At 40.6% G+C, this 72,089-nt stretch overlaps 1 protein-coding gene and 1 long non-coding RNA gene across 2 annotated transcripts in view; both read left to right on the top strand.

Annotated features, from left to right (window-relative positions):
* The first annotated feature begins 17,585 nt into the window (after positions 1–17,585).
* On the top strand, positions 17,586–23,527 carry LOC113899514. The gene is made up of 3 exons (XR_003512920.1): positions 17,586–17,761; positions 18,471–18,541; positions 22,900–23,527. It is a non-coding gene; the product is annotated as an uncharacterized LOC113899514 (long non-coding RNA).
* Positions 23,528–70,737: 47,210 nt separating this feature from the next.
* Positions 70,738–72,089, top strand: part of FOXB1 (forkhead box B1) — a 2,870-nt gene continuing 1,518 nt past the window's right edge. Inside the window, exons 1-2 of the mRNA XM_027553862.1 lie at positions 70,738–70,830; positions 71,109–72,089. The exon at positions 71,109–72,089 is cut by the window's right edge and continues 1,518 nt beyond it. Coding sequence (XP_027409663.1) covers positions 71,159–72,089 — 931 coding nt within the window. The 5' untranslated portion in view covers positions 70,738–70,830; positions 71,109–71,158. The remainder of the gene's footprint in view (positions 70,831–71,108) is intronic.

Below are 72,089 nucleotides of genomic sequence, written 5' to 3'. Positions count from 1 at the left end.
AGGGTCATCTATTATATAAAAAACTTTAATTCTGTTTTTTTTTAAATCAGCTGAGGGGTATATCCTTTCCCTTGAATCAATAAGAGTCCTTGAGACTGTCACAAAACAATGTCCCTTGAAAAAGGGAAGGAAACTTTGGCAATGATCAACAAACGCTCTGAAAAGGTTTATAACCTTTGACCCAGTTATTCTCCTTCTGGGAACACAGCGTAAAGAAATGTAATACGTAAAAATGTCTATGCACAGAGGTGTTAGTTACAGCATTTGTAATAACAGGGAAAACTGGAAATGGATTTCTTTACTTTGACTCTTTCTGGTTAAGTAAATATTGTCTATCCAATGAATTATTCATTCATTAAATATATTTGTAAATATATTAAACACATTTATACACTTCTATTTGTAAATATATGTATAAGTATAGATTTATATAAGTAGTGCTATATATAGTATCAATCATTAGTGTGCTAATTATTATATTGTATAAATATAACATAGTTATATTAAATATATTCACACATTTATATTAATAAGAGGAAATACATATACTACAATGTTAAATTAAAATTGCATAAGATATGCAATGTCTACTTTATTAGAGGAAAAACACTGAAATCAATGTACCAAAATGTTAACAGTATTTCTCTCTAGGTGTCAAATTTGTCTAGGTAAAAATTTCCCCACTTCTTTCTATTTTTCTATATTTTCCAAATAATCTATACCCAAAGAGTGGTGATTACAATAGAGAAATAAAGTTTTGTTTTGCAATTAAATGGGCAGCACATTTTCCAGTAATGCCGAAGGTGGTCAGCAGACAGATGGGAGAAGTTCTGTTTATTATTTGTTATATTAGTCATATCTGTTTCAGGGATAGGATTGGCTCTGGGTGTGCTGGCAGCTCAGGAAAATCATGCTTCCATTTCTACCTCTGAATTAATTTTCTCCAAGGAAGGAATCCAACTTGAGTCAAAATTCTCAGGGAGGTACCCACAGGTACGCATCTGAGCTGGGAATATAAGACCCTTATTTGCCTGTCATTACAGAGCTCCAATTGCCTGTGGATGAGAAGAGTCCTTCAGAGGAATATTTGGGACCAATTGAGCTGAAACGTTGAAGTGAAGTCTTTGGAGTTCAGCAAAGAAGAGGCCAGAATCCCCAGGAGGTCCTGCAATGACAAGACAAGATGATGCCTATCTTGTCCTGGCGCCAGCGAGGTCCCAAGGGAGGGACCTGGGGTGGGGGCTTGGCTAAGATGCAGCTTTTGTCAAACCTAAAACCTGTACCTGAGAAGTCAGATGCATTTACGTTTCCTGCATTTCTTTAGTCCATTTGCTTTGGGTTTTCCCTTGGCATCTGCTAACTGTTTTCAAGGCCAGTCTGTCTTGAGATGGTGCCTGTGCTGTAACCAGAGGGTATGTCCCTGCAGCAGCCAAGTGAGCTTAGTCCCAGCCATCCTTTTGGAGGATGCCAACTGGAAGCTTTTTACATCACATGGCTAAGGCCCCAAAGAATCTTTTTTCAAAAGGCTTTGCTGCTGCTACTGCTAAGTCGCTTCAGTCGTGTCCGACTCTGAGCGACCCTATGGATAGCAGCCCACCAGGCTCCCCTGTCCACGGGATTCTAAAGGCTTTAGGTTATTAATTTACACTTAAAATTCATATGCCCATATGTTGCTAGAAGAAAGAAAGTGTATTCTTCACTCAAAGTTCAAATTTCAACTCAAGTTTGGGTCAAACTTGTAGAAGCACCTCTATAGCTCCTTGTTGGAAGCATCCTGAAGATAACGTGTGCAAGGGGACCAATCCTTGGCCCATCATTCGGTATGTCATTTGCGTTAACAGCTCCTCTTTGTTTAACCATGGCCTCTTCATTCCAGCCACTGCCTTACAGCCTCTTGTGGCCACCACCTTTATATCTCTCTGCCCCCAGGCTAGTTCACAATTAGCTCTCTCCATCTTACTGCTTGTCACCTTATTGTCAGAGTTAGAGGTTGGACACAAGCTCAAAATACAAGAGATCATGCAACCCACTCTGATCAACAGTCAAACCTGTCCTTCTCAACACTCTACTCAAATAAAGAGACTGACTGAATAAGAAAATACATTAAGACAATATTAAAAATGGTGTTGGCAGGGGGTGAGATGGGTGATTTAAATTTTTCAGAAACTTTTTTGGAATAAGACTGGCAATAATAATGAAAAATTTTCATTTTGTATGATAAACTGTTCACAATAAAAGCAAAATCTATGCTGTCTCTGTTGAACAAGTTTTACTTCTAGATTTTAAAAGTAACCCAGAATTCAAATGGAAAGAAAAAAGAATTTTAAAAATATATAGTGACCACAGTTCACCAACTGCTGCATTTCCTACTATAAATCATGGCTCATGTTAAGTCCTTAACTTAGTGTTAAATAAGAAGTGAGAGTTAATTTAGGAAGCAATTGTGATGGGAGCATCTTAGAGCAACAATGATCATGGGACAATTAGTCTTCAGTTTGTAATGAGAGTAACTCCCATAGGACTAACTCACTGATGAATTTCAAATAAATGGACTTCAAAATTAAAAAGAAAAATGGCTAATTATAAGCTAAGGGAGAGAGGAAGGTGGAGAAAGAAAAGAAGTTCAAACTACAGGATTCAACTAGTGATGCCTTGAAATCTGGGATCACCAGGAGGATGTGTAATCGCATACAGCTGGAAGAGCTACCAACAGAATCAGAATGAGGAAAAAAGGCCAGTGCAAGACTGACAGAATACACATCACTGCTTACCGACCACAGAATAGGCTCTGGTCTGAAAATGAATATGGACCAGGTGTTATGGGTGCCACCAATCCAAAAATGTACATGGCAAGGATCAAAGAGAGATGTCAGCTTGGCCCATCTGGAGTTGAGAATGCACATGTATTGCTATGAGATGGGCCATGGGGAAATCAGCCTCCTGCAGCAGCCAACCCACTGCTAGGCTGTCAAAGCTCTGAAGTTCCCCAACCAGCAGCATCCAGAATGAAGATGCATAGACTACGTGCAGACAGCCTTGGCACAAGCTTCTGGCAGCTGCTCTTCTAGCAGCTGATACAAGGCATGAACTCCCAGTTCTTCCCTCTATGTCTCAATATTTTATAGGGTTGGGAAAGCTACTCTTGCCCCTGACTTGATAGAAGATAGGAGAGGGCATTCCTGTTCTCCAAAACAAGCCCAAGAATGAAGGTCTTACTGCTCCCTCTTCTGCCCTCCTCAGCTGGAGAGTTTCTCCAGTGGTTCCAGCCATTGACGACCTTATTAAGAAAAACTTGGACATCCCATTCACCCTTGAAGTGCCCACCAGTCAGATGGGGTGCAGGACCCAGCTAAGCTGGGCATCCATAGAAACAACAACCAGAGCTCCAGAAACTATGTCATTGAGGCAGTCTCCTTCTTGATTTTGGTAAATCCAAATGAACATCTGCTCTCCAGCCAAGAATCTCACTTTGCTCAGGGATATCCACTACCCTACTCCTAGAAGAGAATATTCATCCTAGCCTGGGTATCTCTAAAGAACTATGCTCAGCTTTAGTGTCCCAGCCTGCTGTGGCTATTTTGCTCCTAGTAATAGAGCTGCTGTTTCTCTGGGGGGAGGTTTACCATCTGTTCCCAGCCAGTGATGGGCATGTGACCCAGTCCTGCCAGGATTCCCCACCCCTTCAGCCACCATGACTGTTTCAGGGCTATGTACATAATCCAAGCAATAACTGATATTCTCCAAGAGACTTCTTAATATGGACCTTGGGAAAGAGAATGGGTCTTCTTTGTTGGGTTATGAGATAAAAGCACTGGGTAAGCCAAGACCTAGGGCTTCCCAGGTGGCTCAGTGGTAAAGAATCTGCCAGTGCAGGAGATGTAAGAGATGTGGGTTCGATCTGGGGCTGGGAAGATCTCTTGGAGGAGGGCGTGACAACCTGCTGCAGTATTCTTGTCTTAAAGATCCCATGGACAGAGGAGCCTGGCAGGTTATCCTCCATGAGGTCACAAGGAGTTGGACACAACTTAGCAACTGTGCACACACACACAGAAGCTAAGACCTGCAGGGAGTCATTTTTTTCTCTCATTCCAAGGGACCTGATAGTAAAGCCAACCCAGAAGAATCAAAAGAGAGCATCAGATTCAAGATACACCCAGGCCTGAAGCCAGTACACCTCTTTACTTCCCAGCTACTCCAGCCAATACATTGCCTTTTGCCTCAAGCTACTTTGGGTTGAGTTTCTGTCACTTGTATCATTGAGAATCTAGGCTACAGCAAAGGGAGAATGGGGGCCATGCCAAATTTTGTATCAGGTACAATTTGTACAGTTATACATATAATTTGTACAGTTGTACATGTAATGGAGTCATATGTACCTGCCTCCTAAGAAACCTGTATGCAGGTCAAGAAGCAACAGTTAGAACCGGACATGGAACAATGAACTGGTTCAAAATTGGGAAAGGAGTACGTCAAGGGCTATATATTTTCACCCTGCTTATTTAACTTACATGCAGAGTACATCATGGAAAATGCCATACTGGATGAAGCTCAAGCTGGAATCAAGATTGCCAGGAGAAATATCAATAATCTCAGATTTGCAAATGATACCACCCTTATGGCAGAAAGCAAAGAGGAACTAAAGAGCCTCTTGATGAAGGTGAAAGATAAGCAAAAAAGCTAGCTTAAAACTAAACATTCAAAAAACTAAGATCATGGCATCCAGTCCCATCACTTCATGGCAAATAGATGGGAAAACAATGGAAACAGTGACAGACTTTATCTTCTTGGGCTCCAAAATAACTGTGGACAGTGACTGTCGTCATGAAATTAAAAGATGCTTACTCCTTGGAAGAAAAGCTCTGACAAACCTAGATAGCATATTAAAAAGCAGAGACATCACTTTGCCTATAAAGGCCTATATAGTCAAAACTATGGTTTTTCCAGTAGTCATATATGGATGTGAGAGTTGGACCATAAAGAAGGCTGAGCGCTGAAGAATTGATGCTTTTGAACTTGGTGTTGGAGAAGTCTCCTGAGAGTCCCGTGAACTGCAAGATCAAATCCTAAAGGAAATCAACCTTGAATATTCATTTGAAGGACTATGCTGAACCTGAAGCTCCAAAACTTTGGCCACCTGATTCGAAAAGCAGAATCATTGGAAAAGACCCTGATGCTGGGAAAGACTGAGGGCAGGAGGAGACAGGGGATGACAGAAGATGAGATAGTTGGATGGTATCACTGACTGAATGGATATGAATTTGAGCAAGCTCTGGGAGATAGTGAAGGACAAGGAAGCCTGGCATGCTGCAGTTCATGGGGTCACAAAGAGCTGGACATGACTGAGTGACTGAACAACATATAAGGTCATATATTCCTCTAGAGGTGCATGTAGGTTGGAGAAGGGGAATAATGAAGGTCCTTAACAAAATTTTTTGTTCTGTAAAATGATTCTTCTGATAGATGGTATGCTCCTTGAGAGCAGGCACTACATTTACCTTATTTCTTAATTTTTACTTAATATTGGAACATAGTTGACTAACAAATGTTTTGTTAATTTCCAGTGTACAGCAGAGTGATTCAGTTATACATGTATCTATTCTTTTTCAAGTTCTTTTCCCTGTTAGTATTATTACAGAATATTGAGCAGAGTTCCCTGTAGCTTGTTGGTTATTTATTCTATATAGAACAGTGTGTACATGTCAACCCCAAGATCCCAATCTATCCCTCCTCCCCACCCTTCCCTCCTGGTAACCGTAAGTTCATTGTCTAACTCTGTGAGTCTATTTTCTAAATGAGTTCATCTGTATCATTTTTTTGTAGATTCTGCATATAAGTGATATCATATATGTTGGTCTGACTCACTTCACTTAGTATCATAATTATCACATTTATCTTATATATCTTAGTTTCCCCAGAACCGAGAAGATGTGTAAAAAAATCTGGCTGAGTTGATTTTTTCACTTCTAACAGAAGAAATATTACCTCACTTCTAACAGAAGAAATAATAATGAAGCAATTAACTATCATAAATTTAGTTATTTTTGCTGAGTTTTCTCTATGTGAGGGCAATCCAAAGTTTTGGGATGTGTCCTCTAAAGGAAACCCTGGGAAAAGGACTTGAGTGCAGGGAGTCTGAGAGGAGAGACAGGGAAGAGAGAAGAGAGTGGGTGTGTCCATATGCTGAACTGCTGAGGCAACTGGGCTCCATGCCCCTGGAGAGGCTCAGAGGTACATGTAAGAACACCTCAGAGATGCACCATCTGAACTGGGAGGCTGAGACATTTACCCCCTGACAGGTGACCCACACTAACAGAGAGGTACCTTCCAGAGTGCTAACCTCTGATCCTCCAACACACATGTGCACGCGGGTGCACACACACACACACACACACACACACACACACACACACTTTGGATTGCACTTGGGTGTGACTGAGTGGCCTTCTGCGCATTTGAGAACACTGAGCAGAAACTCTAGAGTGCCTTCAGTGGTGTATGAAACAGTCTGTCACAGTTGTGCTGAAACCAGACAGACCAAGGGACATGGGATGGTGAACAAGCAACAGCTGCTGGCAGTTAATATTCCTAACAGCATTTGGAGCATGGAAGCCTGGAAAGCTACATGGCATAACTGCTGATATTCTTGCAAGAGCATGTTAGAATATTTCATGGCCTTATAAAGGTCATATGTAATGTCTTCCTGGTCTGGTACAGGTTCCACAGTAAGTCTTGGGCGGTGTCAACGGGCCATGGCAAAACGAAAATTGCCTTTTTGTCCATTGTTCAAGTAATGCTGGACCATGAACATCATGAAGGCAGGAACTCTGTCAGTTTTGGCTCACTGGTGTATCTCTGTAGAGCATTCCTAGTATATACCACATGTTGAATAAATACTGCTGAGTATATTAAACAATAATAAAATCTTTTAAAGGAGTATTGCTTAGGGATTATGTATTATCTCTAAGAGACTTTGGGTTAGCTGGTCCTTTATTCTACATCATTGTCTTGGGGTGAGCTTTATAAACACTATTCACCATTTGAGTTAGGTCATAAGTGCCACAGAGTTCAAAAAAAAGAATATAATAAATTACTAGGCAGCAGGAAAGTAGGATTGGGTGGGCCTTGAAAAAAAGCACTGGTGCAGACAAGTAGATGGGAACATGGAAGTTTTCAAAGGACATTTGTCAATCAGAGATAACACACAGTGGCAAGTCTCTCTTAAAGTAAGTGGAGCCCACTTATCTTAAAGTGGAGAAGAAAATTTGGGAGAAAAATTGCTGGAAACATCTTTCCTCTACTTTCCATATTTGTGAAAATCCTTTTTAATCCCAGAAAGAAGCAACAAAGGAATAAAATATTCATTCATTTATCTGATCAGTGAATACTTGAGTTCTACTATATACCAGACAGTGTGCTTCTGGGGATGAAGCAATGAGTAAGATAGACACAATCCCTGTCCTCAGGGGACTTACAGCCTGGTACAAAGGTTGTGTAAAAAGTATATAATAATAAATTATCATGGCAGCTGTAAAGGCTATTATAGGAGTCTATAAAAAAGGTATAAGGGGAATTTTCATTTTAAATGGAGGTTCAGGGAAGGTCTCTGAACAAGAGACATAGACAGTGACATCCGAAACATCATCAGGAATGAGCTGGGCCACAGGGCAGGAGATTCTAGTATTAAGAAGCAGCATCTGCAAAGACCGTGAAGAGAGGAGGACTTGCCAAGTTCAATGAACCAAAGAAAGGCAAGTAAGTCTGGAACCGAGTGAATGAAAAAGTGAGGAAAATAAAATCAAAGAAGGGGTAGAGGCCAGGAGAGTGAGTGAGTGGCCTTGGAGCCCATACTGAAGACTTCAGATTGTTTTTCTGTCATGGACATGGACTGTGTTTTTTTTATTGAAGTAAAGTTTATTTACAACGGAAAGGAAAATATAAAGCTGTCATTGTTTAAGATTGGTTTCTATGTACACATGATAAATAGATAATCCTAAATATCTCACCAGAAAATTACTAGAGCTCATCACTGAATTTGGTAAAGCTGCAGCATACAAATATACAGAAACCTATTGCATTCCTATATACAAACAACAAAGTATAAGAAACAGAAATTAAGGAAACAATACCATTTACCATTGCATCAAAAAGAATAAAATACCTAGGAATAGATCTACCTAAGGAGGCAAATTTGTATGCAGGTCAGGAGGCAACAGTTAGAACTGGACGTGTAACAACAGACTGGTTCCAAATAGGAAAAGGAGTACGTCCAGGCTGTATATTGTCACCCTGCTTATTTAACTTATATGCAGAGTACATCATAAGAAAGACTGGACTGGAAGAAACACAAGCTGAAATCAAGATTGCCGGAAGAAATATCAATAACCTCAGATATGCAGATGACACCACCCTTATGGCAGAAAGTGAACAGGAATTAAAAAGCCTCCTGATGAAAGTGAAAGTGGAGAGTGAAAAAGTTGGCTTAAAGCTCACCATTCAGAAAACGAAGATCATGGCATCTGGTCCCATCACTTCATGGGAAATAGATGGGGAAACAGTGGAAACAGTGTCAGACTTTATTTTTGGGAGCTCCAAAATCATGGCAGATGGTGACTGCAGCCATGAAATTAAAAGACGCTTACTCCTTGGAAGGAAAGTTATGACCAACCTAGATAGCATATTCAAAAGCAGAGACATTACTTTGCCAACATAGGTTCGTCTAGTCAAGGCTATGGTTTTTCCTGTGGTCGTGTATGGATGTAAGAGTTGGACTGTGAAGAAGGCTGAGTGCCGAAGAATTGATGCTTTTGAAGTGTGGTGTTGGAGAAGACTCTTGAGAGTCCCTTGGACTGCAAGGAGATCCAACCAGTCCATTCTGAAGGAGATCAGCCCTGGGATTTCTTTGGAGGGAATGATGCTGAAGCTGAAACTCCAATACTTTCATCACCTCATGCGAAGAGTTGACTCATGGAAAGACTCTGATGCTGGGAGGGATTGGGGGCAAGAGGAGAAGGGGACGACAGAGGGTGAGATGGCTGGATGGCCTCACTGACTCAATGGACGTGAGTCTGAGTGAACTCTGGGAGTTTGTGATGGACAGGGAGGCCTGGTGTGCTGCGATTAATGGGGTCGCAAAGAGTCGGACATGACTGAGCGACTGAACTGAACTGAAGGAGGCAAAAGACGTGTACTTGGGAAACTCTTAGGCACTGATGGAAGAAATAAACAATGACACAAACAGATAGAAAGATATACCATGTTCTTGGATTGGAAGAATTGATATTGTTAAAATGATTATATACCCAAGGCATTCTACAGATTCAGTGCCATCTCTATCAAATTACCAATGGCATTTTCACAGAACTAAAACAAATAATTTTAAATTTTTTATGGAAACTCAAAAGACCCCCAAAGAGTCAAAACAATATTGAGAAAGAAGAATGGAACCAGAGGAATCACACTCTCTGACTTGAGACTATCCTACAAAGCTACAATAATCAGACAAGTATGGTACTGACACAAAAGCAGACACATAGATCACTGCAACAGGATAGAAAGCCCAGAAATGAACCCATACATTTGGTTAATTAACCTACAGTGAAGGAGGCAAGAATACACAGTGGAGAACAGATAGCTTCTTCAGTAAGTGGTGCTGAGGGAACTAGAGATGTAGAAAAAATTAGAACATTCTCTAATAACATCATATACAAAAATAAACTCAAAATACATTAAAGACCTAAATGTAAGACAGAATAGTATAAAGTTCCCAAAGGAAAACATAGGCAGAACACTCTGACATAAATCACAGCAATATGTTTTTGGATACATCTAGAGTAATGGGAAAAAAAAATATACAAATGGGACCTAATTAAACTTAAAAGCTTTTGCACAGCAAAGGAAACCATAAAATGAAAAAACAGCCTACAGAATGGGAGAAACTATTTGCAAACAATGCAACCAACAAGGGATTAATTTCCAAAATATATAGACAGCTCACACAGCTCAGTATCATAAAAGCAAACAACCCATCACAACATGAGCAGAAGGCATAAATAAACATTTCTCCAAAGAAGACATATAGATGACCAATAGGCACATGAAAAGATGCTCAACACTGCTAATTACTAGAGAAATGAAAGTCAAAACTACAATGAGGTATCACCTTACCCCAGTCAGAATACGTACTAAGTTGCTTCAGTTAGGTCTGACTCTTTGTGACCCTATGGACTGTAGCCCACCAGGCTCCTCTGTCCATGAGATTCTCCAGGCAAGAATACTGGAGAGAGCTGTCACGCTGTCCTCCAGGGGATCTTCCCAACACAGGGATCAAACCTGCATTTCTTACATCTCCTGTATCAGCAGACAGGTTCTTTACTACTGGTGCCACTTGGGAAGTCCCCTGTCAGAATGGCCATCATCAAAAATTCTGTAAATAAATGGAGAGCATGAAGAGAAGAGGGAACAAACCCTCTTACACTGTTGCCGGTAAAGAAAATAGGTAGAGCCACTATGGAAAACATTATGGAAGTTATTTCAAAAGCTAAACATAGAGTTACCATATGATCCAACAATCTCACTTCAGGGCATGTATCCAGAAAAGATGAGAATTCAAAAAGATACATGCACCCTAATGTTCATAGCAGCACTATTTACAAAAGCCAAGATATAGGAAACAACCTTAGTATACATCAACAGATGAGTGGATAAAGAAGATGTAGTATACACACACACACAAACACACAGGAATGTTACTCAGTCATAAAACAGAATGAAATAATGCCATTTGCAGCAACATGGATGGACCTAGAGATTATCATACTAAGAGAACCAAGTTAGAAAGAGAAAGAGAAATACCATATGACATCACTTATATGTGGAATCTAAACTAGGACACAAATTAACATATCTATGAAACAGAAACAGACTCACAGACATAGAGAACAGACTTCTTGTTGCCAAGGGGGAAGAGGGGAGGGGAGGGAAGGGAAGGATTGGGAATTTGGATCAGGAGATACAAACTAGTATTTATGGATGGATAAACAATAAAGTCCTACTGTATATCATGGGGAACTATATTCAACATCCTGTGATAAACCATAATGGAAAAGAATATGAAAAAGTACACGTATAACTGAGTCATTGTACTATACAGCAGAAATTAACACAATATTGTAAACCAACTATATTTCAATAAAAAAATTTTTAAAGACACTAAAAATAGAGTTACCACAGGATTCAGCAATCCCACTCTGGGGCTTATATCCAGAAAAGATGAGAACTAATTCAAAAATATACATGCACCTCAATGCACTTCATAGCATCAGTATGTACAATAGCCAAGACATGGAAGCAACCTAAGTGTCCATCAACAGATGAATGGATAAAGCACATGTGGTATATACATATATAATAGAATATTACTCAGCCATAAAAAGTGATGAAATAATGCCATTTGCAGCAACATGGATGAACCTAGAGATTATCATACAAAGTGAATCAGATAGAGAAAAGACAAATATCATATGATATCACTTACAGGTAGGATCTTAAAAAATGATATAAATGAACTTATTTATAAAACAGAAACAGACTCACAGACATAGAAAACAAACACATGGTTACCAAAGGGGAAATGCGGGGGAAGGATAAATTAGGAGTTTGGGATCAACATATATACACAGATATATGTTGATATATATGTTGATATATATGTTGTATATAAACAGATACACAACAAGGACCTACTGCATGGCACAGGGAACTATATTCAATGTCTTGGAATAGCTATTATATTAGGAAAAGAATCTGAGAAAGAATGTATATGGCTTGAAGGTTGAGCTAAGGATGAAGCAGGGAGGTCAGTGAGTGAGCGTCTCTGTGGCTCAAAACATGACCCTGGCTAGGACTAGAGCTGTGGCCAAGGAGATGGTGGCTAGTGGACATATTTGAGAGGGAACTGGGTGTAGAAATGACAAAATGATTGGATGTAGAAATGAAGAAGAGGAAGGATGAAAGGACGACTCCTAGATTTCTGGTCTAAGACGTGGGAGGGTGAAGGTGTCAGTAAGTGATATGGGAGACTAGGGGGACTGCTTGGGGTTAGGAGTAGGGGCAGTTAGCAAGGGTTCAGTGTGGACATATTGTTAGGTGAAATGACAAGTTGGGATATCTTGGAGCTCAGAAGAGAGGTCATGCTTGATTATTTACTGGTTTCATGGGGATTCTGAGATGTTCTAGGTTTCCGAGAACCAAAAATTCTCACAGAAAAATGACTGTGTGTAGATTTTATTAATGCATTTGGTTTCCTACTATTTCATGTACAACAGCAAGGCTCAGTCAACGCTTTCCAGGACCATCCCTTATTTTCCCCAGACTTGGCGTTTGATATACAATTCATTCTCTTTGAATCCTCACCAAGTTTCTAGTGTTGAGATGATCACAATACATTGGAAAAAAAACTGGAAAAAATAAACCAACATAAACAGCAGTTATCAGTGAAAGGTCAGATTATGAATGATTTTTAGATTCATTTTCCAAATTTCCAAGTGTTTGATTAAAAGCACATGCTTTAGATTCCATACACATGCATTAGAGAACAGATTTTTGGACACAGTAGGAGAGGGAGAAGGTGGGATGAGTAGCACTGAAACATATACACTACCATATATAAAATAGATTTCCTGTATGACACAGGGAACCCAAAGCTGGTCCTCTGTGACAACCTAGAGGGGTGGGATGGAGAGGGAGGTGGGAGGGAGGGGACATATGTGTACAGATGGCTGATTCATGTTGATGTGTGGAGGAAACCATTGCAATATTGTGCAGTAATTATCCTCCAATTAAAAATGAAATAAAATTTTTAAAATATATGCTTTAAATATATGATATAGCCTTGAATTCCAGTTGAGCTATTTCAAATCCTGAAGGACGATGCTGTGAAAGTGCTGCACTCAATATGCCAGCAAATTTGGAAAACTCAGCAGTGGCCACAGGACTGGAAAAGGTCAGTTTTCATTCTAGTCCCAAAGAAAGGCAATGCCAAAGAATGCTCAAACTACCGCACAATTGCACTCATCTCACATGCTAGGAAAGTAATGCTCAAAATTCTCCAAGCCAGGCTTTAGCAGTACGTGAACCGTGAACTTCCAGATGTTCAAGCTGGTTTTAGAAAAGGCAGAAGAACCAGAGATCAAATTGCCAACATCTGCTGGATCATGGAAAAAGCAAGAGAGTTCCAGAAAACATCTATTTCTGCTTTATTGACTAGGCCAAAGCCTTTGACTGTGTGGATCACAATAAACTGGAAAATTCTGAAAGAGATGGGAACACCAGACCACCTGACCTGTCTCTTGAGAAACCTGTATGCAGGTCAGGTAGCAACAGTTAGAACTGGACATGGAACAACAGACTGGTTCCAAATAGGAAAAGGAGTATGTAAAGGCTGTATACTGTCACCCTGCTTATTTAACTCATGTGCAGAGTACATCATGAGAAACACTGGACTGGAAGAAGCCCAAGCTGGAATCAAGACTGCCGGGAAAAATATGAATAACCTCAGATATGCAGATGGCACCACCCTTATGGCAGAAAGTGAAGAAGAACTAAAGAGCCTCTTGATGAAAGTGAAAGAAGAGTGAAAAAGTTGGCTTAAAGCTCAAGATTCAGAAAACTAAGATCATAGGATCCGGTCTCATCACTTCATGGCAAATAGATGGGGAAACAGTGGAAACAGTGTCAGACTTTATTTTTTTGGACTCCAAAATCACTGCAGATGGTGATTGCATCAATGAAATTAAAAGACGCTTGCTTACTCCTTGGAAGGAAAGTTATGACCAACCTAGACAGCATATTAAAAACCAGAGACATTACTTTGCCAACAAAGGTCCGTCTAGTCAAGGCTATAGTTTTTCCAGTGGTCAGGTATGGATGTGAGAGTTGGACTATAAAGAAAGCTGAGCACCGAAGAATTGATGCTTTTGAACCATGGTGTTGGAGAAGACTCTTGAGAGTTCCTTGGACTGCAAGGAGATCCAACCAGTCCATCCTAAGGGAGATCAGTCCTGGGTGTTCATTGGAAGGACTGATGTTGAAGCTGAAACTCCAATACTTTGGCCACCTGATGTGAAGTGCTGACTCATTTGAGAAGATCCTGATGTTGGAAAAGATAGAGGGCAGGTGGAGAAGGGGACGACAGAGGTGAAATGGTTGGATGGCATCATTGACTCAATGGACATGGGTTTGGGTGGATTCCGGGAGTTGGTGAGGGACAGGGAGGCCTTGCGTGCTGCAGTTCATGGGGTTGCAAAGAATTGGACACGACTGAGCGACTGAACTGAACTGAACTAATGAAATATCATTTTAGAATTTAAAAACCCAAAAGTATAAGCAATAGTTTGGCAATCATTCTAATGGAATATGAAAATGTTACTAATTACTTATGCAAATGAACAGTTAGAAAATAAAAAGTGAACATCTATTTTTGCCAGGACACTCAGCAAAACACTCCATACAGGTATCATGGAATAGACAGCACTGCCACTGTTCTATGGATGAGAATTCTGATACCCTGAAAGGTTAGGAAACTTGTCCAAAGACACAATCAATACATGACAAAGCTGGATCTGAACCTAGGTCATGGACTTTTTTGTTTTGTTTCTTAATTTTTACAATGCTGTGTTGGTTTCTGCTGTACAGAAACACAAATCAGCCATTGTCGTATCTGTTGTCCAGTCGCTTAGTCGAGTCCGACTCTTTGAGACACTATGAACTGCAGCATGCCAGGCTTCTGTCCTTCACTATCTCCCTGAGTTTGCTCAAACTCATGTCATTGAGTTAGTGATGCCATCCAACCATCCCATCCTCTGTCACCTCCTTCTCCCCTTGCCCTCAATCTTTCCTAGCATGAGGTTCTTTTCCCAATGAGTCAGCTCTTCACATCAGGTGGCCAAAAAATGGAACTTCAGCTTCAGCATTAGACCTTCCAATGAATATTCAGGGTAAATTTCCTTTAGGATTGACTGGTTTGATCTCCTTGCTGTCCAAGGGACTCTTAAGAGTCTTGTCCAGCACCACAGTTTGAAAGCATCAATTCTTTGATGCTCAGCCTTCTTAATGGTCCAGCTCTCACATCCATACATGACTACTGGAAAAAACCATAACTTTGACCAAATCAGGCATAATTATACATAAATCCCCTCCCTCTTGAGCCTCCCTCTGCTCTTCTATATGAGGAAGTCATCTACCATATAACCCAGCAACCCCACTACTGGGCATATACCCTGAGAAAACCACAATTCTAAAAGACACATGTACCCCAATGTTCATTGCAGCACATGTTCATTGGTTATTTACAATAGCCAGGACTTGGAAGCAAGGAAATGTCCATCAACAGATGAATGGATAAAGAAGATGTGGTACATATATATATAAGGGAATGTTACTCAGCCATAAAATATAGGTCATGGACTTTTAATTCAGCATTCTTCCCATTTCATCACAACTGCTTCTGAATGAGACCAGGATTAGTATTACACATGTGGGGGAGCAGTCTGGTCCATGCAGCATAAGGATATTCACACACTGGGAACAGTGTGACATGATAAAAAAGAGGAATGGGCCTGAATTAGGGGAACCAAGCCCCACCTCCACCTGCCATAAACGCCATTAATGTGTGACTTTAAAGATGTCACTTGAGCACCAGAAGTCCCGGTTTTCTTCTGCTGGATCAAACCACTCCAAAGCTTCCTCCATTTTTAAAAGTATATGGTTCTGTTTGTTTTTACTAATTTAACATTTGACTCCTGCACTTTATTGTGTAGATATATAGGTTCTGGACAGAGTCAATAATTCATAAAGATGCAAATTAACATGGTCAGACTATTGCACAAAGCTTCAGAATATTATTGAGGTTTTAAATTACATTAAAAGTCAACACAAAACAGCAAGGGTGTGGGGAAACTAGCATTCTCATATTATTGGAGGGTGGGTAGATTTGTACAGTTTTTTAGGGCAATTTCACAACTTCTACAAAAATCAGACTTAGAAAATCCACCTCCAGGAATTGATCCTATTGCTGTAAGAATATCCAGCCATATTCATTTCTGTTTGCAGAGGTGTGCACAGAAGGAAATTCTCTGCAGCACTGTATGTAAATGTTAAGGATTAAAAGCAACTGATGAGCCCATCACAGAGGACTGTCTAAATAAATTAAGATACATCTATAAGACTTCTCTGGTGGTCCAGTGGTTAAGAATCCGCCTGCCAATGCAGGGGACATGGGTTCAGTCCATGGTCTAGGAAGATCCCACATGCTGAGGAGCAACTAGAGAAAGCTGGGGCACAGCAACAAAGACCCAAAGCAGCCATGAATAAATAAATAATATATATATATATATATTAAAAGCTTAAAAAGATACACCCATAGTACAAAATACCATCCAATATTATGGAAAATGGGGGCAGATGAGATGCACTAATATGGAAAGCTCACAAGATATATTGCTAACTTTCTGGATGTTGCAGCTTCTGGAGTATGCTCTATGTGCCTGTATGGGCAATACCTTTGGAAGGACAAAGAGGAAGTTAGTAACTGTAGTCATTTCTGCAGATAAGAGAAGAGGATCTGAGAAACAGAGGTAAGAAGAGACTTCCTGTTTGGTAGTCTTTCAAGTTTTGTTTGTTTTTTTAGCCTTACGTATGTATTGCTGATTGGATGGGTGGGGGATGGATATTTGGATGTCTAGATGGACAGCTGAATGGATGGAGGGAGAGAATAAACAAAGTCAAGAGAAAATTATGATTGTTACATGAAATCAAGGCAAGAGACACCTTGCTCAGACATATACCTCTAATGCAGCCCATGTTTCCACAACACAATCATATACCTTATGAATCAGCAATAAAAACAGCAGTAACTATCCTGTGAGTATTTTATGTACATCTCTTCTTTTAATCTACACTCTACACCTGAAGCAACATACCTGCACAGAAGCCTATATCCTGGGATGGATAAATTGAGGTTCAGGGAGGGGATGCAACTCACCCAAGGGCATCCAGCTTATGAAACAGAACCAAGTTTTGAATCCAGGCTTGCTGATGGCAAAACTAATCCTCCCTATCACTGACTACAACTGATGGTGAAACTGCAAACACTGACAATAGTATACAAAATGGACTGTGCCCACTGGCAAACTATGAACAAATGTGTCTAACAGCATTCATTTCAGGTTTTGTTTTTCACCAAACAGAAGCGCTAAATTCACCCCGGATTTCTTTGGAAGTCCAGAAAAGTTGTGCTTTGTCCCTAAATGGCTAGATCCACAAGACACAGAATAAACTCCTTCAATAAAGTTCACCCTGTTCCTCATTAATTCCCCTCCTGTCACCTCTTGGGAAAGACCGTGGAAAGGAGGGCGAGTGGGCTGGTCCCCTCTCCGATGCAGAGGTCCAAGCCGATTCTGACAGAGTGCCAAGGGCCTGTAACGCCGAAACTGGTTGCTGCCAGCTGGACAGCTAATCATCATTTCCCAGAAAGGCTCTCTGAGACCTTGAGCATAAAAGAGCCTGTTTCAAACCCGAGGATCCTCTCTGGTCTGTGCTGTACCCACAGGGACGCAGCAGCCCTTCTAGTATCAAGAATCTACTGACACGGCTCTGAAATGACTTTGATAACAGCAGCAACACAAAAGCCCTCAGCTGCCTCTGGGAACACAGGCAGCGACAGCATCTCACCAGCACAATTACAGCGCTCACCTGAGCTTTTCAGGTACAACAGCATCACCCCCTGCTCCCGCTGCTTCCCTTGCTTGCCACGTTTTTGGAAGCCCTAAACTGCTGTGGCTGCGAGATAGTAAGCTGTGCCAGATAAACACTGTTCTCCAGGGTTGGCTACTTCTAACATAAGCTACTAAAACCTGCCTGAATGTTACTCCAGGCAAGAGTGGAGTAACGATGCTTTTTTAAAAAACGGGATTTTGTGTTTTGTTTTTTTTTGACATAGCAACCGTAGGTGTACGTGTAAAGCAACTGTGAATATTCAAATACTGTAATTGGAGATGATTTACATTGTTTTGAATTAACTAAAATTCCATTGTTAAGCACAAATACAGCTCCACTAAATCACCATGCTTTTAATAGGTCCTCGTGAGCAGGTTACCGAGCGCATTAGGATTTATAACGCTCCTGGGGAGCTGACCACTGTATTATGCTTCCTGCTGCTAGGTAATATGCATGACACATTTCTGGACACTAATTCATTTATTTAATAGTAACAGTATGCAAAAACAGAGTTCAAAATGAGGCTGACAAAGGAGGTATAAAAGTTTTATTAATCCATAGCTAATCAAAGGCCAGTGGAAGGCATATAATGGTGGCATTTACAGACCATATCGAATGTGAATAAATTAACTTTTTGTTTCCTAAAATCTTACTAATAGGATGAATTCGACTTGAAACATTTATACTTTTAATTACAGAAGCAGGCAATTTGGAGCAGGTTTCCAGCTGCACTTTCCTTAAAAACTACAACTTCGCATCAAGGATCTAGGTAAATCCTGATATCAGCTGTTGTCTCAAATATGATCAATTATAATAGAAGCTGCTTCACACTAAAAACTTCAAATGTTGTTTATTTATTGCTGGTTTAATTGCAGGCTGTCAATCATTAGAAAATAATTTTCTCTGAAAGATGTACAGTATCTATTTTTCTCCTATTGCCCTGATCACTACACAAAGCACATAAGCAGGTGGCAGAATGCTTCATGAAGAAAACCTTTTTTACAGTTTGATGGCTCAGCGTTACAACAAATCAGAGCAAAACAAGAAAGACAGAAGTACAAGCAAAGGAGAACATGAGAAAAGACCAAACAATACTGTAGCGCGGGGGAGAATCATTCTCTTGGCTTAATTCCATACCAAATGTTGGGAGAATATTTGCCCATCATTTCTAAGTCAAAACAGAAGGAAATGAACACATCAGAAGCACAAACCTCTCTCCATTACAGAATTCTAAGTACATTCTATTGCTCAGAGCATTTTGTAGCAATCAGCTACTTCTCCCTTAATAGTCTTACGTGAATATTGTTCTCATACTGAAGGTGAGAAAGAGATCATAGAATTATTCATGGCAGCATTTTCCTGAGTGTATATTGCAGAGCATGAGCTAAAGAGCTTTTGGATTATTAGGAGGGTTTATACTAAACAAGGGTACCGTGGTCAATGAGTTTGGGGAATGCTGGATTAAACAAAGCTGTGTAAACATGGATCTTTATTCTAGGTTTTCTCACAGCCTTTAATACGCTAACAGACACTGTAAAATTCCAAGAGGAGGATACAGTATGAAGTTTTCCCCAAATTTATTTGATCATGGAATTTTTACTGAGAAGGAAAAGAACATGACCATCCCAGAACTCAATTTATAAAACACTAGTATAAGGAATATGGTCCCATACTGACAATCAGGACATACCAGTGGGTCTTAAATCTTTCCTGGAAGTTCCCCAAATTCTTCCCCCCACCATCCCTCTCTGCAGCCTACTGACTGAAGTCCACTCCCTTCTTGATCTCCAGGAATTTTATAGTCAGCTTCAAAATCCATACACACATTGTAGGGCTTACAAAAATCTTCTATCACTCTATAATCAGTTGCCCACATGTATAAGACAAAAAATAAAGAGCCTCCACTTCCAAGATCACAATTGTATTTTGATATAAGCTTGTTCAAAAAAGCATTGGGATACTACTTAAAAAACTACTAGAATAAGTAAGCTTAGTAAGGTCAGAGGAGACAAGTCAATATTCAAAAATCAACTATTTCTATACACTAACAATGAACAATTAGACATTTAAAAAAATTTTAAATGCTATTTATAGTAGCATTAAAAATAAACAGGGATAAATCTCACAATATAAGTGCAAGAGCTGCATGTTGGAAACTACTAAACAGCAATAAGAGAAATGAAAAAATGCCTAAATACAGCTGTAGTGTGTTCATAAATTGGATGACTCAATATTGCTAAGCTCTTAATTCTCTCCAGATTGATCTTTATAATCCACAAAATGCAAGTCAAAGTATCAGCAGGCTTCTTGGTAGAAACTGACAAGCTGATTCTAAAATTTATATGGAAAAATAGAGGATTGAGAAAAAACAATTTGAAAAGAACAAAATTGGAATACTTGCATTAATTGATCTCAGAACTTGCTCTAAAACTACAATGATGAAGGTGATGTAGTATTGACATAGGTATAGATACGAAGGGGGGCTTACCAGGTGGCACTAGTGGTTAAAGAACCCTCCTGCCAATGCAAGAGACATAAGAGATGCAGGTTCGATCCCTGGGTCGAGAAGATCCCAGAGAGGAGGAAATGGCAACCCACTCTGGTATTCTGGCCCATAGAATCCCTTGGACAGCGGAGCCTGGAGGTCTACAGCCCACAGGGTCACAATGAATCCGGACACAACTGAAGCAACTTAGCATGCATGCATGCATCGACACATAGATGAATGGAATAGAATAGAAACTCTAGAAAGAGACCAAAAGAAATATGGTAATTGATAATTAACAGAGAAGCCACCGTAATTCAATGGTGAAAGGTTTTCCAACAAAGGTCTGCTAAAACAATGCAACTGAATAACATAAATTGAACCTTGATCTGTTCTTCTTACTGTATATAAAATAAACCTGAGGTGACTCATACACCTGTACGTAAAATCTAAAACTATAAAACTTCTAGAAGAAGAGTATGACCTTAGTTTAGGTAAAGATTTCTTAGTTAGAACACAAGAAGGGCAAACCAAAGATAGGGTAAAAGATTGATAAATTATGCTTTATCAAAATTAAAAACGTTGTTCTTCTAAAGACTCAGGTATGAAGATAAAATGACAAGTTACAGACTGGGAAAAAATATTTGCAGAACAAATATCTGATAAGAGATTTTACCCAGAATATATAAAGAACACTTAGAACTCAATAATAAGAAAACAAGTCAGTTTTTTAATGGGCAAAAATTTGAACAGTTACTTCACAAAAGATAAGATGTGATGGCAAATAAACACATGAATCATTAGAAAATACAAATTAAGACACAATGAGATACTACTACATACATGCCAGAACGGGCAAGCATTAACAAGCCTGAAACTATAAGGGGTTGGTGAAGACATGGAGAAATTCCAACTCTCTTATGGAACTGGTGGAAATGCAAAATGCTAAGTCATCACTTGGAATATTGGTTGGTGGTTTTTCATGAAGTTAAACACACATTTAGCACACAACCCAGCATCCCACTCCTAGGTATTTGCCCAAGAGAAATGCAAACACATATGCACACAAAACCCTGTTTAAAGCAGCTTTATACATAGTTGCCACAGGCTGGAAACACCTTAAATATCTTTTAAACGGTGAGTGGATAAGAAAATGTGGTACCTCCAAACCACAGCATAGTATTCAGTGATGAAAAGGAAAGAATTGATGCATGCAATGACATAAACGAATCTCAGAAATACTGCTGATGCAGGGCACAAAAGATATTATATTATATGCTTCTATTTGTTTTTTCATCAAAATCTTTTATTTTCTTTCCAAAATTGTTTTTCTAAATCAGATAAAGCAATCCATCAAGATTTTATTTAGGATTGACCTCCAAGGTTTTTTTTTTTCTTGAGGATATCAATCACACTGGTTTTCTAAGATTATTCTCTCTAAATTCGATCTCTCTAAATTCAGATAATGTGGCTGAATAACAGATGAGACAACTCTAAGAATAAATTTTTGAAAACCAGTAATTTAGAAAATATACTTTTAATAACCAATAATTTAGAAGGTGCTATTATGATCTTAAACGGAGAAGGAAATGGCAACCCACTCCAGTACTCTTGCCTGGAGAATCCCAGGGACAGGGGGAGCCTGGTGGGCTGCTGTCTATGGGGTCGCACAGAGTCAGACACGACTGAAGCGACTTAGCAAAAAAAAAAAAAAAAACAATTATGATCTTAAAAAGTAAATTTATGATTCAGTGCCTCCAGTTCTAGACTCTCAAAGTTTAAGGTGTACATAAAGTTTTCAAATTCCAAATGAAAACCTAAATTAAGTGTTTAAATCTGTATTTTAATAATATATGATTCTATTTATATAGCAATCTTGAAAAGGCCAAACTCGAGAGACAGAAATCAGATTAGTGATTGCCAGGGACTGTGAGTTGGGAAAGAGGAATGACTAGAAAGAGGTATGAGGAAAAATTTGGAGATGATAAAAATATTCTATATCTTGATTATGATGGTGGTAACAAAACTAAACATATTTGCAAAAACTCATTAAACTCTATAACTGGAAAGGATGAATTTTACTCTGTACATTATATGTCAATAAAATTGATTTTCAAAATAAAGCATAAATTCATATTTGCTTTGGTTCATCCTACATTGTATGCAACATACCCACATGAATAATTATTCTACAATTTAGTGGTATCACACATTTTATATACAAGTTTGATTTTAAGGTGGAAGTTTCAATTTAGTGGATCCTTGGTGTTAAACAGTGTTTGACAAATGGTTACACCTACAGTGAAATTTTCCCCTATAAAGTAGTAAAACACACTGGTGTTATTGTAAACATTTTAAACTGAAGGAAGTGGCCAATTAAAAAAACCACTAAGAAACAGAAAGTGCCAGATATTGTGGCTTTGGCTTCCTGTTCTGAAACTTCTGTCTCAGCTCTGATCCAAGAAACTTGAGTGCTTAAGCTCTCCTACCAGCCAGAAAACACTTCCAATCAGGAATATTAAAAAACTGCACTTTATAGGTCCTGGCTTAAAAATTGTTCAGCTCTTTCAGTAAATATGGTCCCCCCTAGTTTATTGACTCCCTCAGGCATCATCACCATTTCCTTCTCTTTTCTCTCATAGGGGCATGTTCATTTGAAAGCCAACATTTCCGGAGGTGTATAATTATAAGAAAATATTATGAGCAATTCTCTGGAAGTAAAAACCTGGAGAAGATGGATATCTTTGAGAAAAATACACGTGATTTAAATTGATCTATATTACTAAACATTACAGAATTGTACATTCTAAAACTACACATTACTAAAAGCAGTTGAATTTTGTGACATGTAAATAAAGTTATTTTTTAAAGTTTGTCAAAGAAATTACAAAACAGGACAAAACTTGAATAGACTAGTCATCATGTGTGTGTATGTTAGTTGTTCAGTCGTATCCAACTCTTTGCAACCCCATGGACCGTAGCCCACTAGGCTCCTCTGTCCATGGGATTCTCTAAGCAAGAATACTGGAGTGGGTTGCCATTTCCTTCTCCAGGGGCTCTTCCCAGCCAGGGATTGAGCCCAGATTTTCTACATGGCAGGCAGATTTTCTTACTGTTTGAGCAACCTGGAAAGCCACCAGTTATAGAAGATGTAAAAATGATTGTGAATCTATTTTAAAAGAACCAGAACTAAAGAGTTTCACAGCTGAGTTCTGTCTCATTTTGAAGGAACACAGATAATTCCTTTATAATTCGAAATAACTCAGACCATAATAAAAAGTTGGAAAGTACCCTAATTCATGTTGATTCCAATACAACTTTAATTCCCAAAGCTGACAGAAATGTTATAAAAATAGGAAACTATAGCCTGATCTCACTCAGGAATTTAAATGCAAAGACTTAAGTACTGGCAAAGGGAAATTGGCAGTATATGAAAACAACGCTCTATGACCAAATGGGGTTTACTCTGGAAATGTAAGGATAATTTAGAATCAGGAAGTCTTTCAGTGCAAGTCATGACATCAACAAATTAAAGAAGAAAAGTAGTAGGATCATATCAATAGATACTAAAAAGACTTTTGTTCTCTGAAACAGTTGCACTTCTCGGAGGTGGATGATTTGGGCTCATGAATTTCTCCTCTGGGCATCAGTCACTCTGTTGGGAACACCAGCCTGGGAAAATCTAAAGGTCTCATCTCAGACAGACTAGACCACTCAGGAGGTGGGGAAGTGGTTTTTCCACATTTTCAGGAAAAATGTCTCCAACATTGTTGTGAATGGGTATAGGCCCTAACTGCAGAGGACTCTAGTTTGAGGATTAAACTGTCATAAAGAAAAGGACAAACCAGAGAGAACTAAAGGAAAGCAGATTTAGTGTCCAGATGTCCTCACAAACCTCTTTTTTGCCTATCTTCTGAGCTTTTCTAGATCTTAGTCTGCTTGTCTGGGAAAGAGCTCTTCAGATGCCTTGGCTGGGTTCCCATCTGCTCCAGAGTTGAATGTTTCATTAGCCTGACTAACTTCTTCAAAAGATACACAGGACAGCATTAAATGCATAAGGATACAGGTGGGCATTGAGCTTTAATATGAAGACTAGAAATCCTCCTTGATATTTTTATGATGTTTTATGGTTGGTTTGTTCCTTCCATTAGAAGTCACCTCTTGGCTTATGATAGAAATTAATGATAATATTCAACAGGGACTTCTCTGATGGTCCAGTGGCTAAGACTCTGTGCTCCCAATGCAAGGGGGCCTGGGTCTAACTCATGGTCAGGGAACTAGATCCCATACATCGTAACTAAGAGTTCACATGCCACAACTAAATACCCCGCCTGCCACAACAAAGATTGAAGATCCCAAGTGCCACAGCTAAGACCAGCACAGCTAAATAAATAAATATTTAAAAAAGAACGTTCAGTGATAAAGTTCTGTTTTACAAACAATTTTAAAGCGATATACCAAATAGGAGCATTTACCAAATAAGAGATGTTACATGTTTTTAAAACATAGGTTGTGGATTCAAATATGTATCAAAAAATCCTAGGTTTTTAATCAAGCACATTTCTTAACTGATGGGGCTGAACTTTAATTGCTGATGTGTACTGTGAGTCTCCAAAAAGAGAGTATCCTATGCCCCAAACATGACTAACCTCGGCCAGCTTAACATCTCCCTGCCTTATTTCCCTCCCTCCTTCCTTCCTAGCAGAGTCTCAAAGGACTGGCATTCTTCAGAACAACTTAGGAAAATAGCGAATGCACAAAGTGAAAACTTATGCCAAAATGAGAAATAAAAAGCAGTGTTGATCTAGAGTCATGTGGATATTGTTTTTGCCTTTTGGAGGCTGTTTAAGACCTTAGAGGCTGAATCAAAACGAAGCTTTTTTTTTTTTTCTCACGATGATGAGAGAAGTTCTATTTTCCAAAGGCAGCTGTGTTCCTTTCATCTCAGGAGGTAAGTCAGAAATGAGAGATAGGCATGGACAGCTCAGAAAAGTACAGGCTACAGCCACTGAGATGGATTTGTTCACCGTGTCTGAGTAAGAGTATCAAGCACTGGCAAGATCAAGTCATCACTGCCCTAAATCCGCAATCATGTCGGCCTCCACTCCATAAACCAGTGGGGCAGCTGGCCATCCAAGCGCCTAAAGGTTAAGCACATACCATTGACCTTGTAGAGAAACGAGTTCTCACATCATTAAATACGACGTGTTCTCCAGCTTTGCCTGATCACATCGAAAAGTGCCCTGGGAGCATTATTCAAGGCTTAGATGTTTCACCTACATTTGTGTGACACAAAATCAATATCTTTTCCCTGCCTTTGTTTGCTTGGATTATGTTTAACTACTAAATGGCTTTTAAGACACCAATCAGATTTAACATCTTGCATTTTACATAGGCAGTTGTGTGAACAAGAAAAATATGTTTTCTTTCCCTGTGGGTTGTCAGGACAAGAAACATGAAAGAGCTTATTTGGAGTATGCTTTTGTTTATATAAAAATAAACAATCTCTAATCTTGATAACAGAAATGTTTTCCCCTTGAAAACCTAAAGGACTTTTTGACATTGGTGCTTTCAGAGAACACTGAAAGAACAGATCATAATAAATAGATAGTGTGCTATCCACTTGAAGGAAAATATTAAATTCCAAATTAAACATACATAAAAATAAATTTCCAAATGGATTATTTCTTAAACACAAAAAGTAGAGGTGTTTGACAAATACCAGAGGAAAAAAATTTTTTTTGAAAAAAAATTTCATAAAGTCATAAAGGAAAGGATTGATATACGTGACTTTGTAAAATTTCTGAATGGCAAAAATAATTCAAATAAAGTTAACTACACATAATATTTATTCAGTACTTACTATGTGACAGAAATTAAGCTAACTCTTCACATATATTGCCTTCTCTCTTCCCAATAGCACTGTAAGGTAGATGACTGTATTAGGGTTCTCCAGAGAAACTAAGCCAATAGGGTTGGAGAGGAGGAACATATGCATGTACAATAAAAGGATTTATTGTAAGGAACTGGTTCAAGTAAATATGGAGGCTAAGAAGTTCCAAGATCTGCAGAAGGCAAGCTGCAGACCCAGGAAAATTGATGGGGAGTTCTAGTATTCTTGCCTGGAGAATCCCATGGACGGAGGAGCTTGGTGGGCTACAGTCCACAGGGTCACAAAGAGTCAGACACGACTGAGTGATTTCACTTTCACTTTTCTTTTCTGGTCCTAGTCCAAAGGCCTGAGAAGCAAGACCACCAATGGTGGAAGTTCCAGTCCAAAGTCTAGCAGGTTTAAGATCCAAGAAAAGCTGATGTGTCAGTCAAAGTCTGAAGGTCAGGGGAAAAAAAACAATGTTTCAGCACATCAGTCATGTAGGAGGATTCCCTCTTTGTCAGCCTTTTTGTTCTAAACAAGTCTTCAATGAATTGGATGAGGCCCAACTACATTGGGCTTCCCTGGTGGCTCAGCAGGTAAAGAATCTGCCTGCAATGAGGGAGGTGAAGTGAAGGTGAAGGTGAAAGTTGCTCAGTCGTGTTGACTCTTTGCAACCCCATAAACTTAGTCCATGGAATTCTCCAGGCCAGAATACTGGAGTGGGTAGCCTTTCCCTTCTTCAGGGGATCTTCCCAACCCAGGGATCGAACCCAGGTCTCCCATATTGCAGGCAGATTCATTACCAGCTGAGCCACAAGGGAAGCTCAAGAACACTGGAGTGGGTAGCCTATCCCTTTTCCACCAGATCTTCCCAACCCAGGAATCAAACCAGGGTCTCCTGCATTGCAGGTGGATTCTTTACCAACTGAGCTATGAGGGAAGGAGAATCCCTTGGTTGGGAAGATCCTCTGGAAAAGGAACTGCTACCCACTCCAGTATTCTGGCCTGGAGAATTCCATATACTGTATAGTCAATGGGGTCACAAAGAGTCCGACACGACTGAGCGACTTTCACTTTCACCTACATTAGGAAGGGCAGTCTGCTTAACTTGGTTTACCCGTACAAATGTTAACCTCGTCTAAAAACACTCTCACAAACACACCCAGAATAATATTTGACCAAATGCCTGGACTCTATGACCAGTCAAGTTGACACACAAAACGAACGTCACACCAATATTGTTCCTTTTTAGCACATGAGGAAATGAAGGCTTAAATTGTTTCACCTGAAAGACACATGGTAACCAGCTCTATCTGAAACCAAAAGGGAACTGACAAACTGAGGGAAATGCTGCAAAATACAAGACAAAGAAAAAATACTAAGAGCAGTAACAAGGTCTTTTATAAGTTAACAATAATTAATTTTACAAATCAACTAATAATACATCAGGCTTGGCAAACAAAATGAAACATATAGAAAAAACAGACAAGGACAGAAGTAAAGACTATTAATACAAATATATATGTTCAGTCTCACTAATGATTAAATGCACCATATGACCCAGAAATGCCACCCCTGAGAAAAACCACAATTCAATTAAAAAAGATACACACACCCCAATGTTCACTGTAGCACTATTTAAGATCGTCAGGACATTGGAACAACCTAAATGGCCATGAACAGAGGAGTGAATAAAGAAGATGTGGTTCATACATATAACAGAATACTATGCTATGCTAAGTCACTTCAGTCGTATCTGACTCTGTGCGACCCCATAGATGGCAGCCCACCAGTCTCCCCCGTCCCTGGGATTCTCCAGGCAAGAACACTGGAGTGGGTTGCCATTTCCTTCTCCAATGCATGAAAGTGAAAAGTGAAAGTCAAGTCGCTCAGTCGTGTCCAACCCTCAGTGACCCCATGGACTGCAGCCTTCCAGGCTCCTCCATCCATGGGATTTTCCAGGCAAGAGTACTGGAGTGGGGTGCCATTGCCTTCTCCGAACAGAATACTATTCAACTATAAAAACCAATGGAATTGTGCCATTTGCAGAGATGTGGCTGGACCTAGAGACTGTCATACAAAGTGAAGTAAGTCAGAAAGAGAAAAGCAAATATCATGTATTAATGCTTATATGTGGAATCTAGAAAAATGGTACAGATGATCTTATTTGCAAAGCAGAAACAGACACAGATATAGAGAACAAACGTATGGATACAAAGGGGGAAGGGAAGTGGGTGGGATGAATTGGGAGATTGGGACTGACGTGTATACACTATTGACACTATGAATAAAACAGATAACCAATGAGAATCTACTGTAAAGCACAGGGAACTCTACTAAATGCTTTGTGGTAACCTAAATGGGAACAGAAATCCAAAAAAGGGATATATGTAAACATACAACCGATTCACTTTGCTGTACAGCAGAAACTAATACATTATAAAGCAACTATGGTCCAATGAAAATTATTCTTAGAAAATGATAAATGCAAATCAAAACAATGATACTGCATTATAGATATTGTATCTGATAGCTGATATCATATCAGATTTGAAGATGATGTAGAATGATTGTACCCAGTGTGGGCTTGGAGTAAGGCAAATGACATATTCACATAGTCTTACTAGAAAGTGTATGAATACAAACCTTTAGGACAGTCAATTTGGAGGAATCTATCAAAATTTTAACCACATGCTCTTTTTGACACAGCAATCTCTTGAAGGTATTTCTCTTACAGAAATACATTATGTGTGCAGATATATTTATAAAAATGTTCACTGCAGTAAGAATAAACTATCATAAACAAGTTAGTTTAAATTACAAATATATTTCATAGGATGAAATTCTGGGTAGCTTATAAATAAAACAGAGGGAAAACTGCGCTCAATACAGTTTGAATGGAGAAAAGCAGGTGTACAATCAAATGTACAGTATGGTCATATTTTTATATAAATAAATAAAGTTCACATGGGGAGTTTTTACTGAAAGATGTAGGTAATTGTTGATGGAGGAGACAGAATCAGACTCTGAACTGTCACTTTAGCAATGCTGTTTCCTTGTCAAATTTACCATGAGAAGTTCATGAAGTCTAAGCTTCAGGGCCTCTCTCTTGTACAAACCTTTTCCCAAGGTTTAGGGAGGAGCCTTAGCAATGTGTTCACAGAGTCATATGCTTTTGAAAATTTAGAAAGTTAAAGTAATGCAACTTCAGTCAATTAAGACAAATGTCTATTTCAACTGAGACTTCTCTGTCACTCTGCCTCTCATGTTGGGTGCTTTAGAAATACTTTTCTACCAATGTCTTCTCCTAAGGCAAGGCTTTTAGCATGCTTTGACTTCCATTTAAACTTTCCCTCTTATCTCTATTTATTATTGTTGTTGTTGTTAAGTCATGTCCAACTCTTTGCAACACTATGGACTGTAGCCCACCAGGCCCCTCTGTCCATGGGATTTCCAGGTAAGAATACTAGAGTGGGTTGCCATTTCCTTCTCTGGGGAATCTTCTCGACCCATGGATTGAACCTGCATCTCCTGCATTGGCAGGCAGATTCTTTTGCCACTGAGCCACCAGGGAAGTCTATTTATTATTGCCATCTATTATATGAACTCAATCTCTTTTCTGAAATTCTAAATCCAAGAAAAAGAGCTATGAACAGTATTATCAGTATTCCTTTGGTAGCAAAACTTGATGTGATTGGAGCTCATTTAATGAGAAAACCTGACTTGAACTAACAGGAGACTATTAAAGATTCTATTTATCCCACACAGAGTGAGCATTCATGATTTTCTATGGAAATAATTATGCCTTTGATTATGAGGTATTGCTCAGTCCCCAAGGAGTTTTTAAGTAATAAATAGTACATGAACTAAATTATCATTCTAAACTCTGAAATTTTTCAGTTCATAAACATAACAGATCTCATAGGTTTTAGGAAGAAAAGATCGAGCTTTTATTTAGTTTCATATAAAAGATGACTTTTAAAAAATTCACTCTTAGTACTTAGCTTTCCAACATGTTTAATCAAACCTTAAGCTGATAAAGGGGATCTTCAAAAAATTCTACTGCTAATGTTACACTTAATGGTGATGAGCTGAATTCTTAACCCTTAAGATCAGTGAAAACTCAAAGATGTCTATTCTTACCATTTCTGTTCAACATTGTACAGGCAGATTCTACTCCATCTGAGCCTTGAGATGATGGCAACCTTGGCCAACACCTTGGTTTTAGTCTTGTGAGAGACCCAGAGACAGAGGATGCAGCTAAGCCACCTCCAGACTCCTGGCTCAAAAAACTTTTAAGACGATAAATGCTGTTTCAAGCCATTTAAGTTTAGGGGTAGCTGTTATGCAACATTACACACTTAATACTAGAAGTACAAAATGTTAGTAGAACTAACAATTGAGTTTATCAAGATCACAGAATACATGGTCAATATAAAAAAACTATTTGCATTCTATGTAATAGCTATAAACAATTGAAAATTGACATTTTAAAAAATATGCCATTTACTCTGGTACCAAAACATTCATTAAATACTTAAGAGGTAAATTTAACGAATATGTACGAGATCTGTTTGTTAAAAACCACAAAACACTGCTGACAGAAATTTAAACAGAACTAAATAACAGGAGAGATAAAGTATGTTCCTGGATGGGAAGTCTCAGGATTATTAATAATTTTTTTTTCTTTCATGGATAATGCCTTTGGTGTTTAATCTAAAAAGTCATCACCAACCTCAAGGTCATCTAGATTTTCTCCCATCTAGGGATGTTATCCTATAGGTGTTTTATAATTTCACATTTAGATGTATAATCAATTTTGATATAATCTTGTGAATGGTGTAAGGTCTGTGTCTAGATTTTTTTTATTTTGCTCGTGATGTCTAATTGTTTCAGCACCATTTGTTGTAAAACCTATCTTTTCTTCATTATATTGGCTTTGCTCCTTTGTCAATGAACAGTTGACTATATTCATCTGAGTCTCTCTGTGGGCTGTTTATTCCATTCCGTTGATCTCCTTGTCCCTTCTTTCACTAGTACCACACTGCCTTAATAACTATAACTTTATATTAAGTCTACAAGTCAGGTGTATTGGTTCTCTAACTGCTCTTATCCTTTAAATGCAGTGTCAACTATTCTGGGTATTTTTGCCTATCTATACAAGTTTTATAATCTCTTTGTCAGTATACACAAAATAACTTGTTGGGATTTTGATCTGGATTGTACTGAGTCTACAGATCAAGTTCAGAAGAACTGACATAATGACATATTGAGTCTCCCTATGCATGTATATTTCCCTATCCATTCACTTTTAAGTCTTCAAGAATCTTAGATGAAAGCGGGTTTCTTATAGATAAATATAGTTGGGTCTTGCTTTTTGATTCACTCTGATGTTCCCTATGTTTTAATTGGTGCATTTACATGTCTGATGTTCCAAGTGATTACTGGTATGCTTGGATTAATAGCTATCATATTTGTTATCCTCACTCTTGGCTTCCCTGGTGGATTAGCTGGTAAAGAATTAGCCTGCAATGCAGGAGACCCAGGTTTGATCCCTGGGTTGGGAAGATCCCCCGGAGAAGGGAATGCAACCCACTCCAGTATTCTTGCCTGAAAAATCCCATGGACAGAGGTGGGCTACAGTCCATGGGGTCACAGAGGAGTCGGACGTGACTGAGTGGCTGACACCTTCACTTGGCTCTTACTTTGGTATTCCACTCTTTTTCTGTCGGTTTAATTGAGCATTTTATACATATCTCTTCTTTCTATCTTCTCTTTTCCTCCTTCATTACCTTCTGACAAAAACCCATTCAACTTCCAAGGCCAATGCCAAAGCCACACACCAGGAAGGCATCACTTCTCCTCACCCTGAGCTTCGTATGTATATTGTTTTACTACTCCCATGCTTCTGGTCCTACTGAGTTTTCGTACAGCTTCTTATTATACACCACATTCCCTACCAGACTGCAGGTTCTTTGAAAACAGAACTATGAGTTTTTTCATCTTTGTATAATCTTTGGAACCTAGCTCAAAGCCAAGTTCAGAGACAATAAATATTTGTTTAATAAAACTGAAGTACTAAATAGTGTGATACATATACAAGTCCTATAGAAGCACAAAATGGAGACAGCAATGTGGTTTGAAGTAGTCAGGGAAGGCTGGATGGGGCAGGAAAAGGGTCCTGGTGGAAGTAGGAACTGCTCCAACAAAGTCATGGAAACATGAGGGGCATTCAAGTAACCTGTCCTCCTCCTTACAGAGAGGAGAATGGATAGTCAGGGAAAGTACTCTTTATTGACTGTGGCCATTCTCAAGTGTTCAGGAAACCCTCTGTAAGATGGGTTCTGTCTCATAGATAGGTTCTGCAAAATATTATATATAGAATGGATAAACAACAAGGTTCTACTTTATAACAGGAAACTGTATTCAATATCCTATGATAAATCATAATGGAAAAGAATATGAAAAAGAATCTATATACATATAACTGAATCACTTTGCTGGACAGCAGAAATTAACACAGTATTATAAATCAACTATACATGAACTTTTTAACATTTTTAAAATAAAAAATAGAAAAGATGGGTTCTGGCTATATTTTTACTTCAATCCAACTATATACGAGGCAATAAACGATGATATATGGAATAAAATCTTCTTCCCCAAAGACCTCATTTTCTTTAGATTCTACCTTCAATACAAGTCAAGTGATAATCTATGCCAAACTTGAAATATCATATATCTGTTCATTCTTTTATTTAATAAATATTGATTAAGCAACAGTTATGGCCAGAACAGGGCTAAGTGCTGCAGATACAGCATTGGATAACATGCAATCACTTTTCATAAGGCTAACAACCTAACAGGAAAGATTAGCTCTCAGTAAGTTGGCAATTGCCCATTTCAATACACTCTATCTGTGAGTAATCTTAGACTTATAGTATTTTGCAGAAATTGAACAACTGTGTTCACCTGAAGCTGAACACGCCTCCCAAAGGAGCTGAGCTTCATGTAGTTAAGTATGGGAGACACAGAAAGGTTCTCATCATATGAATTTACAACAATACAGAATGAACTCAACCTATCCTTATGTTAATACTTCAGTGGGAGGAAACAGACTCATGCAGGAAAAAGTAGAGAACTTTTAAAAGCATAGTTAAAATCTTCAGCGAGATTCAAGAAAAGACAGCCATAAAACTGTAACAGGCTACTATTTTTTTTTAAGTATTCAAAGTTCCTAGAAATCGAAACAAGAACCAAAATAAAATGTAATCCAAATAGAAGTGATGAATATCAGAAATGACATGACTAAAGTTCAATATACAAAGCTAGAAGCTTGAGTTGAAGATTTTTTTTTTGCAAAATGCAAAGCAAAAATAAAGGGATAAAAAGTTTAAAGAAAAATTAAGAGTCTCAGATAATAGTTTGAGCAACCCAAAATCTATCTAATAAGAGTCCTAAATAGAGATAATAGAAAAGATGAAGGGAAACAAATAATAAAGAAAATATTTTCCTGAAGTGAAGAAAGATTTAAGTGTTTAGATAGAAAGGACACGGTAAACATTTTCTAGAAATATGGGAAGGACTCATAGTATAAATAAATTCTGGAGAAATGTGTGACATTTGACAATAGAAGGAGAACACTTAAAGCTTCTAGTACATACAAGTGTGTTTGGGGCAAGATTACTTACTAAAGAATGGTAGTTAAACTGGCATTGGACTTCTTATATGTAACATGGATGTTTGACAACAATGGGGAAAACGTCTTATAAATACTAAGGGAAAATGACTGTTAAACTAAAGCGCTATATACTAATCAATAAATAACTCAAGTAGACTGAATAATGCCCCCACCCTCAATATCCACATCCTAATCCCTGGAACCTATGGATGTTTCCTTATATGGCAAAAATAAAAATTAAAAACAAAACAAAACCTTTGTTGATGTGATTAAAGATCTTGGCACCAGGAGATTATCCTGGATGATACAGGTGGGCTCTAAATGCAGCTATATGTATCCTTATAAGAGGGAAGCAGCGGGAGATTTGAGCCTCTTTGACCAAGGAGGCAGAATAGGGAGACGTTTCATGAGCCAAAAATTCAGCAGCCACAAGAAGCTGGGACAGGCAAAGGAAAGATTCCCCTCTAGGGCCTCTGGAGGGAGTGCTATCCCACTGAGACAGTGACTTCAGCCCAGTGATGCAGACTGCAGACTTCTGGCCTCCAGAACTGTGAGGAAATCAATTTCTGTTGTTTTAAGCCACAGAGTTTGTGAAAACTTGTTGGAGCAGCCCTAAGAGACTGATACAGTGAGTGTACCCAAGAAGTACCCTGGAAATTTCAGCAGTACAGACAAGTGAGCACCTTGTCTAAGACAGCTCAGAGGTACCAGAAAGACTAACAGTGTTTCAAAGTCAAGCAAGGACATAAACACCCTCAGATTCAAAGCAACTTAAAGCAAGTTCAATATTATATCATTAACCTATATTAATAACCAGAAAAACTGGGGATGGATACAGATTTTAACCAACAGTAATTTATTCTTTAATTGGGAATATCCTATTTAAAACAAACTTCTCTACCCCCATATTTTAAAGCCATGTGATATCCACTCTAGCATCTAGGTCAGAATTATTCCAAAAAATCCTTTTTGCAGAGCTCTTCACTGTTTTAGTTTTTGTGTTTAGTGAAGAAGTGTAGTCACGTATCACAAAAGAAGTGCAGATCATAAATGTATTTCCAGTGTATTCCTCCAATGTATCCCTCCTGATACATTTAGAATTTTCCTTTCTTTATATAAATCCAATATATTAGTAGCGTCTACCTTGCTCTTTAAGGCACACACCTAGAGAGAACACACAATAAATGCTCCTTTAGAAAAAGGCATCATGACTTACATAGTAATGGATTTACCACAGGTGACACCACTGTATAATTCTGGCAATCAACTAACTCATCATTCCATGGCACTTCAGTGTACTTGTAACAGACTCTTCCCCGTCTTTACCAAATATCTCTCTACTTTGGTGAATTAATAGTGTTAGGGGAGCCAGAAAACAAGCAATAAGTTTTAAGTGAAGGTTAAGCATGTTTCCATCACTGTACTATGTACTACAGTATATATAAAAATAGTAAAAAAGAAAAAAAAAGTTACTGCCCAGAGGAAATTCAGCAGCTGCTTGGAAAGAAAAAGTCCACACAACTATTAGAAAAATATGTTAAAGGATGTCTGATGGGACTTCCCTAGTGGTTCAGTGCTTAGGAATTCTCCTTCTAAGGCAGGTCAGGGAACTAAGTTCCAACATGCCACGGAGCAACTAAGCCTGAGCACTAAAAATACACTGGAGCCCACACACCACAACCAGGAAGTTCATGCACCGCAGCGAAAGATCCTGCGTGAAGCAACCAAGATCCTGCATCCAAGACTCGACACAGCCAAATAAATAGATAAATATTTTAAATAAAGAATGTCTGGTGAAATGCTAAAACCACTCTGGTGCGTCATTTTACTTCATAGATAAATATAGCTAGAATACAAGGACTAACTCCAACCTCTTTCTGGATATAGAAGCTCCTTATTTTATTAGTTTTCCAGCTTGATGCCAATTTATGAATTTGTATAATACAAAATATGCCTGACATAAATATTGACTAGGACATGACTAAAGCACTCCCATTGGTTTGTGTGCCCTATACTCTACTTGGAGACAGGGCTTCTTGGAAAGTCAAGCTGTAATAGGAAGGATGCTAGGGAAGTAGAAAGTCAGTGGCAGAAGAATTATGTGGATGATATATAAAAGTTTAATGGTGTCAACCATGACAGTGCTTCCAAACAACTCTCTATGGATGGCTCAAAGGATGTTACACAATCAAAGAAATTCACCTCTTAAGAAGTTGGACCCACCACCCCAGCCTGAGTAGGTATATCTAAATCAGTAAAGCTTTGTCCTCTCAAGCTCAGCTTGCCATAGGTGAGCATTCTAGGTAATGCAGGTGCTCTCAGGAGCTGACCTAGGGATCAAGCAACTCAGATAAAGTAATCTTAAAACACAGACCCTAAGGAAGCATGCTGTTTATAACGATAACAGTCAGAAACCATTTTTTTTTCTAGAAGCCTTTCCAAACCAGGTCTAAGTTACCTTCCCACCTGCTTGTTTGCAGGACAATTTAGCCTGCATGCCATGTTCCTCTAGAACATGGCATTATTTATTGACTATCTGGCTTGTTCACATCTGTGAGATATGGAAACTCACCAGTGGTTTACAAGACCATCAGTTTTAAATAACACATCCATCACAAACTAGAAAGGAGTGATCAACATTCCTTCAACTGCAATGCATTATACAAGGGTCAGCAAGTGGGAGTCATGGTTGGCAACACAACTGGTGGCCTCAGGTAGCAAATCCATCTTTCCAGCTGTTCTGATCCATATGGGTTCAATGAACCACAGAGAGGGAGTGCAGTCTCTTCTTATCAGGAGTATCTGCTGTAACTCTTCCATCCAAAACCTATCATAAAACAACTGTAAGGTAAGCTGACAACCATTTATCTAAACTTCATCTGGTAGCCAAATGCTGATTAAGAGGAAAACATGTACATTAATGAGCAGACAGATGTGGCGAAGGAAATTAAGGTGCTCTTATTTTGAAGAAACCAACAGTTCTAAATGCAGGAAAAAATTTAAATAATTTAATCATTAAGTCAAAGCCAGATGGAAAGTCACTCATGCTATTTTTCCTGCTAAGCAAATTCCAGGGTTATCCCCAATAGTCCTGACTCTCAATTTGTTACAACATATAACTATTATGATAATATCCCACAACCTTTCAGTTATCAAAATTCAAGATTCTCTCTTCAATTTCTAGGGCCTGGATGTAGATTTCAAAATTATATACTTAGTGCCTTTTCTTTTTGAATCCCAGTTTAACTCTGTCCCAGATCAGCAACTTCCCTGGTGGCTCAGACGGTAAAGTGTCTGCCTACAATGTGGGAGACCGGGTTCAATCTCTGGGTCGGGAAGATCTCCTGGAGAAGGAAATGGCAACTCACTCCAGTATTCTTGCCTGGAAAATCCCATGGACGGAGGAGCCTGGTGGGCTACAGTCCATGGGGTCACAAAGAGTCGGACACAACTAAGCGATTTCACTCACTCACTCACTCACTCAGAGTTCCCACTAATATTTGACTTAAAGTTTATATAAAAATTTAAGGGACTTCTATGGGGGTCCAGTGGCTAAGATTCCACACTCCCAATGTTGGGCACCTGGGTTCCATCCCTGGACAGGGAACAAGATCCCAAGTGCTGCAACTAAGAGTTTGCATGCCACAACTAAAGATCCCATGTAAGGCAAATAAGTAAATAAATAAAACAAATATATTTTTTAATTTAAAATATAAGATGATAGAAAACCTGGAATGCTCCCTTAACATCTCTAACTTTTATTTTCTTTACCTGTAAAATGGGATCACAACAATTGTACAACCCTGACACAGTGATTCTTAATCAGGAATGATTTCCACATCCCAGGGGACATGTGGCAATATCAGGAGCCATTTTTAGTTGTCACAACTTGAGAGAAAGGAGTGCTAATGGTTTCTAGTGGATAGAGGCAGGGATTTTAAGAATTTTATGAAGTACAAGGCAACCCCCACAACAAAGAAGAGTCCAGCCCAAAATGGCAATAAAGCTGAGGGTAAGACATTCTGCTTTAGTGTCATGGAGTTATCATAGAGATCAAAGCAGATGCTAAGTGAAAGACGTTATAAATGATGATAATATTCAGTCGGTTCAGTTGCTCAGTTGTGTTCCACTCTTTGCAACCCCATGGACTGCAGCACGCTAGGCTTCTCTGTCCATTTGTCCAGCTCCCAGAGCCTGCTCAAACTCTTGTCCACCGAGCTGGTGATGCCATCCAACCATCTCATTCTTTGTCGTCCCCTTCTCCTCCTGCCTTCAATCTTTCCCAGCATCAGGGTCTTTTCAAATGAGTCAGCACTTCGCATGAAGTGGCCAAAGTACTGGAGTTTCAGCTTCAGCATCATTCCCTCCAAAGAAATCCCAGGGCTGATCTCCTTCAGAATGGACTGGTTGGATCTCCTTGCAGTCTAAGGGACTCTCAAGAGTCTTCTCCAACACCACAGTTCAAAAGCATCAATTCTTTGGCACTCAGCTTTCTTTATAGTCCAACTCTTACATCCATATGTGACTACTGGAAAAATTATAGCTTTGACTAGACAGACCTTTGTTGGCAAAGTTATGTCTCTGCTTTTTAATATGCTGTCTAGGTCTTTCATAACTTTTTTTCCTAGAAGCAAATGTCTTTTAATTTCATGGCTGCAGTCACCATCTGCAGTGATTTTGGAGCTCCAAAAAATAAAGTCTGTCACTGTTTCCTTTGTTTCCCTATCTATTTGCCATGAAGTGATGGGACTAGATGCCATGATCTTTGTTTTTTGAATGTTGAGTTTTAAGCCAGCTTTTTCACTCTTCTCTTTCAACTTCATCAAGAGGCTCTTTAGTTCTTCTTTGCTTTCTGCCATAAGGGTGGTGTCATCTGCATATCTGAGGTTATTGATATTTCTTCTCGTAATCTTGATTCCAGCTTGTGCTTCATCCAGCCCGGCATTTCACATGATGTTCTCTGCATATAAGTTTAACAAGCAGGGTGACAATATACAGCCTTGACATACTCCTTTTCTGATTTGGAACAAGTCTGTTGTTCCATGTCCAGTTCTAACTGTTGCTTCCTGACCCACATACAGATTTCTCAAGAGGCAGGTAAGATGGTCTAGTATTCCCATCTGTTTAAGAATTTTCCACAGCTTGTTGTGATGTACACAGTCAAAGGCTTTGGCACAATAAATAGAGCAGAAGTAGATGTTTTTCTGGTATTCTCTTGCTTTTTCAATGATCCAACAGATGTCAGCAATTTAATCTCTGGTTCCTCTGCCTTTTCTAAATCCTTTTCTTGAACTTGTGGAAGTTCACAGTTCAAGCACTGTTGAAGCCTGGCTTGGAGAATTTTGAGCATTACTTTACTAGCATGTGAGATGAGTGTAATTGTATGGTAGTTTGAGCATTCTTTGGCATTGCCTTTCTTTGGGATTGGAATGAAAACTGACCTTTTCCAGTCCTGTGGCCACTGCTGAGTTTTCCGAATTTGTTGGCATATTGGGTATAGCACTTTAACAGCATCATCTTTTAGGATTTGAAATAACTCAGCTGAAATTCCATCATCTCTGCTAGCTTTGCTGGTAGTGATGCTTCCTGGGGCCCATTTGACTTCACATTCCAGGATGTCTGGCTCTGGGTGAGTGATCACACCATCATGGTTAGCTGGGTCGTGAAGATCTTTTTTGTATAGTTCTTCTGTGTATTCTTGCCACCTCTTCTTAATATCTTCTGCTTCTGTTAGGTCCATACCATTTCTGTCCTTTATTGTGCCCATTTTCGCATGAAATGTTCCCTTGGTATCTCTAATTTTCTTGAGAGATTTCTAGTCTTTTCCATTCTATTGTTTTCCTCTGTTTTTTTGCATTGATCACTGAGGAAGGCTTTCTTATCTCTCCTTGCTATTCTTGGGAATTCCGCATTCAGATTGGTATATTTTTCTTTTTCTCCTTTGCCTGTATCTTCTTTTCCCAGATATTTGTAAGGCCTCCTCAGATAACCATTTTGCCTTTTTGCATTCTTTTTCTCAGGGATGGTCTTGATCACTGCCTCCTGTACAATGTCACGAACCTCTGTCCATAGTTCTTCAGGCACTCTGTCAGAACTAATCTCTTGAGTCTATTTGTCACTTCCACTGTACAATCGTAAGGGATTTGATACAGGTCATACCTAAATGGTCTAGTAGTTTTCCCTACTTTCTTTAATTGAAGTCTGAATTTGGCAATAAGGAGTTCATGATCCAAGCACAGTCAGCTCCCAGTCTTGTTTTTGCTGACTGTATAGAGCTTCTCCATCTTTGGCTGCAAAGAATATAATCAATTTGATTTCGGTATTCACCATCTGGTGTTGTCAATGTATAGAGTTGTCTCTTGTGTTGTTGGAAGAGAGTGTTTGCTATGACCAGTGTGTTCTCTTGGCAAAACTCTGTTAACCTTTGCCCTGCTTCATTTTGTACTCCAAGGTGAAACTTGCCTGTTACTCCAGGTATCTCTTGACTTCCTACTTTTGCATTCCAGTCCCCTGTGATGAATAGGACATCTTTTTGGGGTGTTAGTTTTAGAAGGTTTGAACTTCCCTGGTGGCTCAGACGGTAAAGTGTCTGCCTACAATGCGGGAGACCCGGGTTCGATCCCTGGGTTGGGAAGATCCCCAGGAGAAAGAAATGGCAACCCACTCCAGTATTCTTGCCTGGAAAATTCCATGGATGGAGGAGCCTGGTTGGCTACTGTCCATGGGGTTGCAAAAAGTCGGACATGACTGAGTGACTTCACTTAGAAGGTTTTGTAGGTCTTCATAGAACTGTTCAACTTCAGCTTCTTCAGCATTACTGGTTGGGGCATAGACTTGGATTACTGTGGTATTGAATAGCTTGCCTTGGAAATGAACAGAGATCATTGTGTCGTTTCTGAGATTGCATGCAAATACTGCATTTCGGACTCTTTTGTTGACTATGAGGGCTACTCCATTTCTTCTAAGGGATTCTGGCCCACAGTAGTAGATATAATGGTCATCTAAATTAAATACACCCATTTCAGTCCATTTTAGTTCACTGATTCCTAAAATGTTGATGTTCACTCTTGCCATCTCCTGTTTATCACTTCTTATTTACCTTGATTCATGGACCTAACATTCCAGGTTCCTATGCAATATTGATCTTCACAGCATCGGACTTTACTTCCATCACCAGTCACATCCACAACTGGGTGTTGTTTTCGCTTTGGCTCTGTCTCTTTAATCTTTCTGGAGTTATTTCTCCACTCTTCTCCAGTAGCCTATTGGGCACCTACCGACCTGGGGAGTTCATCTTTCAGTTTCATATCTTTTTGCCTTTTCATACTGTTCATGGGGTTCTCAAGGCAAGAATACTAAAGTGAAAATGTCAATAATGCTGAAGACAAGACATTCTGCTTTAGTGTCATGGAGTTATCATAGAGATTGAAGCAGATGCTCAGTGACAGATGTTATAAATGATGATAATAATAATAATATATCTTAATTTTATCTTGTCCTTATTTTACAACACAAGTTAAATTCTCACTTATGGATCATAAAATAACTGTGAGAGACCAAAGGAAAAAAGTCATCAGTGAAAAGTATAAGCCTAGAATTGTGGTGATGCAGAGGCTGCCCTAATCACATCACTAAAGTCTTGGACATTGGCCTGTGTCATCAAGGTCATATTGCTCTCTCCACCCTCAACCTGGGTAGATTTCCCTCTGGCTCTTAATATGATCTGGGAGGCGGGTGGATGTGCTCTGAGGCAAGGTCAACTGGACTTGATTCATCTCTACTGGGCTGGGCAAGCAGAGTATAAAACATAGGCTAGCTGCTCAATCTTGAGTTGTCAGTTTCTCCAGAAAGGGGTCTCTTAGGATGAAAAGGTGTTGTGAAGTTATTCTGGGGTAGAAGTTAACTAGAAAGAGTACATAGCATAGAGGGACATGTAAGTGGGAGATAGGATGCACAAAACTGGCATTATCCCTACAGCAACTCCCCTTGGGAGTGGATCACATCATGGCCTTTTTGTTCTCATATTCATTCCTCACCCTTCCCTGCTATGCTTTGGAGTCATGGGGGTGAAGGGAGTACAGGCAGCCTCTGCTCCCAGGTCAGCTGGTGTTCTGCAGGGTTTTCCACTAAGAAATGAAAGGCCCCAAAGAAGTGGGAAGCAAGAGTATTTCTCCCTTCTCTGCCTCTGGTGCCTCCCCAACAATGGTTGCTCTGCCCTCTTACAGTCAGTATCTCTTGTGGTTTCTGGTTCCATCAGGCCCTGAGCTGAGACATTACCGCTTCCTCCTTTCATCCCTTCAGTCTAGGTGCGTGGATTCCTGCTGCTGCTAACTTTTGGTTACCTTCTGCATCCTCCTTTTAAGCTTCTTCTGGCACCTGTGAAAAAGGTTCCTGCAGTAAATTCCCTCTGATTTAAATAGAGTGCTTCCTATTTCCCAGTTGGACTTTAAATGATATTTTCAGGGTAGAATGTTGGGCACAAAGGTGTGACACCTGGAGCTCACGTGATTACACAGGTATAACAAGGGGATGGCCACAACAGGAGGTAGAGGAAGCTGACATTTGCCTGGTCAGCACCCGCAGTGTGCTGGAAATTGTGCTGGGTATAGGAATTTGGTGCGAACAAAAACATATACCACTTCCAATCCCCAAAGAATAATAATATGAGTAACTTAAAAATTATTATATAATAGTGAGTTGCTCTAATATTTTTTTAATTGAAGAATTCTGGCAACTGAAAACAGCACATGTTCTCCCATCGAAATAAGAGTTGAGGGACTTACCTGGTGGTCCAGTGGGTAAGATTCCATGCTCCCAATGCAGGACGGCCCAGATTTGATCCCTGGTCAGGGAATTAGATCCCATGTGCTGAAACTAAGAAGCCCACATGCTGCAATGAAGGTCCAGCACAGCTAAATAAATTAAAAAAAAAAAAGAAAGTGTTGAGCTGAAGAAGCTTAAGCCTAATAACATATTGGAGAAAGAAGTTTTAACTCTCCAGGTTTATCATTTCTAATATGAATATCATTAAGCTGCTTTTCCAAACCCCTAAATAATAGCCAACCCAGCTACTTTCTGTTCCTTAGAGTGATGCTTGGGGAGCAATGTATTTTTTAAAAGATTCATTTCCAGTTTGAAGTCATATATCAGAGCTAAGAAAAATTAACAGACCTTGGATGAGAGGTGTCCTGGATGACCAAGTGATCTTGTTAGCCAACCAGTTACATAGGAATATTTAAGTAGAGAAAAAGAATGCAGTTTTAAGACTGGTCTAATGATTCAAGACATGAAATACATTCATTCTGGGAGCTGTTTGAAGGATACAGTGAAACATAAATATAACTAAAAAACCAAATTGTTGAGCCAACTGAAGAGACTCAAAATGAAAGTCCACTCATATACATTTGCATGACCCCCCTTGAAATCAACAGGCACCACATGAATATCTAAGCACATTATATTTACATATTTTGCCCATTTCTGATTTGGAGTAATTTTTTTCTATAACAAGAATAGAATAGAATTTTGTAGATTAGTCACTATTTTTATCTGTTTGTTTCAATCTATTTACTAAATCCACAGTGGTCCTATTAGGGTTTAATTGCTTCTTCAAAAGGGATATTGAGGCACTCATAAAGTGAACTGTTCCCATATTGTCTTATAAACCAATGGCTGATTAAGAAATCCCCTTTTTTAGTTCTACACAATGTTACCCTTTCTGAAGATGCAAGAAAAATCAAATTTCCTCTGTATGATAACACCTTTGGGCTTAATCAGCACAAAACCTCTTCATTAAGACTTCTTTTCTAGATATATACACAACATATAATTCTTAGGAAAAGGAAAATAAAACCTTTGGTGTGGTACAGGTTTTGTTAAGAATGCAATTTCTTTAAACAGCAATAGTTAACATCAGGAGCTGGTTAGCAGTTGAATAATTACATTAAATATATTCACCTCAGTGAAGACTGTAAACAAAGAGATATTAAGTAATTTTTTCACAAGTACCCCTGCTGTGATACCAGCTGATCAAGTTTAATAACAACCAGCATTTCTACTAATTTTGCAAGAAAGATATGCTGGGGATAATTTCCTCTTCTAGACTGAGTGTAAATAATCTATTTTGCAGCGAGTTTACAATGACACCATGTAGCATTACCACCAGCAATCAACTCAGGAATATAATTTTTAGAACTGTAGTATTTGCAAATTAAAGGACCAATGTTAATTTCAGTCAGTAAAGAAAATAAACTTGATTAGCAGAATGTATTAATACCAATCAGCTTTGCAGATATTAATGTTCCCTGCTATATCCCAAGGTGTCTGTCTGTGTCACTCTCTTTCTCGAGAGAACCCCAAAGGAAAACACTTTTCATTCTAATTGTATTATTTTAATATTCTTCTTGTAAACAATGCAATGTTTTTGCATGAAGGTAGAAATTCAGGTTGCTTTTTAAATAAGTCCCCAAGGAACTGGGGAATTAGAAAATCTAGTTTATTTTCTAATTGATAATGGAGAACACCAAAGGAATCACAGGCATTATGACATTATGATTTTCTTTTTATTGTTAAGTATACAATTATATAAAAGGGGCAGACTCTGCTGTTATTCCTGTAAGTAATGTACAAACCCTGATATGCACTTATAACATGGCATAAACTAAATACACTGTAAATAAAATGAAACTAGAAATATACACATTTTTCAAAGTTCAGCCCTTGGTATAGATATTTAATTATATTATTTTGACAGTTTAGAAGCAAAAATCAGGCCAGGCAGGCATAGGTCGTTCAACAGCCCAAAACACGGTAGTGACCAGCAAAATTCAAAAAAGAATAAAGAGTACTTATTAAATAATACAGTATTATAAGGAATCTAACCAGCCCTTGCTATAACTGCTTTGCACTTTCATAATCATGGTCATTATCTCTGCTGATGATGCCATGATTAATTATCAGGATATAAAAGAATACAACATAATAGAGAAATACATAATACAATAGAGGAATTACCAAGTTATGATGTCAACAAATGTGTCTGAAGGTAAAGATAATATGACAATAAGATATAATAGCTCTTTTAGGAAAACTTACTCCTATTTAGGGCTAATGAAATATATATGGAAAAGTTTTTCTCTCTGCTAAGTGAGAATGAAAGTAATTATTTCAGCCAAGTACTTAACACATAAAAGGAAGGAAATATCTGAACACATTTAATTTAATATGTTTCTCATTCCTCAAACTCTTGACTCTAAAGTTAGTCTTCAAAAGCTCTGCAAAACATAAAACCTCAATTTATTACAAAGGATTAGGCTAATTCAAGAAAAGAAAATCACAAATGTTTACAGCCTATTTAGAGAGAGTTTACAAGAATAGAATTTTACCCCTAAGAGGTATTGAATGTTCTCTACTGAAGTGGGAAGAACACATTCTGATACCAGTCACACACAGATCTTCTTATTCTCATTGTGTGCTAAAATTTGATATTGATAAAAGACTAATCAACATTTTATGAAATCACTGTTTATCATTTAAAAATTTTTAAGTGATCAAATACTATCAATGGCCTTATAAATGGTCACATGTGTAATTCTTAAACTCCAACTGATAACTAAAGAGAAAAATATAATGAAAGTTTAAGTGAGTAGGAAGATAGGACATTTTCTTTAAGCATCTCAATACTATGTATTTCCTTACAATAACTTTATAAATCTTGATTTTTAAAACAATTTTGTATTGCAAAAAATAAGATTCTATAAGAAAAATAAAAGACTGATATTCTTCTTGCTCCAAGAATATTGAAAATTGGAGACTCTCAGTTGATCTCAAACTTAAGGAGACTTTGTAACTTTTCAAAATGGAAAAACAAAATATTTTAATTAGCTCTGTAGAAAAGGGGATATTCTACTCAACAAAATTCTCTCTTTCACAGTAAACTTTATTCTAAAGACAGACTTCAATTATCCCCATGAAAAAAATTACTGCTGTGAGAACTGTCTTCCGAATGTAAACAACTAGATATCCTTGCAAAAAATTATTGTTTCAGGAAGAGGAAGTCTTTGAGCAACAGAAAACAAATAAGGAGTATCCTTCCAGCTTACTGTCTAGAAGCAGTTTCTAGGCCACGACACAAGGAGAAAGAATCTAAACAACGTCCAGCAGCATTCCTGCACTAGGGTAACACAAACGGGAGTTTGGGAAAACATCTAGGTTATTTTAGATATCTAGATTTCACAGGCTAGATTACTGGAAATCTGCAAAGGAGTCTGTCTCCTGGAGACTCTAGCTGAGTAAAGGTATATTTAGGAAGCCAGGAAAAGAATTACTGGAAAACAGTAAGCAGAACAATTACTGGGGCTCACTCAGAGTTAGGAATTATTTCCTTTCTCACTAAGTAAAGTGGAGAAACCCTGTAATATAGAGAGCATCAAGCTGAGCTCTCTGAAGTGTCACACCTTAGTAGTGGAACTAAAAGAGCCCTGCTGCTGCTGCTGCTCCTAAGTCTCTCAGTCGTGTCCGACTCTGTGCGACCCCATAGACGGCAGCCCACCATGCTCCCCCGTCCCTGGGATTCTCCAGGCAAGAACACTGGAGTGGGTTGCCATTTCCTTCTCCAATGCATGAAAGTGAAAAGTGAAAGTGAAGTTGCTCAGTCGTGTCCGACTCTTAGCGACCCCATGGACTGCAGCCTACCAGGCTCCTCGGTCCATGGGATTTTCCAGGCAAGAGTACTGGAGTGGGGTGCCATTACCTTCTTCAAAAGAGCCCTAGAGTAAATGAAAGCTGCTCTGAACCAGTCATAATAAGGTTTAAAATCAAGACTGAGAAGGACCAAACTGATTCAAATAACTTCATCCTGTCCCATACTCTTTCAAATGTCTTTAAGCACTCAACAACTTAAAATTTCCAATGACTGGCATCCTATCAAAAATTACCTTACATTAAAAAAATAACCATAATTAGAATAAAAATTATTCAATAAAAACAGATCCAGGGAGGATATAAATGATTAATTATTTTAATCAATTACAATATAAAATTGTAAATTTTATAGTACAATATAAAAGCTAAAAACAATATACAAATTACAATATTTGTATACAATATAAAAGCTAAAAACAACACCTCAAATGAAACTTCTAAACATGAAAAACATAACATCAGAAATGAAAAGGTACTAATATATTATTAATGGTACACAAGACACTACAGAAAAAATAATCAGGAACTTAAATATATTAATCCAAAATGAAGCTAAGGGGGGAAAAATGACTGATAAAAATCAGTGATCTGTGAGACAATATCAAACAATTTAACAAATATAAAACTAGAGTACCAGAAGGAAGCAGGGGCAGGAACAACAGAAAAAAAAGCATTCACTGAATAGTGGTGAAAATTTTTCTAAATGTGACTAAAATATAAGCTCATAAATTCAACGAGCTCAGTGAAGTCCAATCAGAATAAACACACACATACAAAAGCATAACAGCACACAAACATCCAATTACTGAAACCAGTGATGAAATCTTAAAAGCAACCAGAGAGAAAACAAAAGAATCCGTAGAGGAACAAAAATAAGAACTATCATAGATTTTTAATAAGAAATCATGCAAATTAGAAGACAATGGAACAAAAATTTTAATACACTGAAAGAAAAAAAACTTGATACTCTAGAATTCTATACCTACTGAAAACATCACTCAAAATTTAAGTTAAAATAAGTATTTTCTTGGGCAAAAACGAATTGAGAGAATTTGTCACCAGCAGACCTGCACTACAACAAATGTTAAAGGAAGTTCTTCAAGAAGAAGGAAAATTATTCCAGATAGACACAAAGTAATGAAAAGTAATGAGGTATATATTCAGGTAAGCATAAGATGTTTGTTCCCATTTTTAAATCTCCTTAACAATAATTGCCTGTTTTAAGCAAAAACAATAACAATGGATTGCAGGATTCGGGGCACATACAGAAATAAAATGTATTATAACATTAGTTCAAAATACAAGAGGAGGAAAATAGAAGTATATTGTTCATTTTACATGTGAAATAATACTTGCCAGTATACTTAGATAAATTGAAATCCTATATTTCAAAACCAAACACACACACAAAAAGATATAAATCAAGAAATAGTATAGACAGTAAGCTCGGAGAAGGCAATGGCACCCCACTCCAGTACTCTTGCCTGGAAAATCCCATAGACGGAGGAGCCTGGTAGGCTGCAGTCCATGGGGTCGCTAAGAGTCGGACACGACTGAGCCACTTCACTTTCACTTTTCACTTTCATGCATTGGAGAAGGAAATGGCAACCCACTCCAGTGTTCTTGCCTGGAGAATCCCAGGGACAGGGGAGCCTGGTGGGTTGCCGTCTATGGGGTCCCACAGAGTCGGACCCTACTGAAGCGACTTAACAGCAGCACCAGCATAGACAGTAAGCTAATAGTATAGATAAGATGGAATCATAAAAGCATTCAAAAAGAAAATAATAAAAGGGCTTCCCTGATAGCTCAGTTGGTAAAGAATCTGCCTGCAATGCAGGAGACCCCAGTTCAATTCCTGGGTTGGGAAGCTCTGCTGGCGAAGAAACAGGTTACCCACTCCAGTATTCTTGGGCTTCTCTTGTGGCTCAGCTGGTAAAGAATCTGCCTGCAATGTGGGAGACCTGGGTTCAAGCCCTGCTTTGGGAAGATCCCCTGGAGAAGGGAACGGCATAAAAACACTCAAAAAGCAGACAGTAAAGAGGGAGAAAGGGAATAATGAACACATGGAACAAAGAAAAACAAAACAGAAACAAAAAAGCAAAGAGCAAGACAGTAACTTGCTGCTGCTGCTAAGTCGCTTCAGTCGTGTCCGACTCTGTGCGACCCCATGGACTGCAGCCAATCAGGCTCCTCCGTCCATGGGGTTTTCCAGGCAAGAGTACTGGAGTGGGGTGCCATCGCCCAGCCATATAAATATAAATATAAATGGTCTAAGTACTCCAATTAAAAGGCAGCAATTGTAAAATTAGATTAAAATGAAAGACAATTATATATTGTCTACAAGAAATCAATGACACAAATAGCTTAAAAAACAAAAGCTTGGGAAAAGATACCACACAAATTCTAATCGGAATAAAGCTAATGTGGCTATATTAACATCAAATAACATAGATTTCAAACAAGGAATAAGCAAGGGATAAAAATGGACATTTCATAGATGAAAGGATTAACTGATTAAGAAGGTACAATGATACTAATATATCAATATTTGCAAGTAAAACAGAAATTCAAAATACATGAAACCAAAGACTAAAAATACTAAAAGAAAAAAGAGACAAATCCACAATTTTAGTTAGAGACTTCAATACTCCTCCCTCAATAGCTCACAGAATGAATAAACAGAAAACCACAGTAAGAATACAGAAGACTTGAAGCACACTCTCTGTCAGTTTGACCTAATGGACACTAATGGAACACTCCATTCAATAACAAAATAAACATTTTTTTCAAGTGTACTTGGAACATTCACCAGAATAAATCATATACCATGCTATTAAAAAGTCTCAGTAGATGTGGGGAATTCCAGGGGCAGTCCAGCAGTTAGGACTTGGTGCTTCCTCTGCTGAGAGCTCAGATTCAATCCCTAATTAGGGAACTAAGATCTCATAAGCAGTGCGGCATGGACAAAAAAGAAAAAAAAGTCTCAGACATATAATAGGATTAAAAGCATATTAAGTATTGTTTCTGACCACTAAACTAGAAAGCAGTTTTTAAACCTGTAAATACCCAAATAATTAAAAATTAAATAACACCCTTCTAAATAACACATGAATCAAAGAAGAAATCACAAGGGAAGTGAAAATATTTTGAACTGAATGAAAATGAAAATATACCAAGGTTACAGATGAAGCTAAAGCAATCTTCAAAGTATATTGATAGCATTAAACACCTATATTAGGGGGAAAAAGGGTCTTAATTCAATAATATAAGTTTCCACCTTCAATTAAAAAAAGAAAATATTTTTAAATGAATTAAATATACTAGACGCTGGAGGAAGGAAATAATGAAATCAGAGCAGAAATCAGTGAAATAGAAAACAGAGAAACAACAGAGATCAATGAAACTAGAAGCTGATTCTTTGAAACTATCAATAAAATTGATAAACCTCTAACCAGACTGATCAAGAAAAAAGTGAGAGAAGACTAAAATAATAAGGAAATATTGTTGCTGTTATTCAGTCACTCAGTTGTGTCCAATTCTTTGAGACTCCATAGATTGCAGCATGCCAGGCTTCCCTGTCCTTCACCGTCTCCTGGAGTTTGCTCGAAGAAATAGTATGACTAGCTTTATTGTAACAAATTAATCAACTCAGGTGAAATGACAAATTTCTTTAAAGACACAAACTATCAAAGCCCCCTTATAGATTAACCTCAGTAGTATGGTACCCAATAAAGACACTTTTAGATAGCAACTGTTCCACACACACACATACACACACACAAAACCTCCAGACCCAGATGGCTTCACTGGTGAATTCTACCAAGCATTTAAGGAAGAAATAATATTAATCCTATGCAGACTCTTCCATAAAATATAAGAGAAGGGACTGTATTCCAGATCATCTTATGAGACCATCATTACTCTGATCCTCAAACCAAAAAAAAAAAAAGGTAAGAAAGCTACAAAGTCCTTCATCAAATTGAATCTAGTGAGTATATTCACCATATTGATAGGAAAACTGAATGATCATCTCATAGATGCAAAGAATTTGATACAGTTTGTTATCCATTCATGATTTTTTAAAATAATTTTTATTTATTTATTTAATTTTGTTGCAATGGGTCTGTTACTGCACACGGGCTTTATCCAATTACAGCAAGTGGAGGCTACTCTCTGGTTGCAGTGTGCAGTCTTCTCATTGCAGTGGCTTCTCTTGTTGCAGAGCACCAGCCCTAGGGCACATGGGCTCAGCAGTTGCAGCTCCCAGGTTCGAGAGCACAGGCTCGATAGTTGAGCCACACAGGCTTACTTGCTCTGAGGCACATGGAATCCTCCCGGAGAAGGGATCAAACCCACGTTGCCTTCATTGGCAGCCTGATTCTTTACCACTGAGCCACCAGGGAAGCCCTCCACTCATGATTTTTTTAAAAGTCTCAGAAGACTAGAAATAGAAGTGAACTTCTTTAATTTCATAAAAAGCATCTTTGAAAAACCTACAACAAGTATCATACCTAATGGTGAAAAACTGAGTCTTTTCCCCATAAGATTAGGAACAAAATGAGGATGTTCACGCTCACATTTCAACATTTTATTGGAGGTCCTAGGTGATCTGGGGCAATAAGGAAAGAAAATGAAATAAAAATCATAGTGATTGGAAAGGAGGAAATAAAACTGCCTTAATTCATGGATGACATGATGATATACATAGAAAAATCTAAGAAATCTGTATAAAAGCAACCATAAATAATGTATGAGTTTAGCAAGATTGCAGATTACATGGTAAATATAGATCTATTATTGTGTATCTATATACTATCAACAATTGGAAATTTAAATATCACTTAGAATAAAAAACAAAAATTTCTTAGCAATAAATTTATTAAAATATGCAAGACACTGTTCAATGAAAGCTACCAAATATTGTTGAGTAAAATTAAAGAAGATGTAAAAAATTCAGTGAGATACCATGTTTCTGGATTGGAAAATTTAATACTGTTAAGATGTTAAGTCTCCCCCAAACTGGTATTTCAAGAAAATCTCATTCAAAATCCTAGCAGATTATTTGTAGATTTTGACAGACTGATTCTAAAAATTTATTTGGAAACATAAAGGATTGAGGAAAGCCAAAACAATTTTTAAAAAGAAAAATATTTGAAGGCTTGACACCTCAAGATTATTGTAAAACTATAGTAATCAAAACAATGTGGGAGGTCTGTGACCTAGATATGTGGAATGGAAAAGGAAGCCCAGAAATAAACACTGACAAGGGAGCCTTCTCCAAAGGCAATTTAATGCAGACAGGATAGTCTCTACAACACACGATGCCAGAACAAGTGGACATCCACGTGCAAAAAAAAAAAAAAAAATCAGCCTAGATACAGACACTACATCTTTCACAAAAATTAATTCAAAATGAATCATGAACCTATGTAAAATGAAAAGCTATAAAACTTACAGAAGATAACACAGGAGAAAATCTAGATGAGCTTAGGTTTAGCAGATTACTTTTTTAGATACAACACCAAAAGTATGATCCATGAAAGAAAAATTGGTAAGATGGATTTTAAAAGTAAAAACTTCTGCTCTGTGAAAGATCCTGTTAAAAAAGGCAAAAAACTGGAACCAACTCAAATATTCACTAACAGAAGAATGGATAACAAAATTGTAGTATATCTATACAATGAAATATGACCCAGCAATAAAAATGAATGAACTACATATACATGCAATAACACAGATGATCCTTAACCATTAAATGAAGCAAATGAAGCCAGACACAAAAGACCCCACATTTTCTGATTTTATTTATATGAAATTCTAAAAAGGCAAAGCTGGGTGGCTCCCCTGGTGGCTCAGTGGTAAAGAATCCACCTGTCAATGCAGGAGACATGGGTTGGATCCCTGGTCCTGGAAGATCCCTCATGCCTTGGGGCAACTAAGCCTGGCACCGCAACTACTGAGACCATGCTCTAGAGCCTGGGAGCCACAAATACTGAGGCCGCGTGTTACAACTACTGAAGCCCAGGCACCATAGAGCCTGTGCTCTGCAACAAGAGAAACCACTGCAGTGAAAAGCCCACGCAAACATGCAATGCAATTCGAGAGTAGCCCCTGCTCTCCATAACTAGAGAAAGACTGTGTGCAGCAATGAAGACCCAGCACGGCCAAAAATAAAAAAAAAAAATTTTTTTAAGGCAAAGCTATAGTAACAGAAAGCAAATCAATGGTTGCCAAGGCTTGGGAGAGAGAATTGGCTGCAAAGAAGCACAAAGAAATTCTGGGGTGCTGGAAATATTCTATATGTTGATTGACTCATATTTGTCAAAGTTCACTGAACTATACACTTTTAAATGGGTGAATTTTATGATAATTACATCCTATAGAAGTTGATTATTATTACATACTTCTGCAAATGATATTCCCCCCAAATACCACCACCATCAACAGATAATGCTCTGTTGCCATTGCTTACAATGTCGAGAATTTCATTTGAAGTTTTGATGTCATATCAGTTATGACATCCAGTTATCATTCAGCTGCCCAAAACAGACAGTCAACCATATGTCAGCTACAATTTTAGGTTTGGGAAAATGAGAATACGAATAAAATGCAGTTTTATCTTTAGGAATCTTGCAGTCTTAAAATAAAGCTATCATTTTTAACATTTATAGTGTACATATTTTACACTAAATGCTACTTGTACGTAATAACTTTTTAATTCTTTCAACAACCCTATGGTGTAGGTTGCATTATTAATTCCTTTTCACAAAAAGGAAACTGAGGAACAGAGAGGTCAAGTAAATTGCTCAGCTAGTAAACACAAAACTGGAATTTGAACCCAAAGAGACTAACACGAAGGTGGGCTGTCCAATACAGTAGCCACTAGCCACATGTGGTCCCTGAGCACTAGGAATGTGGTTAGTCTGAACTGAGATACGTTGTTAAGTGTAAAATACAACCTGGATTCCAAAGACTTAGTATAAAAAAGTAGAATATTATGTTAATAATTTTTACATCATATTAATTTCACACAGAAACTACATTTGCTATAGTAGGTTAAAATAAAATACATTAGTGAATTGAGTTTACCTGTTTCCTTTTGCTTTTTAAAATGTGGCTACTAGAACATTCAAACTTACATACGTGGTTTACATTATATTTCTATTGACCAGCACTACTCTAGATTCTGAAAATGTAACTATTCTACTCTTTCAGTGACAGGCAGACTTAAAAGTAATAATAAGCTGATATATGGGTGACAAAACAGAGGTGTGGACAAAGTATTACAGGAGTACGAGATGAAACCATCAATTTGTGATCAGGGATAAAGAAGCTGGTGATGAAGCCCCAGAGGAGGAATACAGACTGGGCACAGGTACCAAGGGACAGGTCAAGTCAGTCACCATGTCTTACATGCATATAACATTTTACAGTTCACAAAGTGATTTCATACACATGAATGCATTTCTTGTACAAGACACATGGATGCATGCACGTGCACTCATTCACTCACACAGACACACACAGTGAAATAGACGGGGCCAATATCATTGTCCCTGTTTTATAAGCAGAAACTGAGTCTGAGAGATGAAGTCACTTGCTGAAGCTTATTCTGCTGGTAAGTATCAGAATTGGGATTTTAATCCAAGTCTTTTGAGCCCAAGATCAGGGAATTACTTACAACATCATGGTCGCCACCAGGTAACCTGGAAATACTTTCAAAGAAAAAGGGCAGAATGATATGGGAGACAGGATGGAGGTAGTGGTGTACCTGAGCCAGCTTTTACCAGCTCACCAAAGCTGGGTATGCTCATCTCCTCCCAACTATTACCAAGTCGTGGCTTGATATCAGTCATGGTGGGAGTCTTTGCACTATAGAAATTGGCAAATACTACAAATGAAGATTTTTCCCCACCAAGAGTCAGCTTCTTAGCACATCACTGAATGGACCATAAAAGGTATACTGAATGGCCACAGTGGCAAGAATCTGTTAAAGCTCTAGCTCTGTCTCTGACTGGGTGAGCTTAGGCAAATGATATAACTTCTCTGGGTCCTAGCATTTTCAACAATGAACAGGAACACTCCAATTTCAGTTATAAAGTAGAAGTCAGATCTCAAACTCTGGAAGCAGAGAGCCTTGAGCTCCCATTGTACCTACCATTTGGGGAACCTCTTGATTTCCTAAGGTCTCTCCCAACCTTTATTTCCTTATTTCTTCAACAAGGTGAAAGGAGAACCTACCCCTGAGGCATTTGTCTGTCAGAGCTTATCTACAGATATTCACTTTATGAAATTAAAAGACGCTTGTTCCTTGGGAGAAAAGCTGTGACAAACCTATGCAGCACATTAAAAAGCAGAGATATCACTTTGTGGACAAAGGTCCATCTAGTCACAGTTATGGGTTTTCTTTCTGCTAGTCATGTACAGATGTGAGAGTTGGACCATAAAGAAGACTGAGCACTGAAGAATTGATGCTCTTGAACTGTGGTGTTGGATAAGACTCTTGAGAGTCCCTTGGACAGCAAGGAGATCAAACCAGTCAATTTTATAAGAAATAAACCCTGAATATTCATCAGAAGGACTGATGCTAAAGCTGAAATTCCAGTACTTTGGCCATTTAATGCAAACAGCCGACTCATTGGAAAAGATCCTGATGCTAGGAGATATTGAGCACAGGAGGAGAAGAGGGCAACGCGGGATGAAATGGTTAGATAGCATCACTGACTCAATGGACCTCAGTCTGAGCAAAGTCCAGGAGATAGTGAGGGATAGGGAACCCTGGAGTCCAGCAGTCCATGGGGTTGCAAAGAGTCAGACACGACTTAGCAATTGAACAACAACAACATTGACTTCATTCAAAATTAAAGGGGCTTTCCTGGTAGCTCAGTGGTAAAGAATCCGCCTCCAATGCAGGAGACATGGGTTCAACCCCTTATCAGGCAAGATCCCACATGCCACAGAGCAACTAAGCCCCTGTGCCGTAACTATTGAGCCTGTGCTGTAGACCATGGGAGCCACAACTAGGTGAGCCCAGGTGCCACAACTACTTAAGCCCACGTGCCTAGAGTCCATGCTCCACAAGAGAAGTCACTGCAGTGAGAAGCTCTCACAATGCAATGCCCCTGCCCTCCACAACTAGAGAAAAGCCCGCACAGCAATGAAGATCCAGCATAGCCAAAAATTTTTTAAAATAAAATTATCTTTAAAGAAAACACACAGAATTAAAACTTGGGAAGCCAACACAATATTGTAAAGCATTTATCCTCCAATTATTAATAAAAATAAATTTTAAAAATGTTAGCAAAAACTAAAAAAATTAAAACTGGGAATAATTTTACATTATTTATTAATTCACTTAATAATAATAAAGTCATTACATGACAGCATAAATAATGCATTTTATTTTTAAAATAGCCATTCTTTCTAAACCCACCCCCCCGCAAATGAAAAAATTGCTAGTGTTTTACATGTTTTGCAAATCTGCTTAATGTCTAGCTTAAAAGAAGACAACAGGATTCTCATGTCTGTTTCTGTATTCAATCCATTTCAAAAATCATGTTATGGTGCTTCTGAAAAACTCCACTGTACACTAGTGAAAAGACAAGAGTAGAAAAGGTAAATAACATCTCACTTTACTGTGAAGATTGTCTGAACCTCATGAAACCCATGTACGGCTCTCGGAGAACTCTAGGGCCCCAGAACTACACTTTCAGAACTGCTGGCCTAATACAAAGCATTCAGTTTTCATTCATGGTTTTTCTCATAGTTTTCATTCCTCTACAGGTTATTGTGAGGGACAAATGAAAGGCTGTGTTTTTTAAAAGACTTCAAAATCATGAAGAATTTACAACATGAAAAATATTCCAATCTCAGAAGTTGGTGCCTAATCTTAAGTATATATCTTCTTTCATCAACTGAAGTTTTTACAGTGAAGGGACTCCCCTGCTGGTTCAGTGGCTTAGACTCCACACTCCCAATGCAGGGGGCCCATGTTTGAGCCCTGGTCAGGGAACTAGAGCCCACATGCCGCAACTGAAGACCCTCCATGGCCCTGATGAAGGCAGATCTCATGTGCCACAGCTAAGGCCCAGTATAGCCAAATAAATAAAAATTAAAAAAAAAAAAGAAATATTTCTAGTGAAGTGAATTTATCAGAGCTGACCTACAATGGAATTAGTCCTCAGAAATGCTCATGGAAAGAAGGATGAATGGATGGAAAGATGGAAAGAAGGAAGGAAGGAAGAACCTCTAATATTTCTTAAAGGCTTAGGGATATGCTGATAGAAACATTACTTTAAGTACTCATCCTAAGACTGGTAGGCTCTAGAAGCCCTGAAAACTATTCTAAGTGTGCAACTACCAAAGCTATAGTGTCCACCAAGGACAGAATTGAAATTCCTAAGGACCCAAAGCCCAAGAGCTACCCAAGTGGCCCTTCATGAGTAAAGGACCAATGTGAGTTGCTACTCTTAGGAGAAATAGAAGGAATAAGCAAGATTTTCACCATGAAAGCTACTGTGGGTCTCATGACAAGAGGAAATGTACATTCAGATTCTTTTCCATTATAGGTTATTACAAGATATTGAACATACTTCAATTTAAAAAATCAAATTAATATGACTTTTTAAAAAAAGTATATTGGTCAGTCTGCCTGCAATGCAAGAGACCTGAGTTCGATCCCCGGGTTGGGAAGATCTCTTGAGAAGGGGATCTTGCCTGGAGAATCCCAGTATTCTTGCCTGGCAAATTCCATGAACAGAGGAGCCTGGCTGCCTATAGTCCATGGGGTCCCAAAGAGTCTAACACAAATGAGCGACTCACACATACACACACACTGGTCATGAGCCCTTCCGAACTTAGCTCAAACAGGCCTAAGACAGAAGAAAAAGTATTGAGTCACAAAAAGTTGAAGGCTCACTTGAAGACAGAGGATTCCATCTCTTTTTCTTTTCCTTTTCCTCTAGCCCTTCCTCCTTCTTGTCTTCTCTTTCCCTCTCCCCTCCCTCTCTATCTCTCTCTTGTCTATCCTTTCATTCTACAAATTCTGCTTCTGTTTTTGTCTCAGAAGTTCCTACAGTTTCTAACTGCAAGAAGTCCCAAGAGAAAGTTCTCTCCCAGCAGTCCAAACAGAGTCCTGGTTTGCACCTTGTTAACCTGTCTTGTATTTCTTTATCCATCCTTACAGTAGGACAAGAGCACTGACTTGTCAGTAATCCCAAACAATTTCTAACTGCCTTAGGCTTATTGTTTTGAACTTCATTGGGCATTTTATTACAATGTATAGAATGTCTGCTTATAGATTATTATAAATCAATCCATCCAAGGTATCTATCCAAGGTCAATGACAGGTATGTATGCAGCACTAATCTGCACAAACATGATTAGGAAAGTTTGTTAGAAGGGTGTTGACCTGGTCATCCTGTGGTCTAGCAGGATAGAGGTCAACAAAATACTTTGTGTACACAAGTCACATTGTGCCTTGAAAAAAAGACCTATTTCCTGTTTCATTAAAATTTATTATGTTGGACAATCCTAAGATGTTTACTAGAGTCTGGCCTCTGCAATTTATTAGAGCCATGGGGAATAGAAATGCTCTCTTGCAAACTGAAGTATCAAAATGGCATTTAACAGCCTTGTTTGACAGCATCAGAGTTTATCATGTCTGGCTCATTTTGAAAATTATTTCACATTAAATGCATTACCTGCCTTTTAAAGTGAGAATGGAAAGGGAAGAATAATCTTCTAATAAGAGAAAATTAAAACTCAGCTAATCAGGGAGAAAATGTTTCTAATCCAGCTCTATAAATTTGGCAAAAAAAAGATTAAAAAAAAAAAAAAAGCAAACAGACCAGTTGGAAGGCAATAAAGCATATATCTATGTCTGATCCACACCACTGCCAGCTGCTGCTTCAAGGGTCTGGCAAAACTAGCTCTTGTACAATAAGTCTACTTCTTTTATTCCTAGAGACATACAGCTTTTTTTGAACTTGGATAGTGATTTTATAGAGTGCTGTTTTATTTACTCTCAATTAATCATGCTCAACTGTAAACAAAGTGTCTGTTTTAGTTCTGCTGACAATTATCCACTTGTCAACATCTCCCTCAAGTACCTTCAGCATCTGGCTACCGCAGGAAACCTCTACATTAAGATGAATGTTTGTCTCTGTAAACTCAGGAATTCATTGGTTTCTTTAGCCCGTCAGCAGTCAGGATTATATTCTAACAAATGTCACACAGGCAGCTTGATGAAGATATATATAATCAGGCAATAAAGGGTTTCTCAGGATTTCCTTTCATTCACTGTGTTTGCTTTGGCAAAAAGAAGAAAATGATTACAACTTGGGAATCTTGGGGGGCGGGCGTAGAGCTGGGTCTGTGACTTTGGATACTGTCCTGAACCACCAGGCACAAGACGACAGCTCAGAAGTTGCTGAAAAATCTGTCCCTCCATTAGTAATATCCCATTAGATCAACAGAATCAAACTGTGTTATAATTGGTGGTAATTTACGTAAAGAAGGCATATGAGTTTTGCTGCAATTTCACTGGGGTTAGGAAGGGGCATGACTTTATCCACTTCGCAAATAACTCTTTTACCTTAGGACACCTTTTTTTGTTTACTTAAAATGTGTAGGGAACATAGGGGAAAGTTGCTGCCAAGATCATTAGTATTTTTCCAACAATAACCTGTTTTAAAGGCAAATATTCCATTTGGTGGGTTTTGTGGGATAATTAATAGTGTGTCCCCTGGAGCACCCCTTGGAGAAAGGAGCCCCAGGAAAATTAAAGTCAACATTCATGCTGTATCCATTCTGTTCTTTCATCCATGAGAGAGGAGAGAAGTCACATACACCATTGGAGTCGGGGGCCAGCAGGGACAGGGAGGAAGCTAGGGACTCCGACAGACCAGTCCTCTGGGAGAATGAGTGGGTTATTTTCCTACATTTTACAACTGGGAGATTAATTTGCACTCACCTCCAAGTGGAAGAGATTCAAATCACTTAGCATCTTTCCTTGAAGTTGTATTCCTGGGTGAGGAGTGGTGGTGAGCCTGTGAGAATGTGGACCCCCAAGAGAAACCTGGCGTCCAGTTCAGCCCAGCCAGAGAACAGATCGATAGAAAGTGGCCGAGAGCTGAAGTTAAGTCCAGAAAAATTGACCTCCTCAGCGAGGGAAACAGGACCAGGATGGCGGGACTCACTGGGCGAGGGCCTGAGATTGCTACAGAACCAGCTAAGGTTGATGGGGGAGAAACCGGCGGCAGGATGGGGACTTGCTGGGGAGGGGAAGTTAGTAAAAGGGTTTGACTCGCTCCTTTCTGACAAAAGCTGATCAATCTAACTGCATGTAATTGATTTTAATGAGTGGGGGATTTTCCTTCACATTAACGATTGCCCCGAGTCATCAGCCTGCGCGGGCTGCGTCTCCCGGCGCAGACTCGGTCTTTCCTCCACGGCCGGCCAGTCTCTACCCGGGCGCCTGCCACGCCGCCTAGCTTTACTGCCCTAAACAGTAGAGAGGTCGGGAACCCGGATCCTGGCCGGACCCCAGCCCGGTTTCACCTGGTAATTTATGCACAATTAATTGAGATATCTTTTATACTTGATGTGTTGCAAAATTAATGCCTAATTTATGTAATTAGTCAATTAACTCTAATTCTAGCATATGTTCCCAATGCCCAGAAGGTGTTCTGTTTCCCAGGTACTTATTTTGATGTCATAAAATGCAACTAATTAATTTTACATGCATATTAATTTGAGATCTCTTTAGCAGTTCCCTTTGTGCAAGTAATTTTAATATTTGTCTTTCTAACCTTTGGGGGCAAGATGGGTGGGGAGGTGCAGGTGAGCATAAGCGGCACGTGGGTGCGAGCCCAGATGACGCCTAGCCTGAGGGGTGGCCCGGGTTGAGGGCAGGGTGCTCAGGAAGAGGCCTCAGGCAGCCACGGGTGTGGGTGTTGTGCTCAGCAGGCCATTAGAGGGCGTCGCGGGTGTTGACCTCACAATGTGCATTTTGCTCAAGCCTTTGGGAAACAGCGCGCCTTAGGGGCCGGAGGCTGAGAAGCCTGGGAGCGCTGACAGTGGTCACCAGGACACTTCCCGCGTCCCTGGACAATCGGCTCCGTGGCCAGTCACCCGCACTCCCCGGAGCCGGTGAAAGGCTTTTTTTTTTTTTTTTGCTTAAGGAAGGAAGACTCCTATTTCTAAGGCAGTCCCGGAGGCAAAAACCGAATAGGTTGCTCTGTGGTGGCGGCCCATCCCTCCCAGACATCCAGGCTGCTGTCCGAGTATGAGGAGCCGGAGAGCCTGCTCTCCCCGAAGCTGCCGGGTGCAGGGAGAGAGGAACCGCGCCTCCATCTCGGACTGTGCAAGCAGCTATCTGTCCTCTTCTGGCCCGGAGCGAAGATCAAGCGGGGCGAAAGTTTACTGTCCAAGTTATTGGGTGGCACATTAAGACTTTTATCCTTTTTGGACAAATTAACGAGCAATTTAATTAATAAAATCAGAGAGTAGTGTAAGTGCTATGATAATGAAGTTAAATGAGTGCACAATAAAATATTCACTAATCCAGCGCATTGCCAAATATCCCCTTAATTCTGCTTAACACTAAAAGGGTTTTGAGCACCATAATGAGATTCCTCTGTCTGCTAATTAATTGACACGCTCCTGAATATTCATACGAGCCAGCACCAATACGTTCCTAATTGCACCGTGGAATAGATCTCAGAGGAAAGTAAATCGCCATAGACTTAATTAAAATAATGTATTCCAGATCTAGGACGGGAAAAGATGAGACATTTGCCTTCGAGCGCGCTAAGAAAGTGGCACCTGGTTGGTGGAGGGGAGAGATAACAAACGTCGGCGCCCAGCCTGAAATAAGCGGCGTGGGACGCGCTGGGAGGGAGTTCGACTTCTGAAAACAGCAGCTATGCTGCGTCCAAACCCCGCGGCTCGGAGGCGCTGGCTCCCAGGAGCGTCCGTGTTCCTGCCCTGCCAGAGGAAGAGGCTGATGAAGCAGAGTCTAGTACCCCGACCCGGACCAGCGCCCTTTCTTTTCTCTTCACTGTCTGTCCCCAGGCTTGTCCGAAAAACGGTATACAAAGGCGCGTCGGGGAAGGTTGTCTGTAGCGAAACTGGTGCAAACTTTTCCTTGAGGTTGTCGAAACCACAGCAGACACAGCTCTCCCAACCTAAATAGCGATCTAAGAGAAGTCCTTGGCACTTATCTTTGGGGGAGGGCGATAGCTCGGGGGAGAATACCGAATCCTGTGGATGCTGTCCTTTCTCCCGGCTCCTATTCCCACAGAAAGCGCCGCCGTCCCCAAACTTGCGGCTAAGTTCCTGGGCACATTGTCCCTTCCTTGTCGAGTCCAGTGCGAGGGCCCAACACAGCCAAGATTTCCTCGGCAGATAAGAGGGACTCTACTCTCAGCTGGACGGCAGAGCCATTTTTGTGTGGCAGAGCCACACAAGTGAAATTCCTTGGAAAGATGAGAGTCCCTCCACCCTCCGTCTTCTTGGGGGAAAAAAAAAATCACCACAGGTTAGAAACTAAAAAGAGTTTATTTGAAGACATACAAATGCATATTTATTATACACATGTATGCATTAACAATGTAAATTACACCGCCAGCAGTTGCTGGTTGTTTATTCATTAGATCTTTAGAAAATCTACATTGCCTCCAGACAGCGCGATGATAATGTGAAATACACAAGCAGTTTACATAACCAACTTTGACGCGGAGCTCTGTGCTATGCGACTCAGTCATCAACAGGTCGCGGGGATCCGGACGCGAAGGAAAACCTAAGTTGCTAATAGTTACTAAAGATCTGGGGAACCTAGGAAGCCCGCGGCTCCCTCTGTCCTTTTGGAAAAGGGTAACAAATGTGGAGAAAAAAGAAAGATCTGATCCACTCTCTACGGTTCTCTATTTTACCCTATTTATGTACAGCTTTTTTTTTTTTTTTTTGGCAATTAAAGAAAAATAAATGAAAAGAGGATGAACGGACGGAACTGAAAGACCGACCTTCCCCAAACTTTGGGTATTCGAGAGAACTAAAGACTTTGAACCCCCAATGCTGGGGGTGGGGTGGGGTGGGGGTGGGTGAAGTGAGAGGTTTTCTTAACTGCCTGCACGGGAAGAAAAGGCAGCCTACTTTAGTTAAAGGAATCCATCCACTCCACCAATCAAATCACGATGGCCACCATAAACAAATGGTTGTCACTCCAAAGAAAATCACCTGCATATCAGCCTTTTGGAATTAAATCCTTCCGATTCAGGATTCACCCAAAAGATGGAGAGGAGAAGGTACTTTAAGAGATAAATAGTAGTGCAGATTTACTGCTTATTTTAAATACATTTTTCTTAATAAAAATATTGAATAAGGGGGAGTGAGGGGTTGTTTAGTAGGCTGGCTGTGAGGATGGGTTGGGGAGGGGCGGGTGAATGTTGTCAACCACAGTTGTAAGTGCGGAAGTTTCCTAAAAGCTACACGGATGCTATGATCGGTCAAGTTAATGATTTATCCCCCTCTCCGCAGTCCATCACTTATGGTGGCCCACCACTCACCGCTGAAGTGTGCGGGTCATGCGTGAGGGTGAGGGTGTTTGAATGTTTTGTAACCCTTATCCCTTCCTTCCTTTCTTTTGGTTGTGCCGGCAGGGTACAGGAGGAAATGCGCTGCCGATCCCAGACACTGCATTGCTGGGAAGGCAGCTAGGTTTTTTGCAAACCTACAATCTGATATCCCGACTGCTGTGAAAATTGAAACCTGAGTTTGAGAAAGAAGGGATGAGGGTAGAGAGGGAGAGAGAAGAGGGAAGGAAAGAGATGAAGAGATAGAGGAACGCCGAGGGCGGTGCATCCGTTTCTGTGGCGTTGGTAAACTCAAGGCAACCGGGTATCCCCTACAGCTAGTCTGACAGCGACCCATCAGGAGTGAGCGAAGTGCGAGCCCGGAGCAGAGTCGGTGCTGATGAGGAGGGCACACGGTAGGGGGTGGGCACCCAGCGCCGGGACTCGAGAAGCAAAGTCTTGGTCCCAGGTGAGACCCGCCTAAGCGGAAGGACCCCGCTGCCAGGGACCCCGCCGCCCAGCGGAGGCGAGCTCCTGGCCGCGCTGCTGGCCCCGCCAGGGCCCGCCTCCCAGCCATTCTTAGTTGGGGGAGGCCAGTAAGGATCAGCCGCTTTCTTTCTTTGGTGTCTTTCTTTTTCAAACCCGCTTTGTGGGTGGCAGCTCAGCGGGGGACGAATGGCGACCAAAGGAAAAAAAAGCCCAAACGAGGTGTGTGTGTTGGGGGGGTGGCGGTTTGGGTGGGGAAAGAGAGAGAGAAAGAAATCAAATAGTTTTAACCATCCCAGGAACACAGTGAGTTATTATATCTAAAGGCTGTTGTGGACTTCAGCGAGACCTGCTTCTGCCATTAAGAAAACACATACTGCATATGTCTACCGGGTTAAGCTCTCCTCCTCGTCTCTGAACAAACAAAGCTGAAGCCCAGGGTTTTAAGCCTGGAGACCTACAGGTTATCCGGTTTCAAAACAAATTAAAACGGGCGAATGCACCAACAACTATTATGGATGCAAGATATTTTTCATTTCAGAGCTCTGCAGTTACCCCTCTCCACAGAATTGATTTTATTCAAATTTCTGAGCAAAGGACATTTAACCTACTGTACAGGATTTAACTTAATATTCTCTTGCAATCACTATCTTAATTTTTCCAGATAATGCAGTCAAAGGAAACGCACCACTCTTCTCACTTACTGGAAGCTTTGAAACACCTCATAAAGCTAAAAACCTTCCCGATTCTGCGTTCCCTAAATCCTTCTCCCAAAATAACATTTAAAAAGTGGCTGCCTAACCAGAGATACTGACCTCCTCCCCCAAATCTGAGCAAACAAGTAATTCTTGACAAAGAAAATTAATATGAAAAGTATAGGGTGATTTTCCCCCCCCTCCCCCCTTAAAAAAAAAGACCCTTTGCTCCACCCCGCTATTAAACAAAACACAATACCTTTTTCTGGGTGGTACTGCACAGAAGTTGATTCAGTTTTGACAATGTTGTTTAGCTATCATTTGCTATTTTGAATGAATGGGAGCAATCCCCCCTTTTACAACATTTGTTTCCTATTATGGAGAGGTGCAGCAGTTGAGGGCAGACATGTGAAAGTGGCTGTTTGATTCTCTTTTTCATCCCCCTGACCCTGCTTTTGTCCCTCCTCACCCTGGGAATGTCACGCCTCGCTACTTCACTTTGAGATGCTCGAGAAAGTGGCTTTGTTATTCCCTTTTAGACATACACGAAATTGTTCTCATTCCCCCCGCTGTAAAAGATACTTCACATCGGGCCTCGGTTCACAAGTGCAATGCAATTTGGCTTAGTCCAACCTTTGTTCTGCTTGTACAAATGAGCGAACAGTGCACACATTATACAGTTGATCTACTGCTGTCTTAACCCCAGAGTTAGGGGCTGGGAGAAAAGCAAGTTAATCCCTTCAATACCAAGGTGGTTTTAGCAATATTTCCTCCAATAATAATAATAATAGATTTGAATTGCTGCTTCTATTTCACACAGTGCAGGGCAAAACTTCTGGGGAGGGTTTAGTAACAACAAAAATCCTTCCACCAACCGTTGGCAAATAACTTTGGGACAAGTACATATGTAGGTTTGGTAATGCCCAATTTAAAGCGATGCAATTATTAGTACAAAGAGGGACTGGATTTGGAAAGTCAGGCTTTAAAGCCTTGAAATCTCAGAGCAAACCACTGCCAGCAAAGACCAAATGGTATTTAGCAAACAGAATCCAAAGAGAGGGCATTATGGGGAGCCAGCAAGAGTTGTTTTCAGGGGCATTGAAACTGCCTGTTTACTATGGGTGGGGTTGGCACTTCTTGGGGATGGATGTCAAGCAGACCAGCCTCTATCTCTGGCTGTTTTTTTTCCTGCTTGAGATGGAGGGAAAACTGAGCCTTCCACACTCTCCAAGCTGGAGCAGCTGCTTGGGAAATACATCTATAATGTGTGAGGTGCTGCCATTCCCTTTCACACAACCCCAAGGAAAACAGATTTTAACTTCAGGTGCCCCAGCCATAGCCAGAGGCCATATCCACAGCCAGGCAGCAGAGACTGGGGAGGAGACACCTCTGAATATCAACATCTGCCCCCCGCACCCGCCCCACACACACTCACCCACACCCTCCTGGTTTGGATGGGAGTAAAGCGTGATCAGGAGGTAGAGGCTCTTGCCTCCCTCAGAATCCAGCAAGATTTGGAGGGGGCGGGGGTATTGATTTTAGGCAGTATGCTCCTCATCCAAAGTTTCTCCTGGATCTCTCCAAACCCTATATAGCCCAATCACCAACCAATTAAATACATGGATCCAAAGTTCCCTGTGAGATGTTCCTTCCTTCTGGTTTGAAAAATAACTGTGCTACTCGGGCTGCCTGGTGCTTGGGGTGGCATTGGGGAGCCCTGGTGAAGAGGGTGCCAAGTCCTTCTGCTGCCGGTTGGCCCTTGGCCAACCATGTGTCCCCTCCCCCACCCCTTTCCTTTAATACTCTGATTTCCCACCAGACGTCATCCAACTGGCCTGGCAGTATGAGCCTAGACTCCTAGGAGCATGGGGCAGCCATGGCCAAAAGGCTTCCCTGATGCAGCGCCCACCTGGGTGTGGGTCTCTGGTGGGGCCCAAGGACCTGCAAGACCCTGCTGTCCAGTGGCGCCAGGCTGAGAGAACTTCCTGAGCAGGGTCCCTCCGGTGCCCAGATCCCCAAGGTTGGAGCCAGGCTGTGCCATGCGGGCTGCTGGAGCTGCAGGTGCACATATTCTGAGGACAGTCTCCCGGACACTCAGGAGGATGCTTTTTTTTTTTTTTTTTTTTACAAAAATCGACCACTGACCAGCTGAGGGAGTTTGTTTTAGTGCTGAATACCCCAGGAACAAAATCCTTTTTAAAGGAAAGCTAAGTCATTTCATGCCACCAAAGTCCAGATCTGATGAAGACTGACAAAGAGGCACAGTGCCTTTAGCGTGGGTTCTCAGAGAGACCAGAGGACTTGGGCACCTGCAGGAGGCAGCCTGAAAAGTTGGGGCGGGTCAGAGGAGGCACAAGCCCTCGACCTTCACCCCCACTTCCTAGCACTTTTACTGCCCATTTTACAGAGATGCTGGGAAAAGTGGAGAGAGGGAGAAAAAGTAAAGTGAAGAGAACTGAAGGACAAGAGTGCATTAGAAAGAGGAAAGAAGGAGGGGGGATGGAGGAGAGGGAGGGGAGCACTCCCAGAGTGAAAGGAGGAGGAGGAGAAGGGGGCCCAGGAAGGCTTAGCCAAAGCGCTCCAGGCAGCACGGAGTTCACTTTCCAAGTTGGGAAGGCGGGTATTGTTTTTGGCGCCTAGGAAACCCTCAGAAGCTGCCGGGTACTCTCCTCCACCTCCCATTGGTGTTTGGTAAATATTAACAAACCAGGGCGCGTTACTTTCTGGAGTGTGGATGGAGCGGCTGGCATGGGCTCTGGATAGTTTTCCTCTCCTCGAACCCCCGCCCCCAAACCCCAGCCCCACCGTTCACGCACACACACCTGCTTGACAACAGAAGGAATCAAAATCAATATTGTATTTGTCACCCCTCTGTCTCCTTTTTACTCCCTCAGCAGCCCCGGTGCCACTGAAGCGAATTGTGGATTTATGGAGGGAAATTAGCATAAATTATTACAAAATCTGTAGCCGTGTGTGGTCCAGCTTGTGAGAAAAGAGGCTATTGCAAACTCTCCAAGCAGAAAGGTGGTCGGTGGTGGGCTCTGCGGAGGTGATGAATGGCTATTGCACGAAAGAGATTTCCAGTTGGTTTGCACATGGGTATAATTGACTTATGTGTATTTTATACAGTTTTCCCAACAACTCCCTAAGCCTCCAGGTCGGATGTACTCCCTCCCCAAAGCTTCTGTTTGCTTTGGGTTCTATACAATAGACTGATGCACTTTTCAAGATTTCTGGAAAGTGCTCCTTCCCTCCTCTTCTTCATAATACCAGTCTTAAAACGCTCTTTAAAGAGCATGCAAATCTGTCCCTTCCCCTGGGCTTTGTAGATCTTCAGGAGGAAATTAAGGTACAATTTTACAGCAAAGTATACTTTTTAAATGTGCATCTCACAACTCCACACTCCTCACAGAAGACAAACTTGTGCCATTAGGTGCAATTTCTTTAATTAGTCCTGAGCATGGGCAATGTGCCTCACTTCCCATTTTCACCAGAGCCAAACTTTGAGGGTCCTTACTTATATCCTCCCATGTCCCCAGCTTGGTGGTGACAACTTTCCCAGGGAGACAGACCTAGATTTATTCCAACTTGGATTTTTTTTTCACCCAAACGTTTTTACTCTTAGAATTTAGTTAATCTTCTGTTTACTTGGAGCAATGATTTCGACAGCCATACAAAGACCCTTTGCAAGGCAACAAAATGCCAATTGTTAAAACAAAAACATTCCCTCTCCCCATCCCCCACCCTTAATACGCGGGAACTACTGGGGGGGGTGTGTGTGTGTGTGTGTGTGTGTGCGCACACACACACACACACACAAATGGTAGAAAAGAATCAAAAAGAATCTTCCTGGCTGTCGCAGGGTGAACAGAGATCTTTCACATCCCGAATCCAACCCTTCTTAAAACACTAGGAGTGTGTGTGTGTGTGTGTGTATACGTATTTTCTTAGAGGATCCTAAAAATTCTTGGGGGCTTCCATGCTAGTACCTCTCCCTCCCAGAAGGGCTTCTGCCTTGCCCTCCTTGTACCTCGGATTCCAGTCGCCTTCTAAAGCAGTAAAACTGGACCAAAGCCTTTCAGTCTGGAAAACATAAGCCCCCACTACTAGTAATCAGCGGGTCCCTCAAGCTCCTAAGCTTCCTAGGCTCCTATCTCAGGACCCTGGAGTCTATCCTGGCCGCGCCAAGAAACCCCCCAAACACTGCACCCCCTTAGGAGCTGAAGCGTGCTGCAATTCCGGCAAGTACCACTGCCTTTCCGGCAAGTACCACTGCCTTCAGCCCAAGCTCCGAGAGGTTCCTCTTGGGTCCAACTGGTTTACCTGTAGAGGGTTTGTCAGCCTTTCTCCAGTAGTGCCCCAGAGACAGGTCAGCATCCCTCCCCCACCCCTGAGCACCCACCTCCTCCTCTTGGTTATTTTTTCTGAATTAAGAAGGTGACATTATTCTTTTCTTCAAGCACTTCTGTTAATATTGAAAAACGTGCGCTTGCATCTCAAGCAAGGCAGCCCAGACGCGAGGGCCATTTCAATATTAATGAAATTGTTTAATCTCCTAAATTCACCGTGTTTAAGTTACGTTTTGGTGAGTTATTGACCACCTCTGAAACTATGGTTAATGGAGGGTGTGTGCGTGTGTATGTGTGTCCGCATGTACAGTGCACACACGTGCATGCATGTTTAAAGATCCTTTTTTATGCTAACCCCAAACAGCTACACTAATAATGCTCTAATATCAATAAGTGTCAAAACATCACACCCAGAAATCTCCCACCACCACTTCATCCTCCTCCTGCCAAAAAAAAGTTCTCATATTTCCAGACTGAAGATGATTTATTGTGGGCTACAGGTACTGAGTTTTTAAAAACGAGATAGTACAAATTTCTTTTGAAAACCATAAAGGTTAGAGAATGTGCAGAAACCAGTGGGAATGCCTAGCATCTACATTTGTAGATGGTGTGCAAGCGGGCAGGGTTAACTCACTATTTCATAGCAGTTTGATGATGATGGTGACAACGATGATAATGATAATAATAATTCACTGAATCTCCAGAGATGAATCCAAACTGAAGGAAACCAGTTACCCACAGTAGGCAGGGTGATCCTAAGCACATCCCCATCCTCTCTTCTCTCCAAAAAAGGAAAATCCTCTGGTTCTTGGCAAATCTAGAAGGTAGTGCAATTTTAGTGGGGCCGCAGGCAGCTTTTGCTGGGCCCTCTAAACCCTACATAACTTTTTTCTATGTAATAAAGGGGGGATGGGGAGAAAGTTTCAGCTGTAAAATGCAAACTTTCAGCCCACCCCTTACTCCTGTTTTAAACCACCTGCGGAAAGCAAGAGACAACTGTGTAAACCAAACTCAGGCCCTCCCCAGGTCCCCACACCGTCTTCCCCAACAGCCCCAGAGCCTCCATCCTGTATCTAACCAGATTCCTGGAGGAATTTTAAAGTGAAGACCTTGCTTATTTGCACAGATACACTGTTTTAATTCTTTTAATTTGGCCAATACACTTAGATTCAAAATAGGCTCTTACACGGGGCTGTCCGATAGTTGTTTTTTTTTTTTTTTTGTCTTTTAAAACCCTCGCTTAAAGCTACACACCCACTGTGCCGCGTTAAGGAAGCAGCCTAGGAAGGTCAAATCAAACTTTGACCTGCCTCTCGGAGGACTAGGGGAAGGGTGTATTTTCATTACAATTAACCCGTGTAACCATTCCCGGGTAATGCCACGCGCAAGGAAAGAGTCTCCTTCAGGGGAAAGCTGTGCCTTAAGTTAGCCAACAATACAAACCCGATACACTGCAAAGGAAACAAAATACCCCAATAGCCAAGCAATTTCCATGTCAAATACCATCTGCGCAGCAGCTCGGTCTCTGAATGTGAGTGGTCGCCTGTAGCCTGTATCCCTGCTCCCGCCGCTACCACCCCATACCTTCACACCGCGCACCCTGGCCGGCGCGTCCTGCTCCCACCGGTGGCAGAGGCTCTTCCCCCTCGCCCAGTCTTGAGCTGGAAGTGATTCCTATTGGCCAAGGTGTCCATGTAAATAGGTGTGAAAGAAACCAGAGCTGGCCAGGCTCTTTCCCTCTCGCTCAGTCCCCTCCCTCTGCATCCCCCGCTCCCCCTCCTCTTCCTCCTCCTCCCAAGGCGATTGTCATATGATAGCTAAGAAGTGGCACATTAATGAAGCACCGCTACAGGGGTCTTTTCTGCTCCTGTCACCGCTTAAAACTATCAGATGGTTCGAGGGAGGACATGGAGGCAGCCACCTAGCTCAGCGGAGCTACGGAGCCCAGAGCAGCGCCCTCCGAAGCCCCGAGGCCGCTGCTGCCAGCGTCCGCGCCGGAACTCCACAGCCGAGCTCGGCCACCCGCGGAGCGCACGGCCAGAAGCGCCAGGGACCGGGCGGCGCGGGGCGCTGCGGGACTGAGCTGCTGAGCTCAGAGACGTACGGAGCCCAGCCGAACCTGGACACTGCGCCCTGGCTGCGCGCCGGGAGGAACAAGGCGAGCAGCAGCGCCATCCCGGATGCGGACGCGCAACTTGGGGCAACTTTAAGGTGAGCGGCTCACGGTTGCATCTCTACCCCCAGTTCCCGCTCCAGGTCCGGGCTTACTTCCAGGCTACTCTCACGCCGCTCGCCGGCTTCCCTTCCCGCGCCCCCTGGCTGCGTCCCACTCGACACACAAAGTTGGTGGCTAAAGAGCTTAGACGCTGGCTGATCCAGCGCCAAAGCCCCCTACTTGCGCCACCCCCGAAGTCTGTTCTTGGCCTGGTTGACCTCGTCTGTGCATCCACGTCCTCCTCCCTCCCCCGCTTATCTTTCCCCCTTCCCAGATCCGAGCAGGCCCGCGCGGACCCAGAGCTAGGAGGGGGCAAAGAAGAAGATGCCTCGGCCGGGCCGCAACACGTATAGCGACCAGAAGCCGCCCTACTCATACATATCGCTAACAGCCATGGCCATCCAGAGCTCGCCAGAGAAGATGCTGCCGTTGAGCGAAATCTACAAGTTCATCATGGACCGCTTCCCCTACTATCGGGAGAACACGCAGCGCTGGCAGAACAGCCTGCGCCACAACCTTTCCTTCAACGACTGCTTCATTAAGATCCCGCGGCGGCCAGACCAGCCTGGCAAGGGCAGCTTCTGGGCGCTGCACCCCAGCTGCGGGGACATGTTCGAGAACGGCAGCTTCCTGAGGCGCCGCAAGCGCTTCAAGGTGCTCAAGTCGGACCACCTGGCGCCCAGCAAGCCCGCTGACGCCGCGCAGTACCTGCAGCAGCAGGCCAAGCTGCGCCTGAGCGCGCTGGCCGCCTCGGGCACGCACCTGCCGCAGATGCCCACGGCCGCCTACAACCTGGGCGGCGTGGCGCAGCCCTCAGGCTTCAAGCATCCCTTTGCCATCGAGAATATCATCGCACGCGAGTACAAGATGCCCGGGGGGCTGGCGTTCTCCGCCATGCAGCCCGTGCCCGCCGCCTACCCGCTCCCCAACCAGTTGACTACGATGGGCAGCTCGCTGGGCACCGGCTGGCCACACGTGTACGGTTCCGCGGGCATGATCGATTCAGCCACCCCCATCTCCATGGCAAGTGGCGATTACAGCGCCTATGGCGTGCCACTGAAGCCTCTGTGTCACGCAGCGGGCCAGACACTGCCCGCCATCCCCGTGCCCATCAAGCCCACACCGGCCGCAGTGCCTGCCCTACCCGCGCTGCCTGCGCCCATCCCCACCTTGCTCTCGAACTCGCCGCCCTCGCTTAGCCCCACGTCCTCTCAAACAGCCACCAGCCAAAGCAGCCCCGCTACTCCCAGCGAAA

The sequence above is a fragment of the Bos indicus x Bos taurus genome, chromosome 10 (genome assembly GCF_003369695.1).
Source record: "Bos indicus x Bos taurus breed Angus x Brahman F1 hybrid chromosome 10, Bos_hybrid_MaternalHap_v2.0, whole genome shotgun sequence".
NCBI classification, from domain to species: Eukaryota; Metazoa; Chordata; class Mammalia; order Artiodactyla; family Bovidae; genus Bos; species Bos indicus x Bos taurus.
This window is presented reverse-complemented; position numbering and strand designations above follow the sequence as displayed.